The sequence below is a fragment of the Monodelphis domestica genome, chromosome 5, assembly GCF_027887165.1.
Source record: "Monodelphis domestica isolate mMonDom1 chromosome 5, mMonDom1.pri, whole genome shotgun sequence".
Lineage (NCBI taxonomy): Eukaryota > Metazoa > Chordata > Mammalia > Didelphimorphia > Didelphidae > Monodelphis > Monodelphis domestica.
Window position 1 is genome coordinate 917,171 of NC_077231.1, and position 70,476 is coordinate 987,646.

A 70,476-nucleotide genomic window follows, 5' to 3' on the forward strand; every position below is an offset into this window, starting at 1 on the left:
GAAGGGTTTTGCTATTTATGACACATGTGTAGAGGAATCAGTAAATAAATGTAAATCGGTAAATAAACCTATTCCGTCATTTCTGTTCGTTTCAACGTGGTCCTTTTTCAGACGTTTATGTGAAATGAAACGCAGGAAGAGTCGTGCAGGACATGGCCGCTGGCCCTCGCTGAAGAGCCCACTTGGTTGTCCAAGATGAGGAATCTTTGCAGTGCAGAAGAAAAACGAGGAGCTGCTCAGAGAATAGACAGACGTAAGCATGAAACAAGCGTGGTCCCCTGCGCCTGGAGAGGGAGTCGGGTCGGGCTCCCCAGTTCCCCCTCCCCGGGAGCCCTCCTTTCATTCCTGGGGTGGCCCGCCGAGCCGATAGGAAGTCTGCAGAAACGAGGCGGGCTCCTCGGGGTGCTTTAGAAAAAGCGGGAAGGACGGACTGGGAAATGGCCGTCGCGGAAAAACAAAGGAAAATTCAAAATCAGGAAAAGGCCAAAGCAGCATGTACAGGGTTTGGGTCCATTTCTGAAGAGGGCGGCGGGTGGAGGCACTGCTCATGAACACAGAATTTGAGCGCTTTTCCCCGTAAAAAGGACCTGGTTGTCAGTAAGCAGGCGCTGTTCCCTATTACAGAGAGCAGGAGAAAGGGTTCAAGGCACTGCGGAGAGCCAGCAAAGAAAGGAAAATCACCGAGGAGCAGAACGAGGAAGGGCGGGCAGGCAGGAAGCCGGTTCAGAGACTTTCAGAGCCAAACACAAGAACAGGAATCGCGTTAGGCCGCCGCCCGAGGGGACGGCATGGCCGGACGGCGGCTGGGACAGATGGTCCACGCCACGTCCAGCGTCGCTCCTGGAGGAGGAGTGACCCCTAAGGACGGATGGACACACGGACGGCGCTTGGAGCCGGTCTGCGGAAGCGACAGCCCGGTGAGGTAGGCAGTGCGGAGTGTGCAAAAGGAGAAGGTGGGTCCGAGCGTCGTCGATGCGAGTGGAAGGAAAGCTCAAGCAAGACCCTTAAGAAAGGAGAAGGGTAACCCCAGCCCAGACCTCCTGGAGGCCACCTGACCGAGACCCCCTTCAATGAAGCAGCAAGACGAGGGGGCGAGATTGACCGCTGTTTTATTGAGGCACAACAAGGCACGTGACTTAGCTAACTCGAGGCGTCCGTGCAGGAAGCTCGCCCGCGGACGCGGCTTTAGAGGTTCACGGCAAATCACCCAGGCGCACGGCTGCGTCACGACGGCGACTCGGGCCCTCCCGAGCGCGCGCTCGGCCTCTCCTCCCCCTGGCGCGAGGGGGCTCGGGCTCCGGGGACTCTGGCCCCTTTCAGTCCTGGTACAGAAGGTACCCCGAAAACGTGGAGTACTTCCAGCTGCTTCCGTAAACGGCGCCCCGGTGCAGCCGCAGCCAGATCTGGTCTCCCTGGAACAGCTGCAGAATGGCGTGGTTGCTGGCCGTCTCGTGGTCCGGCGCGCCGTCGTTGGCGTAGGCCGAGACCAAGACTTCCTCGTTCTTCATCAGGTTGACGTAGAGCGGCACGTTCACGGCCAGCTTCAGCATGTGGAAGATGAAGACGTACGTGCCGTTCACGGGGCACGTGAAGCGGCCCAGCTGCAGGTCGAACGTCTCGCCCAGGTTGTTGAGCAGCAGATCGAACACGATGGGCTGGTCCAGCGTCCCGGGGGCCAGGTTGGACGTTCTGGCCGCCGAGAAGGCCACCCTCATCTGCTGCGGGAGAGGGTACACGTGCACCGGCAGGATGGCGGCCGCCGGGCTCGCCACGTCCACGGGCGTCAGGCTGCGCGAGTCCCCCCGGCCCGAGTCCACGCTGCCCGCCGGCTCGCTCTCCCGCTCGGGGCTGCTCCACCCTGGAGGCGGGGGGAGGAACAGGCACGTTAGCACAAGCGTCCGGAAGCGAGCGCCGCCGACCGAGGAAGCCCGCCGGAGCGGCCGGAGGACGGGGCTGGGCGTCCCGCTGGACGGCGCCGCTCGCGCCCGCTCATTCGGGCTCTGCTGGGCCCCAGTCACGCGAGCCCTGGCGGGGGCAGCCTCGAGGTGGGCAGCCAGAGCGGCCAGGAGCCTTCTCGAGGCACCCACAACGGGGAGGAGGACGAGGAGAGTCGAGCTCCGGGCTCGGGCCCGAGGGGCCGCGGGCGACCGGGATGGGGCCCGAGGGGCCGCGGGCGACCGGGATGGGGCCCGAGGGGCCACGGGCGACCCGGCTCGGGCGTGAGGGGCCGCGGGCGACCGGGATGGGGCCCGAGGGGCCGTGGGTGACCCGGCTCAGGCCCGAGGGCGACCCGGCTCGGGCGTGAGGGGCCGCGGGCGACCGGGATGGGGCCCGAGGGGCCACGGGCGACCCGGCTCGGGCGTGAGGGGCCGCGGGCGACTGGGATGGGGCCCGAGGGGCCGCGGGTGACCGGGATGGGGCCCGAGGGGCCGCGGGCGACCGGGATGGGGCCCGAGGGGCCGCGGGCGACCGGGATGGGGCCCGAGGGGCCGCGGGAGACCCGACAGAGTCGAGCTCCGGGCTCGGGCCCGAGGGGCCATGGGCAACCTGGCTCGAGCTCGCGCTCTTGCGCTCCTCTTGCCATTGTTGTTCAGCACCTGCAGTCGTCCGTGCCCGCGCCGGGGCTTTCTTGGCAAAGACCCTTCTAATCCCCTTCCTCTCTGGTGCTCTGGGCCTGGAGAAAACAGGGTTCTCCAGAGGAATGACCCCACCCCAAGGACCGGCCAGCTGGTTCGGTGGATGGAGCACTGGGCCTGAGTTCAAATTCACGTCAGGCCCCGCGTGACCCTGGGAAAGTCCCTTCATCTCCGTTTGTCTTCATCCCCCAGAGAAGGAAATGGCGAAGCGACCCGTCTCTGCCAAGAACGCCCTGGACGAGAGGCCTGAACAAGGGCCCCCCGCGGGAGGTCCGCAAAGCAAAGCGCCCGCCGCGTGGCATCTCCCTGAGCCCAAGGGCTGGCCGTGGCCACACTGCTCGGCCCGCCCTGGGCAGGGGGCTCGGGGCCGTCCCCACAACACGTCTACGAGAGAGCGGGAAGCTCGCGCTCCCGCGGGGGCCGCAGCCGCTCACCTCTAGAGCCGGTCCGGGAGGCAGCGCCGATTCCTCCCCGTCTGTAACACGGCTGCAAACTGGAATCCTGAAAGGAAGGAGGCAGGTGGGTCTGGGGCGGGGCCGCCCATCCCCCTTCCACCCGGAAGCTCCCTCAGACCCTCCCCCTCTTTCCGGAGGCCAGACTTTCGGGAGCTCCTGGCGACCCTCCTGCGTGGCACCCGCTGCGAGGGGTCAAACCGCAGGCAAACGCCAGCAGGCTCCGGGGCTCCCTTTGGGACGCGGCCAGGCTTCCTCCCGGCCGAAGGCCCAGGCCGAGCCCATCCCGGCCCGCTGCTCCGGCCCGGCTCAGCTGGAAGCACCCCAAGAGCCCGAGTCCTCCGGGATTGCCCCCCCGAAGATGAGGAAAGCTCGCGGCCCTTCGCGGCTCTCTCAGCCGGCGACCTTTACCGAAGCCACTCAGGCCGCTAAGATGGGCTCCAGCCTCGGACCCACAGGGCGGGGACACAGAGGCGCCCGGCTGTGCCGCCCCCTCCCGGCATCCACAAATGAAGGAGGGCCCCGGGCCCTCGCCGGCTCCCGGCACCCCCAGCACCCCCACCAGCCCCCGATGCCCCCAGCACCCGCACTGGCCCCAGGCCAACCCCCAGCGCCCCCAGCACCCCCGCCAGCCCCCGATGCCCCCACTGGCCCCAGGCCGACCCCCAGCACCCCCGCCGGCCCCCGGCACCCCCAGCACCCCCGCCAGCCCCCGATGCCCCCACCAGCCCTTGGCACCCCCGCCGGCCCCAGGCCGACCCCCGGCACCCCCGCCCTCCTGGAACCTCCCCCCACGACCATCCCCGCAGGGAGCTCTTCCTGCCAGCCCAGCCCCCGCTCTGCCACAGCGAGTGGAGCTCCTCCTCCTTCGAGGACTCTGCGCAGGCTCCTCCTCGCCATCCTGAGCTGGTCATCCCAAGGACAGTCCCCAGGAGGCTCCCTGGGAGGCGGCCCGGGGGCGAAGGCCCTCCTGGGCCATCGTGCTGCAGGTTCTTCCCTGAGGAAGGAAGTGAGGGGCCCACCGATCTGTCTGCTCCCCGACCCAAGAAGCCTCTCCCAGCCTCCCAGCCTCCCGAGCCGCTGGGAAAGGCCTTCCTGGGGAAATCTCGGCATCGATCTCGCCATCGCTCGCCGTCCCCCTGACGGCCTGTGACGGTTGCTCTCGAGAGCTCGCCAAAGGGGCCGCGAGTGGCTCCGAGGACAGAGCGGCAGGCCCGGGGACGGAAGGTCCTGGGTTCCAGTCCTCCTGACCCAGACCAGTGTCTGGGCCTGTTCTGCCTCGGAGCTGATATTCCGGATCTGATATTCAGAGCTCCCTATTGACCTCAGAGACGTCCTTGGACCTGCGCTCTATGGCGGCCTCCCATGACCATGTCTACACAGGGAATCCCCAAGTCTGGGCCGCTCTGAAGTCCTCTCCCACGAGAGGTTCCTATTTCCAAATGCCTATCAAGCGCTCTGCCGGGGCCCTCCCGGCACCTCCTGCCATCGTCCCCATCCGCGGCCGCCATGCAAGAAAACGCCCTTCCCGTCGCCTCGGCGACTGCAGCCGGAAGGTGCCCTCCGAGCCCTTGGTGCCATCGACCAGCACCGCAGAGGGGACTCCCCAACAGGTCTTCCTGCCTTCTCCCCTCCCCGTAAAGTCGCTTCTGAACTTCGTCCCGCTGCTAAGGAACGTCTTTCATACGCGTATCCGACGTCCGTGTACAGAAGCTCTTCGGCGGCTCCTGCTCGGTCGTTCCTGCCCAGTTCAAACTCCTGGCCCGGCATTCAAAGCCTTCCGCAGCCGGGCACCCTCCTGCCTCTCCAGACCTCTTCATTTCTCACGTCTCCTCCCGCCATCGAACAGGCTGGCCCACATCCTCTCCCTGGCCAGGGCCTAGCGTGCCTCTTGAGATTCTTGCTCCTCCTTCCAAAACCGATTCTGGCGCTTGCCTGACTCCCAGACTCTGGTGTCGTCGACCTCTCTTCTCTGCACAGACCTCGGTGCACCTTCAGTCCTCTCTCACACAGCAGGACGGCCGAGGACGCGCCTTTCTTTCCTCCTCCCATAAGTGCACCTCATAGCCTGCACCTCAGGAGAGAAGGTGTAGGGAGCTTCCGGAAACACGACTTGCTCAGGATCCTGCGTCTCGTTCAAGAGCCAAAGGTAGGGCCTGAACCTGAGCTTCCTCAAAAGTTGCCCAATGCCCCTCTACGCAGCTCTTCACTAGAAAGAACTGTGGGAGCGGAAAGACATAAGAAAAGCACTTCCTGATCTTATAATTCGATGGGGACATGATCAGGGATGTAGCCTCTAAACAATCACTCAATGGCAAATATTAGTAACAGAGAAATGGGTCTCAATCAGTGACCCCTGTAAAACCCAGGAGAACTGCCCGTTGGCGGAGGGAGAGGGGAGGGAAAGAACATGAATCTCGTAACCATGGAAAAATACGCCAAATTAATTCATGAAACGAATAAATTGTTTAAAATGTGTCCACACTAGGCACCGTGAGGGTATGGCTGAGAAAGTGAACTTCTGTGTTGCAACTTCTTCACAGTATAAAATAGGGATAATATTTGGGCAGGAGAAAGGATTCCCAGAACGGTCGTGGGAAAAGCACTTGATGGGTTTCCATAAAGTACCCTGTGAGCATTCTGCCTCCCTCTAAGCCTTAATAAACACGTGTTGGCATCCCCTAAACATAAGGTTTTGTTGCAGTCAGAAGAATCTCGTATCGATGCGCCTTCGTATGTTTAGAAATGTTCCATTCTTGAGAGATGCCTTTTAAGGGACATTCCAGGGCGGTAACAAATCGTGGGGAATGCTGGGGGTGGGATGCTCTTGTGCTGTACGGAATGACGAGCGGGGCGATTTCAGGAAGCACCGGAAGGAGCTCCACGAACTGAGGCAGAGTGAAATAAGCAGAACCAGGAGGACGTGGTCCACAGTAACTGCAATACTATGGGATGGCCAACCAGCAGACGCCTCGCCTCCTTCAGCGATACCGTGACCCAGGACAATTCTGAGCAATTTCTGACCAAGAAGGCTCCGAATGCAGAGACAGAACCGCTGGAGTCCGAATGCAGACGAAGGTGTCCTCACTTGTCTCGGTTTTATAAGGTTCACTTACAAGAATGAATAACATGGAAATGTGTTCTGTGTGATAATACAAGTATAACCCAGATGGAACTGCTTGCCAGTTCCAGATAAGAGAAGGGAGGGAGGGAGGCAGACAGTTTGGATCATAGAACTTCAGAAAATTTATGTGGAAATTTGTTATTACGTGTAATTGGTAAAAATAAAAAGTAAAGATTTTTAAAAGTAAAAAGAAAAAGAAAGGGGGCAGCTGGGTAGCTCAGTGGATGGAGAGCCAGGCCTAGAGACGGGAGGTCCTGGGTTCAAATCTGACCTCAGATACTTCCCAGCGGTGTGACCCTGGGCAAGTCCCTTGACCCGCAATGCCTAGCCCTGACCACAGTACCCAGTATTGACTCCAAGGCGGAAGGGGAGGGCTTAAAAAGAAAAAGAAAGAAAGTAATGCTCTCTTAGTCAGCAAGTGAGCCACTGTGTCTATTCCCTTACCCTTTGGGAATATGGTGTTCCAGGATATTCTCTAGCTTGGAATTGTAGTTGACCATAACTGCCATTGGCAATGACAAGGGATCCTCTGTAAGAATCAAAACCTAAAAAATTAGAAACAAGCACAATTAGACGTCTCACACTATCGAGCTGACCTTACTTAGCTTCTAAAGTGTGTGAATTCCTTTTCCAAATGTAGCTCTATCATGTATGGATGAAATAAAAGAGGCCCAGCCGTAGGTGAATGAGTGGGTCCACCCATGAGCAGGATCGCCGATAGAGATTATGAGCCATCAAACATGGCCCCAAGCGCTTTTCGGTCCTGGTCGGTGAGCTAAAAATGCTCTTTACATTTTAAAATACAACAAGACCCGTTTTAAAAACACAAAAGCCATTCTTTGTGGCTTGATCAAACGCCATGTGACCGCTCCCTGTGCTCTGCCAGCCCTTGACTCAATTCCTAGAAAACCCTCACGTTGTCACGTGGGAAGCTGTTCTGATCACGGAAGGTGAAGGCTTTACTGAACATGCTAAACAAAAGACGTTTCAAGAAACAAGAATCGCAAAGAATTCGAGTTCTCCTGGAAGAGAGCCAGATATGCAGCCCAGGAAAGGGAGAGAATCTTTCCTACAAACTTGTTTTCCTTCTACAAAAAGAAAAGATTGTGGCTTGCCGTGTATACTTTAGATACCTTGTAAAGGCTTCTAAAAGTAGGAAATACAAATTTAAAGATTTCGAATTCATCACAGCTCTGTTAAAGGTTCAGGGTAAAGAGGCAAAAGCCAAGGCAAGGCCAGTCCGATAAGCCTAAGCAGAACTCACTAGGGAGCAAAACAAAGCCCAGGATCACCAGGGAGGGCTGAAGAAGCCCTGGTGGTGCAGGAGTGGGACTGCACAAGCCCGACCACTTATGAAGAATCCCGAGACACTCTGGGGAAAGCATTTATAAAGGAACGCAGGGCAGGGGGAAGGACGCCCAGACTCCCTACGATGAGGCAGACATTGGGCAGGCTTCCGGAGGACCAATGAAGAAGAAGACGGACCTCTTTCTCCTCAGGAGAGGCAGCGCGGCCACAGGTGGTCACGCTGCGTTTATCTGGTTGCAAGCTATTTGCTCGTAAGGCGAGATTCTCTTGGGAAAAGCAACAACAGCAGCTTAAAAAACCAAAAGCAGAAAGGCAAAACCACGAAGCGTTCTGGAAGGAAGAGCGTACCTTTATAGCCAGCAGAGGAGCGGAAGGAATTGGGCAGTGATCTCCCACCACGGGCACATCCTCTGATGGATCCTCGGTTACTGAGATACGATTGGGTGGATCTGGGGAATGCATTAGTCTGTGCGGGATAAAAGGCAGGGCTACCACTGCTTACTTGGATTGTTCCAGCAGGCTGACAGTTCGCTGCAAGAGGAGACAATTCACAAGCAGACCAAGAGTCAAGAATCAAGACGTGTGAACACTCGCTTAAGTCAAATGACTGAAATTACTGAGAGAGAAAAGGAATGGAGCGTGTGCGTGTGTGTGTGTGTGCGTGCGCGCATATCTGACAAAAAGAGGGCACGGCAATGCTATTGGGCCATCACAATCGGGGCACCCTTAAGTCTTAATGACTTCAAGTCGGCACTCTGCCCAGATGTTTTTCAAAAAGGCTCTCTAAAGAACTGAAAAGCCAATGCAGAAAAAAACCAGAAGCCCTTAACAGACACCTTCCATGTTCAAAGAGATTTTCTCTTAACTTTTCTGATAGGATAACAGCTCAAAATGGCTGTCAAAATGGCCTCTTTAAGACCTCCCCCAACATTATACATTCAAAATACATTCCGAAGTCTTTTAACCTGGTTTTCTGCCCCATCTTAAGCAGGTTGAAGAACAACATGAAGCATACATAACATGATATATGACCAAAGATCATCAGTGCCCCCTTTCAAAAGCTAACCTTCATGAAGCATTTGAAAGTTTCCCAAGAGCTTTACAAATATGATCTCATTTGGTCCCCACAATGACCCTTGGAGATAGGAGGAAACTGGCACAGGCAGAAGTTAAATGACTTGCCCAGGGTCACACTTGAATCCCCAATGCCCGAGTTCATAAACACTATCAGTAATGGACGCCCTCTAAGATCTCCAATGAGATTGATGGGAGTGCTGTTGTAGAAGTCACAAATGTGAGACAGCCTAACAGTCTATTCCAAGCCATCCAGCCTGATCCTAACCTCTGCTGTGAGCACAGGCATTTCCCCCAAACTCCAGCTGCCTGAAGCAATTCTAAACTTTAAGTTACAGAGAAATGATCAGTTTGCCTCAGCGGAAGGGAGCATCCACACCAGAAATGCCCTGGCCTGATAAAAAATGCAAGTCTCCTGGGCTGGACAAAACAAAAATAAAAACTAGGCAGCAGCACCGTGCCTAACTGAAGGAGAAGAAGCAGGGGTGTACTCAGGGCAGACACAGTCTTGCTGTCTCATACTCAGCATTCCCTGGCTCAGAGTAATAAGTCCCCAACAACTGCTACATCCGCCATTCACAGGCCAAGTTCCTTACCCATCTGCTCTTGAGGGAGCGTCGTTTGCTCTACATGCAGAGACGGCAGCTGGCACTGGGGCGGTGTCTGTGTACTCGCTGTAGTAAAACTCTGATTATATCCCTCTGAATATGGTGAGTCTTTTATCTCTTGCTCTGTCCGTGGAGGCAAAGGTGCATTCACATGGAATACCTTGGAGAAGCAAGTGCATATTTTGAGTAGTTTGCAGCAATTTTTCTTGCAAGAGATTTCCTGGAGAGCTACTTAACAAAACACTGTGCCGCTTAGTACTCTGGGGGCCTACAGAACCAGATGGAAACAGACTAAAGAACCCAAGGAATGAACGTGATCCAGGCCCCATTGAAAGCAACAAGGTATCAGGCTCAAGTCGGCAAAGAAAAGAATTCTGCTTCCTCTAAATTCCAACCCCAGGGAAGGACAACGGCACATGCATTTGCCACAGGGAGGAAGCCTTTAGTGATTTTCCATTCCCATCAATGCTTATGCCCTACAGACTGGCATTAACTTTCTTATTTGTGTCTTTAAGTGATTAATATACATAAGCCTAATTAAGATCTTTTGAATGCCTACCATGCTGAAGACAGGGCAAGAGATAGAAAACACAGACATCTCTACCTTCAAAGAATCTGTAATTTAGTTGAGGACACACAGAATCTGAAGATAATGTGTAGGAGAACCTAGAGAAAGTTAGAGATGTTCACAGAAGACACAAAGAAAACTTCCTGTGTATGGGTGGTCAAGGAAGGCTTCTCAGAAGAGCTAGGCCCTGAGCTAAAAAGACAAGCAGGGAGCAACTAGGTGGCGTAGAGAGCCAGGCCTAGAGATGGGAGGTCTTGAGTTCAAATCTGTCTTCCCTAGCTGCATGATCCTGGGCAAGTTACTTAACCCCAGCTGCCTAGCCTTAGAAGTGATACCTAGTCTTCATTCTAAAAGAAAAGGGAAGGATTTTTTAAGAGAAAAAGAAAAGAAGGGCAGAAGAAGGGTCAAAAATTAATTTGGAGCCAGACTGTGAAGGGCTCTGAAAGTGAAGCTAAAGAATTTGGTTCTCATCCTGGTGACCTGACCAAAACCGATTTTCAGGATGCTTAATTAGGATGCTGGTGGCCAGCTTCCCAGGCCTGGAGTCAGAAAGACTGTTCTTCCCAAATTCAAATCTAGCCACCAACACTTACTACTGTTTTCCTCAGTTTCCTCATCTGTAAAATGAGCTAGAGAAAGAAATAACAAACCACTCCACTATTTTGCCAAGAAAACACTAAATGTGGTCACGAAGAGTCAGGCACAACTAAAAAAAGCTGGAACAAGAAAAAATCTGGGAGTGGTACTGAGGATGAACTTGGGAGGGGAAAGGAGAAGGGTCATTTCAGGAGACAAGTTATGACCTAGGATATCACGATAAGTTAGGCAGAAGATAAAAAAGGTAACAGAGCCATAAAGACACTTTGGGCGAACTGAGGAAAAAGAGACAAACCTGAACTTCTGCTCTGAAAGCTTTTGACAAGGCCAGATTTCGAGAGAACGACAGCCCTTTGCTAGGAGCCAGGATTAGGTCCAAGATCAGAAGGCAAGTCACGCCTCAAGTAGGCTTCAGCTGTCTTGTCCTCAGACAAGCTTGATCTGCAAGGCCTAGCACTACTTAAGGCAAGAGACCTTGAAGCTGTATCTCGGTAAGATCTAAAGCCCTTTGTATTCTGTGTACGCTGCACTCTCTCCACCTCCTCCCTCCATTGGCTAATTCCGATACGGTGCCTAGGATTCCTGACGGGCTTTCAATGATGTAATGCTTCCTTAATAGCTGGTGCATAATCTGTTATAAGTATTGGAACTCTAAGCTCAATAAGCAGGAGCCCGTGATCTCATTCACAGCCCCCTGGACCCGGTCAACTTCTCACGCGCGAGGGAGGGAGGGAGGATCTTTTCTCTCTCTTCTCCGTCCTTCCCCGAGTCGCCTACAGAGAGAACGAGCTCTTCTCCAAAAGGCCTGAATTGGGCTGTGATGGCAATAGAAGAGAAAGGTGCTCCCCAGGCTCCTCTTCTGGCACTACCAAGGGGAAGGACTACATGAAGCTCACTTAGTACATGCAGGCCTTCTCAGATTCGCTGCCTCTACAACCCTAGTGATGTCTTAGAGGGCAAAAGCGTTCTGGTGAGCTCTTTTCGTAGAGATTTAGCACAGAGGATTTCCACTAGGTGTTTTGAGAACTATGAGGGCCAGACTACACACACAGTCTCTGCATCCCCAGGTTTTCTACACAGCAGCAATCATATAAAGGAAGCAAACCAAAACCATCCTCGAGACAAGAACCCTGGACGACAAACTGAGTCCCTCCTCCTTGCTGGTGGCCTGGCTGTTGTATCCATGGTTACCGTGCTGCTGCTTGCTGGAGGTGACTGGAAGACCTGTTCCTCAGAAGCCTGTGACATGGGGGGATTTGCAGAAGGAAGGGATGGTCGCTGCTTACTTGGAGGAATTGCTGCCTAGAGAAGAGAAAGGTTGGGGTTATCAGCCTGGGATCCCTTAGACACCATAAGTCGCGAGCTTACACTAAGCCCCAGATTGTCACAAGTCAGCAGATCAGGCAGGAAGATATTTGGACAGAGCCAACAAAAGAATAGCTTGCGCTTACAATTCAAGTCTTGAATGCTGAGGATGCACACGAGTGCTTAATCTGCAGCAGCATGCTGACAAAGTCAAAGTGTCTTCATTGGGTGCAGGCCTTCCACCAATTTAGAAGATTAGCGGTTGAAAATGCAGCTAGCACACTCTTAAGTTCATGATTTTCCAATCAAAACTAATTTGAAATTCTAAAATTGGGATAAAGCAGCAGTTTTAGGAAACCCTGAAGATCTGGATCAAAGTTTAATTTTCCAAGTGTTGGTACCAAACAATTTAAGTTACTAAACTGGGGGGGAAGCTGCTGGTCAATGCCAAAAGAGCCTGGAGGTTAAACAAGTCTATCTGAATAATTAATACCTAACAAGCCAAAAGACTGTCAGTCTATCCAAGTGAGGAAAACAAATTCTATAACAAAGGGTTCGAAGTAAATCACCCAAGTCGGCTACTTTTAGTTAAGTTCACTCTCTCGGAGCTTGATGCAGAAAAGAGCTTCATTTCTATTTCCACCGACCAGTAAAAAGCGGGGGATCAGTCCCTAAAATGAAGGGCAAGAGGTTCGATTTGGCACCAAAACCCAATAGGGTTCTAAGTTTATTTGGAACATCATCGCTTCATGTGTTTTCTGGAGACTTGCTCAAACAGGAATTAGAATCATGCCAAAAATCGGTTCCCTGGGGTTAAAAACACTTCCGTCTTCTGTCAAAAGAGTATTCTGACAAAGACAAACAAGAAGGGAGCAGCTGCTGGGGTGGTGTAGCTAAGAAAGTGTGCCATCCGAGACCAGAATGGTCACGGCTTCAACCTTGACTCTGATACTGAACTTCTCTGGGCGCCAGTTTTCTCATCTGTTTAAAAAAAAAGTGAACAATCCCTGCAGTACCTACCTTCGGTGGAGGTTAACATGGGCTTTATGGAAAGGGTTTTGCAAAGCTTGAAGCACTACGGCTGCCCAGTATTACTGTCCCAATGATTCAGTCACACAGAAACAGCTACAATAAACCTCCCCTTCCATTCAAAGTGCCAAAACGAACCACTTTTCTCTAAGGACTCTGAAGAGCGCGTATGTTTAGGACCCCCGAACCAATCCCTTAAAATCTTTTCAGTCTGTTGGCCCCTATTTAGAAGCAGAAACCTAGTGAAAACAAAGAGCCCACCATTCTTACACATAAACTAAAATTAGCCAAAGAACAATGTAGAAGCACGCATGTTTTGAGGTAGAACCTCACAATATCTATTTAAAAGAAGCCCCTGAGTCACAGCTTCCACTCACCCCGTCTTGGTGCCTAAAGACAAAAGGCAACCGATGCAGAAGAACATCTTTGGAGGAAGAGGCGGCCCCGATACAATTTCCAGGCCATATTCCCGCCCTTAAAACAGTCAAAGTCGTATTGCCCCCCTTGTTTCAACCATTCCTGCAGCCTTCTACTTAAACCTGGTCTACGCAAAACAGAACTCATTATTCTTCCCCCAAACCCCACTGCCCTTTCGTAGCTTCCTCTCACTTGGGCGCTCGGGCTCTCAACCTAGGAGTTACCCTGGATTCCTCACCATCTCCAGCCTCCCAGATTCAACCTGTTTCCAAGGCCTGTTGATTTTGCTTTTGCAACATCTCTCAAATAGGACTCCTCTCCCCGGACACTGCCACCACTCTGGTGCGGGGCCTCCTCGCCTCACGCCTGGATTACTGCAGCAAGACTGCTGGTGGGTCTGCCTGAATCACGCCTCTCCCCACTGCAGTCTGTCCTCCATTCAGACACTAAAGTGATTTTCCTAAAACGAAGATCTGATCACACTACCCCTACTCCACAAACTCCAGGAGTGTGCCTCCCTTTGGAGGCATGTACAAAAGGTTCTTTGGGGTATTCAGCGCCCTTCACGGGGAGCCCCCGCTTCTGCTCTGCTTTTTCCTCCCCTTACTCCCCAACGTATCCTCTTCAAGCAGCCACAATGGCCTCCTGGCTGTTCATGGACAAGATGCTTCGCTCCGGCTATTTTCTGGTTATCCCCCTTGCCAGAAAAGTCCTCCTTCCTCTGCACCAGTGACTGACTTTAAGGCTCAACTAAAACCCCACCTTCTGTAGGCAGCCTTTGAAAGATTCCGTATTTATCCCCTAGAAATATGTCCAGATAAGCCTGACCCATGAGCGCTTTGCTCCTCGGCACCGGCTTTTGAGTACATCTTGAACACCTCCATGACATCATCGTTCTAATAATCCTCCTAATTTGTTGTTTTGAGTCTGCAGAAGAGGATGCCTGAACAAGGCAATCAAAAAGGGGAAATGAAGGTTTCAGGAATGACAAATCACGAATGTTCAGGATGTACTCAAAAGCCGGTGCCGAGGAGCAAAGCGTTCATGGGTCAGGCTTATCTGGACATATTTCTAGGGGATAAATACGGAATCTTTCTTTTGGTTTGGATGAAAACTGGTTGGGCTTAAAAGTTGTACTTTCAAAGTAATGAAGATGCCGCTGGCAGAGCAGTGAAAAAAAGATCCTTTGGAATCTGTAAGGCTCACCCTTAACATCTGAATAAGCTTTAACCAGGGTTCCCGGAAGAAGGTTTTAAGTCAGGAAGGGCTTTCAAATGAGCTCAACTGTGTCTTTGTCACGGGACTAGTCGTCTTGGCCACTTCCTTTTTGGAGGGGTCCCCCACCCCCCCAAAGAGGGGAATGATGAAATAAGCCAGAGACCAGCAGGCTCTCGGCTCTCTCAGACTTGTCTCCCAGACCGACTGCACCGTGCAGATTTCTCTGTCTTAGGTTCTCCTTCCCCATCCGTTTCCCCATCGCTGGCTTCCCTTTAGGGTGACGAGGATCCATGCATGGATTTCTGGAGGCTGGACCTCTTCAGCCTTCACCAGTCCCTATTAATTCTGTGGCCTCCCATCTGTCATTATTTCCTCTTCCTTCTGGACTGGGCTTGTTTTGTATGACATGGAACAAGCCTTTAACGAACGTTTACAATTGTGGGAAAATCCAGTGTAACAGACGGATGTTGCTGCTAGTAGCAGTGCAACAAGCCAGGACACTCTGGAAGGACTGACGTAAAAGAATGCCGTCCACACTGAGAAAGAACTCTGGGAGTAGAAACGCAAAAACAAAACATAGGGACGGGGCAGCTGGGTGGCTCAGTGGATGGAAAGCCAGGCCCAGAGAGGGGAGGTCCCGGGTTCCAATCTGACCTCAGACACTTCCCAGCTGGGTGACCCTGGGCAAGTCACTTGACCCCCATGGCCTAGCCCTTACCACCCTTCTGCCTTGGAACCAGTGTACAGTATTGATTCTAAGATGAAAGGTGAGGGTTTAAAAAAAACAACATAGCATCACGTATTGCCACGTGTATATATGGGCATGTGATGTGGGGTCTGGGCTTTAATAAAATGGCTCCCCAGCAAAAATGAGTCCTATGGAAATAGGTCTCAGGTGACCACATTTGTGCAGCCCCGTGGAATTTCTTGTTGGCTCTGGGAGCGGGAAGGGAAGAAGGGAGGAAAAGAACATGAATCATGGAAACGCGGAAAAACATTCTAAAAACAAATTTAGAAATGTTTTTGAAGTTTACGGATGGATTCTTCAAACTTCCAGCAATTTAAGTGCTGAGCACAAGGACAAAAGAATTAGGGTCAGACTTCCGAGATGGCTCTAGTCTGCCCAGCCACGGCACGGCACGGCACGGCACGGCACAAATGTACCCGAGGCAAGACACAGAAGGGCCCAAAGTGGATGAAGTCCGCTCCTTCATGCACTGGCTGAGTTTTCAGAAGTCTGAGAAGAGGCCAAGTTCTAGATCCCGGGACTGCAGGAGACTCATCTCAAGGAGCTCGGATCGCCCTCCTGCCTGCTTTCACACCCTCCATGTCCTTCAGTATGTATTTTCCAACGTCTAAGTGAAATTCTGGGGCAACACTGAGCCCAAGACGACCCATTCCAAACCGTGTTCCCTCTATCACGGACGTCTCTCCTCTAAATGCCCCGGACGGGCTCCAAACCTAACGAAGGCCCCACGTGCGTGCCAAAGCCAGGGCCTTCCCTCCATCAATGATGTTCACTGTGTTCTGTCTGGGCCTCATCTGGGCCTCCCTACGTGCAGGCCGGACTTCGGCAGAGCTCCTTGAGAGCAGGGGCCGCTTCAGCCTCTTCCGTCGGTCGGCAGGATGTCCAGACGGAGCCCGGCACGGGGCCGCTTCGGCCTCTTCCGTCGGTCGGCAGGATGTCCAGACGGAGCCCGGCACGGGGCCGCTTCGGCCTCTTCCGTGGGTCGGCAGGATCTCCAGACGGAGCCCGGCACGGGGCCGCTTCGGCCTCTTCCGTCGGTCGGCAGGATGTCCAGACGGAGCCCGGCACGGGGCCGCTTCGGCCTCTTCCGTCGGTCGGCAGGATGTCCAGACGGAGCCCGGCACGGGGCCGCTTCGGCCTCTTCCGTCGGTCGGCAGGATGTCCAGACGGAGCCCGGCACGTGTTCCAGGAGGAGCCCGTTAAAACGACGACGTCTCGGCTCCCATAAGCAGGTGTCAAAGCTTAGGTGAGCCGCCGGGAGTCAAAAGAGCGATTCCTCGGAGAGCCGTGGAGAGCCCCCGGAGCTCCCGCCTCCGACCCAGCACCCCGCTTGCAAGCTGGACCCACTTTCCAGCTGGCCAGTCCCGTGGCCGGCCTTCCTTCTCCACCCGGGCAGAACGGACGCTGCTGTGACAAAAGCCAGTGCCGGGCCCTTCTCGGCCCAAGAGCCCAGCAGAACTGAAGGGGGGAGGCGCCCCCCGCAGCCCCCTCAGTGAAGCCCGTCTGGCTGTCATTACCTGCGGTGCCTCCAGCTCGCTTTCAGACCCAGAAGAAGCCTGGTCAGCCATCACTGAAGAGCTGGCGCTCTGCATAAGGGGAGCAGCAACAGCCTAGAGACAGGACCAGAAAAGGGCGGGTTTGGGCCGTAAGACGAGCACGAGGAAGCTCAGAACCACTCAGCGTCTCCCCGGTTCTGAAGGGCCCCAGGACGATGCATGGCTCGGACTCGGGGGCCGCCTGGTCAGAGGGTCACTGAGGAGTGGCCCCTGCTCTCGGGGTCCCCCGCCCTCCCAGATCGGGGCGCAGCAAGCCCAAGAGGGCGGCTCAGGGCATAAAAGGGCCTCGTCCCCCTCACCTGCGAGGGCTCCGGAAGGAAGTCGCTTTGGTCGGGGAGCTTCTGCTCCACGGAAGCTGCGGAACACACAGAAGGGAGCGTTAGAAGGCAGGAGCCGTGCCGGGGGGGAGGGCAGGGGACGGACCCGAGCGCAGCCCCCGCTGGCCGGCGTCTCTGGGGAGGAAGGAGGAGGTGCCGCGTGGGGCGGGCTGTGGACTGAAGGGGAGAAGGAAGAACGGCGGGCTCTGAGCCGTCAGCAAGGGGCCGAGGAGCTCGCTGGAGAAGCGAAGCGGCTGGGGAGGCCCACGGAGGAGAGGAGGCCGCCGGCCCAGCTCTTGGCTCCGGGCGGCACATTCCTTCATTGGCTCTCTGGGAAGCCGCCCCTCCCCCACGCCCCTCCCCCACGTCCCTTCCCCCTTGGGCACCCTTCCTCTCCTCTTCCTGCCTCAGATCACTGCAGAGTCCAGCTCTGGCCTCTCCTCACACTTCCAACCTCCCCTTTCCAGGAGCCCCCCTCGAGCCTTCTTCCCGGGATGCTCCTTTTACCTCCGGGGCGCACGTGTCGGGGGCGGCCAAATGGCGGATTAGGAGGTTCAGGACTCGAACGGGAGCCCCGTTTGTGAGGGGCAGCCAAGCGCCCGGGGTTTCGCGTGCGGAAGAATCCAGAGGCCGCGCAGGAGAGGAGGGCCGCCGCCGCCCCCCAGGAGAGCCCCTTCTCGCGCCCTCCCGCGCTGGTTCCCGGCAAACTTCCCCTCAGAAGCTGCGCCTGGGTCGGTGGCCCGGCTGGGAGGCCGGGTGGGCTCTACGGGCCCCTCCTGGGCCTCCGAGGCGGCGCCGGCGCGACATACCTTCCGGGCTGTCCGGGAGAACGGAAGGCAGCTGCGGTGAAGGGGCGGCACTCGAAGGCTTGTCGAAGTCCAAGAGCGAGTCCTGGGGTTCGGCGGGAGCCGAGCAGAACAGAGCGAGAGGTTGCCCGCCGGAAGCAGGGGGGCTGCCCGGCCCCCCGGCCCCCCCGCCCCCCCAGCCCAGTCCCCCCGGTCCCCCGGCCCCCCCGCCCCCCTGGCCCAGCCCCCCCCGGCTCTCCCCCGCCCCCCCCGCCCCCCGGCCCAGCCCTCCCTGGGCCCCCACCCCCACCTGCATGAAGTGATACGTCCCCTGGATCTGCGTCATCAGGTCCTGCAGCTTCTCCTTCCGCAGGGCCGGGTCCCGGGGCAGGCCGGGGGGGACGCCTGCCGCCTCGCTTGGAAGCTCGGGCCCCTGAGGGGAGGGAGAGGGACAGGGAGGCGCCTTCACAGCCCGCCCATCGCCTCCTCGTGGGGGGGGGGCCACCCCAGGAGAGGCGGGAAGAGCCGCCCGCTGCTGAGGGGGGCTGCGGGCCGGCCCCGAGGATGCTGGGAAATCCCGTGGCTTCCGCCTCTTTGCCGGGGAGAGAAGGTGCGCGTGCTGGGCTGCCCGGAGGTCTCGGCGGCCAGCCTGGCCCCCGCAGGCCTCCGGCTGTCCTCGGGCCCGCTCTGCCCGGACCTGCCCGCGCGCCCGGGAGGGCCGCCACTCGGGCGGGGGGGGTGCGGGGGACTCCGCAGACAGACAGACCTCAGAGGGGGCCCCGACTCACCTCTCGGGGCTCCGGCGGTCCCCAGGCCTCGGGGGGCGAGTGCAGGCGCTGCAGCAGGGCCCGCGGCGGGCTCCGGGCGCCGGCTCCCCAGGGCTCGGGCTCTCGGCCTTCGCGGCCTGGCACGGGCCAGGCCCCGGCGGCCTGGCGCTGGCTCGGGGCGCGGGGCGCCCACGGCTGGGTGGGCCGGCTCTCCGGCTCTGGCTCGTCGGGCAGAGGAGCAGCCCAGGGCTTCCGCGGCTCCCCTCGGCCGTCTGGCTCCCAGGCGGGGGACGCTTCCGGCGTCTTCTGCTCTTCGGGGCTCTCCCGCCGGGCCGGAGCCGACGCGGGCTCGGGGGGCGCCTGCGGCTTCCCGGAATCCCAGGCCAGGAGGGGCTCCGGCCTCTCCTGGCCCTCCGCGTCGCCCAGCGTTGGCCAGCACCGGCTCGGAGGGGGCCTCCGGGCGTACCCCGCTTCCCAAGGCCGCCGCGCCTCCGGCGTCTGGCTCGGAGCCTCGACTTCCGACAAGTAGCGCCTGTTGAGAAACTGCAGCAGAGAAGCGGGTCACGGGGGCCCCGCACAGGCAGCCCTTCCTGGGGGGCAGCACCAGACTTTCCGGGGCCCCAAAGGCCGGCCCGACACGGGAAGAGGCGGCCGGGGCCGGGCGCGATCGGCTCCCAAAGGGCCTCCCGAGCAGACCGAATTCGCCTCGGTCTGGCCTGCGACAGCCCCAGGAAGACGACGGTCGAAGGGTTCCTGGCTCAAGAAGTGCTGGCGGAGAGGGGCCGTGAGACGGGCGGTGGCTCGGCGGTCCTGGGTTCAAATGTGGCCTCCGAACCTGCCCAGCTGGGAGACCAGTGAAAACGGCCGACTCCCGCGGCCAGGCACCCCCGTAATGCTTGGGAGAGAAGCGGATGCCGGTGCTAAGCCGGAACTCTGGCGAGGCTGAAGAAAGGGAGGAGCGGGCCGGAAAGCGGGCCCGCCCGGGGCCTCAGACACCAGGGGCTGGGCACAGGCCGCCGCCCGCGGGGACCGCTTCTACGCGAGCCGAAGGCGGCGCGCAGGAGGCGGCTCTGCGGCCCGAGCCGATCCCAGGGCCCGGCCAGGAAGGAGCCTCTTTCCCAGAGGCCGTCGGGGCGGCTGGCGGGCCTAGTCCCGAGCCCGGCCTGGCCGTCTGGCTCAGCGCCGCCCCCCGGACAGAACCGAAGATTCTAAAGAGGCTGCGAAGGAGCCGGCTCGGCCGCTGGCTTTAGAAGTGCTCAAAAAGAACGAGCGGAGGGAGCGGAGGGGGACGGTCCCTGCCACGAAGCAGCGGACTTCGGAGGGGAATCCACGGGGGAAAGAAAGCACGGGGGGGGGGGGGCGCCCAGGCAGAGAACGGCCAGGAAATACCGGAGCAAATTCCAAGGACCACAAAGTTGGCCTGACAGAGTCTTTACGAACCCAAACAAGTAACTTTAAAAGCCAAGTTTAACGCCTGAATCATTGGCTTTTGCTTGAAAAGGACATGTAAGAGAAGCCCAAACTCCAGGGAAATCTCGAAGACAATTGGCCAAAGTTCCCGGAAACACAAGAGCCAGCAGCGAGGACGGCACAAGGCGGACAACGAGGGGAACGTCGGGGCGGAAGCACCAGGGCCACATTCTCCGGGCAAACGCGTCAGGGCTTTGTCGGCCTCCCGACGTTCCTTTCAATTGAACGCGGTTCCGGTCCTGGCCCGGGCGGCCGTTCTCCTCCGGTCAGGCGTGTCTCAGATCGTACTGAAGCAAACATGGCCGTGCAGGCGTGCCGCCTCGCTGCCCTGCCTTCTTCCGTAAAGCTAGCTACCGTGGTGCTCCCGGGGCAATAAACCCGGCAGAGAGGGTTTCCAGAGAGCCCACGAGGGAGCACGAAGGAGTGCTGTGCAAACCTCTCCTTGGAGCCTCACACCACTCGGGGAGGTTGGGTGCCCTGATTATGCCCATTTTATAGCGCAGGAAACTGAGGCAGAGACAGTCAAGTGACTCGTCCAAGGTCACACAGACCAGGTCTCTAGTCCAAAGGCACCACCTACGGCGAAACGGTCCCGGCAACGCTTTTTGTGGTCGCCGAGAGCTTGGGACCAAGTGGGCAGAGCGGAAGCCTCTCGCCTCGGCGGCTCTCGGCCTGTCAAAACGTGGCCGACATCCCAAGCGCCAGTTTTCCCACTGTCCAAGGGGGGCTTTGGGCCAGGCGGCCCTTCGGTCCGAGCGCTCGAAATGGAGCATGAAATTGGAGACGACGGTAAACCCAGAGCAAGCGCACAAGTGAAGTCCAAGAAGTCGTTTCACTGAAAACGACAGCCTTTGGCGGATAAAGACCAACTTGGCTTGGGACAGGCCAATGAAAGGGGCTACTCAGAATAAGGAGGGAAAACTAGATTGCCAAAGCTCAACTCTCAAAGGCAGAGAGCTAGTGTAAAAAATAGGCTCGAATACAGGACTACAATCCCCACGAGCCTTGGCTCCGCTTCCCCAGAATGCCGTGTCATCTCACCTGGCCGGGATCGAGAAGGCATTTAAGCTGATTCAGAGGCTTTGGAGCTCTTGGCTCTCGATGTGGCTTTTTTCATAATGTAGGTGAGGTTGTGTCTAGGCCTCTCTATGGCCTGGACACGTGTCTCTTATCCTGTATTTTCTTTAGTCCTTAATCTTCAATAAACCTCTAAAAAATATAATACTCCTTGCAGAGAGAAACTAATTTCTACCTGCCTCAGTCTCCCCGTCTCCCCTAATTTTAATCTTTACACTAGGAAAAGGCTAATCTAGATGGATTCCAGGAAAACTCCAAAAAAGCAACTATTTCCACGGCTCCATCAAGGAGCCGAAAGGAGGGCAGACAGGAGAGAGACAAAGGCACCTGACCAAACACCTCGGAGATAAACACAGCTCTGATAGCCAAGCCGGGGGAAAGAGAGAGAAAACTGGGGGTTGGCAAAGAGACTAAAGAAATGGGGTCTGGGAATTATTTACTATGAAGGGTGAATCTGAGCCAGGCATGCTGACTGAAGGGTGGGAAACAGCTAATTGGAGCAAAAACCAAGAGAAATTGAGGCCAGCTGCACCAAGCTAAAAGGAAACTTGATTTGGAGACAGGACACTTTCACTTGGAGAATCAACAAGAAAAGCGGTCAGCTACAAAACACCGTTAGCCTTTCTACAAACTAGCAAAATCGAGGAGAAACAGAAAAGGAAAAGCTCCATTTAAGATAATAAAATGCACGCAGATCCGTGGAAGTTAACCTACCAAACTGTCCATGAATGTCACTACCAGGCAACTTACAGAAATACGAAAAACCCAAGTTCTGTTTTTATTAACAATTGGGCTTCCCAAAGACAGTAAAAAGATGATACTCGAATGACTCAGATTTCAGGAAAGGCCAAGAGGACAAAAGGAAAACGTTGTAGAATCTGACCCAAAAACGTAAGGATGTGAATCTCAAGATGAAATAACAGAAAGTAGGAAAGAAGAGGAAGAGGAGTGGTGCTATTAATATCACACAGAACTGAATAAAAAGAGATTGTACAAGCAGAGCCTCAACTATATACTTTTTAAAAATTTTTCTCCAACAAATATCTATATTTTTGCCTCCCCCCTCCCCCATCCCAAGTTGGAAAAGAAAAAGAAACGCTTACAACAAAAATGCACGGTTCAGCAAATTCCTCCATGGGTTGCACCCAAAAAAATATAGGTGTTAATTCTAGAACAGGGGTCTGTCACCTCTCTGCCAGGAGGTGGGGAGTATTCATCATCACTGGTTCTCTGGAATCAAGTCAACTAAAAAGTTTTGACAGAAGTAAAAGCCAATGTAACCAGAATCAGGAAACACGTGAATGGGGGGGGGGGGGGGATGTAAATGGAGGCCTAGTTAGAACTCTTTCCCCCTTAAATGCCAATCACAAATGTGGCAATGAGAAAAGCTATTCATTAACTATCCCATCAGCAAAGCCCTTTCAGGATCGCTTACCTCTTGCGGCTGTATCTCAGGCTGTGTACATTCCATAAGAGATTCTGGGGAGAGAGGAGAGAATGTTAGCTGAAATTCAGGCAAACATTGTTCTTTCTTTCTAAACTGGCTCGCCAAATGAAAGGGAAATGATCCATGCTAGAGGGGACTGAGGAAAAGAGGTGCACTGATGCACGGCTAGTGGGGCTGGGAATGAGTCGAGAGAGCACGCAAAAAGTTTGACCCTGCAATACCACGACTAGGTTTGTACCCAAAGATGAAGGAAAAAGGAAATGTGCCCACACTTACACAAATACTGAGAGTGCCTTTCCGTGCAGGCAAAGTAAAGGAAACTAAAGGGATGCGCATCAATCAGGGAACGGCTGGGCAAGTTCTGATTTGTGAATGTGATGGATTACTGCTGTGCCCCAAGAAATGAGGAAGGGGACGATTTCAGAAAAACCTGCAGGATGTATATGAACTGATACAAAGTGAGAAAAATCCGGAGAATAATTCAGAGTAACAGCAATATTGTCCAATCGAGGCAATGATCAACCCCCAAAATGCTTTCTGTCTCCGCACAGGAGATGGACAGGCTCAGAGTGTTGAATGCAGCATCATTTTTGCTCTTTCTTCCCCATTCTGGAACATGGGTGATAAGGAAATATGTTAGCACAACTTCCTATGTGTAATGAGTACTGCATTTCTTGCCTTCTCAGTGGATGGGGGAGAGATGAAGGGAAGGAGAGAATGTGGGAATGAAAAGTAAAGGAAATAAAACCTCAGAGAACCATCAATAAAACTGAGATGATGAACCATCATAGGGTGGTAGAATGCAACAGAAATCCACCAGAATCGTCAGCATTCCTTTTTGGCTCTAACAACCACCACCACCAGCACGAGGGAGAAATAAGGAAAATTCCATAGAAAACATCTCTGCAATGCCTCAGCTATCTGGAAGTTGACAGACGGAGACTGAGAAGAGGTATATGAATATAACTGTGCTCTGCTTCACAGAAATAAAGGAAATCACCTGGCGCGATTTCATGGCTGCTGGCTGGCCTAGAGCAATATCATCACTGAGGCTGTATGTTCTCCCTCCTGAACTTTCTTCTCTTGTGCATACTTAAAAGTGTCATTCTTGGCTCTTTTTGGTTTTGGTGTCACTATTCATTCTCTTCACCTTCATCTTCCCCGATACAAAGTGGGGAGGGGGGTGTTTTTTGTCGTTTAGTTGTTTCAATCAGGGCCAACTTTTGAGACCCCACTTTGGATGTTTTCTTGGCAATGATACTGGAGTGATTTGCCATTTCCTTCTCCGGTTCATTTTACAGATGAGGAAACTGAGGCCTAAAAAGGGTGAAATGACTTGCCCAGAGTCATACAACTAGGAAGTGTCAGAGGCCAGATGTGAACTCAACTAGATTTTTCAGAAGAATCGTCCTGACTGCAGGCCTGGCACTCTACCCAATGCGCCACCTCGCTGTCCCCAACACAGTCAAGCAGAACAATTCCGTGGAGAAGCCATATCCAAAAATATTTGTCTCTGCGCCTCGTACCCATCGTTTCTATTGGTAAGTGGGCAACCTGTGTCGTCACAAGCCCTCTGGCTATGCTTGTAGAACTCGTTCTCCTGTTTCTAACTTCACTCTACCTCGGTTTAAAGTTCCCAAGATTTGCTACACCAGTCAAATAACCAAAAAACTATTTTAGAGAACTAGAAAGAAAAATACCAAAATTCACCTGGAAGAGCAAGAGACCAAGACTATAAAGGGAATTAATGAAAAATGTGGAGGGGGGCCCAGCCGTACCGGATCTCAAACTGACTAGCAGTGATCATTACACCAGTATGGCACTGGCTAAGAGGAAGAAGGGGGGTCTACGGGACAGGCTGGGGGAAGCCAGTGACCAATAAACCCAAGGACCCCGAGCGTCTGAGACAAGAACCCATTATCTGACAAAAACGGCTGGGAAAACTGGAAGACAATCTGGCAGGAACTAGGTAGAGGCCAGTATCTCCTGTCCTACACTAAGATCTGGTCAAAATGGGTATGTGATTGAGATGTAAACGGTGCCATTAAAAGCAAATTAGGGGAACACAGAACAGTTGACCTGCGAGATCTTTGGAGAAGGGAAGAATTTAAGACCAAGCAAGAGAAAACTGCACGATGTAAGATGAATGACTGATGTGTACAAACAACAAAGATGAGAAGGGAAAGGACTGGGAAATTTTTCGGTAACAAATTTCTCTGATAAAGGTCTCATTTCTCAAATAGATAGAGAACTTGAGATTCATAAGAACGTGTAAGTCAAATTTACAAGAAATACAAGCCATTCCCCAATTGACAAATGGTCAAAGGACCCAAATAAGCAGTTTTCAGATGTAGAAATCAAAGCTATCAATAATCCTAAGAAAAAAGTTCCAAGACTGACCAATATGACCCTAAAAAAAGTGATCCATGCTGGAGGGGACTGGCAAAGTCGGGACACTAATGCATTGTTGGTGGAGTGAACGGATCCAAGCATCCATCGGGGCAATTTGGAGCACTGCCCAAAGGCTATAAAACGCCGCCCAGCCTCTGGCTCAGTCAGTCACTGCTGGGCCGGTACCCTGAAGAGGTCTTTACAAGGGGGGCAGGGCCTCCTCTTACAAACTACTTCTAGCTGCTCTCTTTGTGGTGGCGAAGAACTGGACACTGGAAGGACGTCCATCCGCTGGGGAAGGGCGGAACGAGTTGTGGTGTAGGACAGGGACGAACGGACGAGCAGCGCGACTGCAGAGAGCTGCAAAGAGCTCCGGGGACGGAAGCGGCGCGAGAGGAGCAGAAGCAGGCGACCCCGTGCACCGCGGAGCAGCCGTGAGCCTGCTGCTGAGGGCGGTGCGGTGCGGGCAGTCCTGAGGCGCTCTGGGGTCACGAGGCACCTTTGCTCTAGTTTTCCGCGGGATTTCTTCCTTCTCACGCGGTCTTGGGAGAATCGTGGGCCTTTACGGGAACAGGGATGAGCCGGGCCTGCTACAGCCCCGTCGGCAGCCGTCTTGGCCAGGAGGAGGGAATCCCTCGGAGCCGAGGCCCGCCGGTGGCTCCGATTTCGTGACTGGAGCGACTGTCCTCTTAGCAGCTGTCAGGCAGAGCCTCCTCGGCAGCCACGGCCAGGATCGCACCGCTGGCAGAGCCATGAAAATGCTTTTTCGATTCTAAATAAGTCGGAGGCAAAAATGAGAAGAAGTCTTCCTGGTTAGGCGAGTGTCGAGCCTCTGCGGCAGGCCGCCGCCTCTCAGGAATCCTCCTAGAGCGACAAAGAGCCACTGAAAAGGGCCCAGAAACCAGAAAACGTAACAGGGAAGGAGCCGGCCCGTCGCAGAAGTCAGAGCACAGGAGGCGGCGGGGCTGGGCGAGCGGCCTCAAGAGCAAGGGCCGATCGGAGGTCGGGCCGGCGGCTTCTGCCTTCCTTCTACTCTGCCTAGAGGCCGCATCGGCTCTGCTGGCTTTCCTGAACCCGCCTCGAGCGCCCCGAGGCGGCCCGCTGCCGGCCCATCTTTTCCACGTTCTGCTGAACTGCAAACTGGCCGAAGCCGAGTCTCTGCAGCCCGATCTCGGCCTCGACGCATCCGCCTGCCTAAGCGGCGTTTCCCAAAGCCCCGCGACGCGCGCCAAAAGCACGAGCCAGGATTTCCCTTCAGTCCCGGGACAAGGAGCGCCCGCAGGCGGCTGGCGGGGAGCCCAACCCGCCCCGGGCCGAACCTGAGTCCTGGACGGAGTCTGCGCGCGAGAGCCGCTCCTTCCCCGGCTCTGCGGGGACGGCCTCCTCCGGCGCTCCTTTGGGCTCCGGCACGCTCTCGAAATAGCCCGACATCAGCAGCTGAGACAGCAGGTCCTTCATGTGCTTGTCTGCGGGACGAGGACGCGGAGAGTCAGGAAGCCCACACAGGCCCACCGGCCCGCCCTCCCCCCAGGGCGGCACACACGCGCGCGCGCGCGCACACACACACACACACGCTCGCACGCTCACTCCCCCCAGGGCAGCACACACACACTGGCCCACCCTCCCCCCAGGGCAGCACACACACACTGGCCCACCCTCCCCCCAGGGCAGCACACACTCCCCCCAGGGCGAGCACACCTTTGCACGCTCACTCCCCCCAGGGCAGTACACACACACTCGCACACTCACTCCCCCCAGGGCGGCACACGCACACTGGCCCACCCTCCCCCCAGGGCAGCACACACTCCCCCCAGGGCGAGCACACCTTTGCACGCTCACTCCCCCCAGGGCAGCACACACGCTCGCACGCTCACTCCCCCCAGGGCGGGCACACGGCACGCTCACTCGCACACTCACTCCCCCCAGGGCGGGCACACCTGCGCACGCACGCTCCAGGCCAGTCCCTCACCCCGCTGTGGCCCAGCCTGGACAGCGCTCGTGCTGGCAGTCCAGTCCCTCCCCAGGGAGAAGGGGGAGGGCTAGAAAGGACTCGGCGCCCAGCGCAGAGGGGGACACTCACACGTTGTGCCCAGCACGGCCTTCTCGCTCCCCTCCAAGAGGTCCCAGAAGTAGAGTGAGGACTGCTCCATCTGCTCCTCCACACTGGCAAGAGAAGCAGGCGCACGCTTGAGGCTGGCGTGGCTCCTGCCCCACCTGCGGCCCCTCCGAGCTGCTGGCCCAGCCCAGGGAAGGTGGGGGAGGGAAGACGGACTAAGGCCAGCCAGCGAAGCAGGCGGCCTAAGGGACACGAGGCTGCGCTCTGCCCCGGGGTGGCCGGGCCTCATTCCACGGGGAGACATAAGGACGCGAAGGCGCCGAGGTCACGAGGAAGGCTCCGTCCTCAGCCCCACCCACCGTGCTTGGAAGCTCCTCGGACATAGCGGGCCGAGACTGCAGCTAGCCGGCTTCTCGGACAATCCGGGCGACCACGGGGCCCTCTGAAGAGGGGGGCAGCGGCTGCTCCTGGGCCCAGAGGCGCCCTCCCAACCCTCGATCCTCTGCCACATGCCGGCAGCCCGGGCCGCAGTCCCTCTCGCTCACGTACCTGACGCTCGCGTTTCTCTCGGGGCACGTGAGCTTGGCAAACTGGACGAGGCGCTCCAGCTCTCGGGAAGGCAAGGACAGAGCGCCGTTGAAGCCCCCTCTGAAGTCCTCCTGGACGTGCTCTCGGCTGAGGTTCTGGAGGACATACTGGACCTGAAGCACGGTCCGCAGCTTCTTCTTCTCCGCCTCGAGCTGGAGCACGTGCTCTCTTCTCTGGGCCTTCCTCTGGGCCTTCAGGAGCTGTCAGGAACAGACTGTCGTTAAAGCGGGCGGCCCCCTCTCCCCACCACTGCCAAGTCCACGCGTGAAAATCGGGCCCGGGAGACGCGGAACGAGCCAGCCCTTCGGGAAGCTCTGACCCGGCACGGCAGGACTCCGCCGCGCTCTCAAGCTCCAAATCGAGCCCTTTCCCTCATCCTCTCCCAACAGCTGAAGAGCTCGGGCGTCACGTGACGGCTGAAGAGCTCGGGCGTCACGTGACGGCTGAAGAGCTCGGGCGTCACGTGACGGCTGAAGAGCTCGGGCGTCACGTGACGGCTGAAGAGCTCGGGCGTCACGTGACGGCTGAAGAGCTCGGGCGTCACGTGACGGCTGAGAATGCCAAGCGTGGAGCCGCCCCCAGTGGTCCCACCGATAAGAAGCACTTCCCGAGTGTTGTCTGCTATCAGTGGGGGCTGCTGAAGGGCTGCAGCTCAGGAGAGCCAGAGCAGCCGTGCTCCTGAGGAGCTCCTGTTCTAAGAGGAACGTAGAGAGGAGACTCAGAGACAAAGGATGGCAGAGCCAGGAGAAGAGGCACCACGAGGGAGGGGAGGGAAGAAAGCGCTGCTGCCCGGGCCAGCCTTAGGGGGAGCCAGTCTCAAGAAGGGAGAAACGCTTCCCAGCACGCTGCCTTTCTGAGACAAACAGGAAAGCTGCGTAAAAGCTCTCCAGGGACCCGGGCAGGGGCAGGGCAGCACCTCAAATCCAGGACGATCATCGACCACGGGGAAAAGCAAAAGAAGGCACACTTTGTCCCAAAGGGTGACCGACTTATCAGAAGAGCTTGGAAGCAAAATTGATAGACACGTGGATAGGACAGACAGACAGCTAGATAGGTCCCTAGACGGTCATTCCAGCTGTGTGACCCTGGGCAAGTCACTTAACAGCCGCCATTGCCTAGCCCCGACACCTCTTCTACCTTGACACAGTACCGGTTGTGAGGCGGAAGGTAAAGGTCGCTTCCGACTAAGCAGGCCCCTCTGAGGGACGTCTGCCGAGCCTGCGCCCGAAGGCAGCGCGGCCCCCCACCGTCAGAGCACGAGTTTTGCTGTCGTGGTTGGTTACTCCCGATGTGTGTCTGATCTGCTACTGGCCAGAAGCTGCCACTTTCACCCCACCAACCTTCCGGTCACTGGATGTGTGTGAAAACAAGTGACAGGATCGATTTGTCTGGCCTGGGGCTTTCTTTCGTATAGGAAAGGGCCGGGCGCACGGCCTCCCTGCCTACACAATGGCCCTGAAAGGGCTGCCCAGAGCCCGGGGAGGCTCGAACAAGGAGGATGCGGGTCTTCCTGGCCTTGGCGCGGCTCTGCCCAAAGACGAGTGAAAGGACCAAGTCAAACACCAGCACGTTCAGAGCCAAATGAAAGAGCACGACTCTGCGACAGCCAATGCTTCCTCTTTTACTTCAGATTCAAAACGTTTGCCTCACTGAGACGAGCCCCCCAGATGCTGGCACGTTAAAAAGGGCCGGGTGAAAAGTTTTGGGACGTTCTCTCCGAGGGGGCCACCATGACCAGCCCAAAAACCAGCCCGGAGAGCAAACAAATCAAGATTTTCCTGTAGGACGTGCAAATTCAGTGTGAAACCACAGATCGGGGAATAGCTCAACAAATCGTGGGGCCGATCCACGAAGGTAATGGAAGAGACTGGGCCACAAGAGAGGAATGTGAAGGATTATGGGAGCCCAGCCCCCCAGGAAGTATTTTTAACCTCTGACCGGACTGAGAAAAGTGGAGGGATTTGAAGATTTCTCTCCAACCCTCTGCCCCCACTCTGCAGACAAAGGTCCTTTCTGGGGAGGCCCTAAACCTGACCCGTAACTCTAATACTCGCCCACGACAAAAACAAACGAGTCCTGAGAAGGTCAGGATCCAACGTTCCTCTTTTGAACCCAGTTTAGCGGAGAAAGACCGTCTGTGAAACATGAGAAGGGCCTAGTTTTTTGGCCAAAGTTAGACCCATGAGCATCCTACTCGTTATCAGGAGCCCTCTACGAGCTGTGCGCTTTTTCCTGGAGCCACTTACATCTTGGCTGAGTCCAGAAAACGTTCTTTGAAGCTCCTTGGCAAATTCCAAGTTATGTGACACTTCCTCGTACTTTTCTACCGCCTCCTGCAAAACAATGGAAAAGCTGCCGTTTACGTGCACGCAGTCAGATACACACCGTCCAGATGAGGGCGCTCTCCAAGTGGTCAGGAAAAGGGGCAAGGGCGGGCCCTCCTGGGGGAAAGGACATGAATGGAATCATGAATATTCCAAAGGAACTAAACGTTAAAAAGGACAAGGATCGAATGCACCCACCTATGCAAGTGCCACTGCTTTACAAACCGAAATGCCTTTTCCCTAAAAGATCCATTTGAGGAGAAGCTCCTCCCCAAGTCAGAATCCAGGAGAGCATTTCTGGGCAGTCTCCCACGAGAACGAAGCGCTCTCCACGGGCCTCTGCCAGGGCCGTTTCCCCAATAATGGCCAAGTTAGCAAACGTTCCTGCGTGTGAATTATCATCTTGCACACTTAGAGTTTGAATCGTCTCTGACTAACACAGCAGTGGAAGAGATAATAAAGAAGAGCTCCAAGTTTCTGGGAGGAAGTGGACAAAAGCTAGCCAGGATAGACGAGCCTGGACGAATTGGGCTCAGCCTTGTGTCGGGCTTCTCCAAAACCGAGGAGACTTGTGGGATTGGAAGACTCTCTTGATTTTTGCCCCTAAGCTGGCCACTCCCAAAAGGAAGGCTTCAAAAGCATAAGTGGCCACTTAGACATCAGCATGCAGCAGCCTGGGGGACCCGACAACGTAGAGAACACCTTGAAACCAGGGGGTTCGAGGCCTTGGGCAGCTGCGTTTTGCAGTCCTTCCCCACTCATCCCACTGAACTAATTAAGATGGTCAACAGTCCTGAAGCACAGAGCTGGAAGCGGGTAGAACCCTTTGTCCCTCCACCCATCCTTGCCCCAGAGCTACGGAGAAGAGAAAAAAACCGACCAGAACACCACTGAGTGGGACCTTTTCTACATGAAAGAAGGGTGCCACCTTTGGAAAGAGAACCTCTCCCTCGCCTCCCGCCAACTGTGCTGGGTGCAGTGGTCTTGGTTAGCTGCAAAGAACACCCTTCAACCTTCCAATTGGGAAAAGGCTGAACACACTGTGGTATCTGTTGGTGATGGAATACTATTGTGCTCAAAGGAATGATGAACTGGAGGGATTCCATGTGAACTGGGACGACCTCCAGGAAGTGATGCAGAGCGAGAGGAGCAGAACCAGGAGAACATTGTACACAGAGACTGACACACTGTGGTACGATCAAATGTAATGGACTTCTCCATTAGTGGCAATGCAGTGATTCTGAACAACTTGGAGGGACTTATGAGAAAGATGCTCTCCACATCCAGAGGAAGAACTGCAGGAAAAGAAACACAGAAGAAAAACAACTGCTTGATCACATGGGTCGGTGGGGCTATGACTGGGAAAGTGGACTCTAAAAGATCACCCGAGTGCAAATACTAATAATAAGGAAATGGGCCTTGATCAATGGCACATGTTAAATCCAGAGGAATTGTGCATCAGATATGGGAGGGGAGAAGGGAGGAGAGGGAAGGAACATGAGTCTTGTAAGCATGGAAAATTATTCTAAATCATCCAATTAAATAAAATTTGTTTAAAAATTACAAAAATAGAACATCCTTCAAGAACTTTCATTGGTAAATTAAGTTTTGTACGTGGATGCTGACTTGTCACAGAGTCACATAGTTACCCCAAATATAGGCTATAGAAGAGATGATTCCTAGAATTTGAACAACTGTTTTCATTTTAAGGGGAAAATATTCTACAAACCTAGAGAAAGGACTAGTGCAATAGTCCAGCAGAGTCCACTAATAGTTCATATATCAGCCCAGAAGTATAGCTCCAGGGGAGTATGCCAGGAATGTCTTTGACCTCGCACTAATGAATTTATTCATGACTTATAGGAAGGCACAAATCTGTAGATGTTATCCAGCCTGTTGACTATCTCTTCTAGCATCCTAGTCTGGGTTAGGCTAAAAGTTAGAGATGGGATTCAAGAAGAGCCTCAGAGATCTCTCCAAATGTTAGGTCAAATAAAAGACATCTAATGGAGATCAAAGTAAAATATAACACCGGAGTCAAAAGAAAATAGCCATCTCATAAGAACAAGATGAAGGAGGCATAGCAAGATGGTCATTATTTTACCTGAAAATGTTCTGAGAATTTAGAGGTCTGGAAACTCATTAAAAGTCATCGTATAAAGAATCCGAGAGAATCAACCAAAAATCTAGTGAAAATAATCAGCAACTTTAGCAAAGTTGCCGGATACAAAATAAACCCACATAAATCATCAGCATTTCTGTGTATTTCCAACACTTCTCAGCAGCAAGAAGTAGAAAGAGAAATCCCATTCAAAATCACCCTAGACAATGTAAAATACCTAGGAATCTACCTCCCGAGACAAACATAGGAACTATATGAACACAACTATAAAACACTCTCCACACAGTTAAAACTAAATCTAAACAATTAGAAAAACATTGATTGCTCATGGGTGGGATGAGCTAACATAATAAAAATGACAATTCTGCCCAAATTAATTTACTTATTTAGTGCCATACCCATTGAACTACCAAGAAACTTTTTTACTGAATTAGAAAAAAACATAACAAAGTTCATTTGGAAGAACAAAAGATCAAGGATATCCAGGGAAATCATGAAAAAAAAAATACAAAGGAAGGTGGTCTTGCAGTCCCAGATCTCAAACTATACTATAAAGCAACTGTCATCAAATCAATTTGGTACTGGCTAAGAGACAGAGAGGAGGATCAGTGGAATAGACTTGGGGTAGATGGCCTCAGCAAGACAGTCTATGACAAGCCCAAAAATCCCAGCTTTTGGGACCAAAACCCAGTATTTGATAAAAACTGCTGGGAAAATTGGAAGACAGTAAGTATGGGAGAGATTAGGTTTGAGTCAACACCTCACACCCCACACCAAGATAAACTCAGAAGGGGTGAATGACTTGAATATAAAGAAGGAAAATATAAGCAAATTAGGTGAACTCAGAATAGTATACTTGTCAGATCAGAAAAAGGAAGAGCTAGGAAAAAAACCACAAAATATAAAATCAAAAATTTTGATTACATCAAATTAAAAAGTTTCTGTACAAACAAAACCAATGCAACCAAAATTAGAAGGGAAGCAACAAACTGGGAAACAATCTTCATTACAAAAACCTCTGACAAAGATCTAATTACTCAAATTTACAAAGAGCCAAACCAATTGTACAAAAAATCAAGCCATTCTCCAATTGATAAATGGGCAAAGGACATGAATAGGCAATTTTCAGTTAAAGAAATCAAAACTATTAATAAGTACATGAAAAAGTGTCCTAAATCTCTTATAATCAAAGAGACACAAATCAAAACAACTGAGGTATCACCTCTCACCTAGCAGATTGACTAACATGACAGCAACAGAAAGCAATGAATACTGGAGGGGATGTGGCAAAGTTGGGACACTAATGCATTGTTGGTGGACTTGTGAATGGATCCAACCATTCTGGAGGGCAATTTGGAACTATGCCCAAAGGATGATAAAAGACTGTCTGCCCTTTGATCCAGCCATAGCACTGCTGGGTTTGTACCCCAAAGAGATAATAAGGAAAAAGACTTGTACAAGAATATTCATAGCTGTCGGTCAGACCTTTGGGAGGGGAAAGGTCAGACCTTTGGGAGGGGAAAGGCTTTAAAACCAAGCAAGATATAGAAAGAATCACAAAATGTAAAATAAATAATTTTGACTACATCAAACTAAAAAGCTTTTGTACAAACAAAACCAATGTAACTAAAATCAGAAGGGAAACAACAAATTGGGAAAAAATCTTCATAGAAACCTCTGACAAAGGTTTAATTACTCATATTTATAAAGAGCTAAATCAATTGTACAAAAAATCAAGCCATTCTCCAATTGATAAATGGGCAAGGGACATGGATAGGCAGTTCTCAGATAAAGAAATCAAAACTATTAATAAGCACATGAAAAAGTATCTAAATCTCTTATAATCAGAGAGATGCAAATCAAAACAACTCTGAGGTATCACTTCACACCTAACAGGTTGGCTAACATGACAGCAAAGGAAAGCAATGAATGCTGGAGGGGATGTGGCAAAGTTGGGACATTAATGCATTGCTGGTGGAGTTGTGAATTGATCCAACCATTCTGGAGGGCAATTTGGAACTATGCCCAAAGGGCGCTAAAAGACTGTCTGCCCTTTGATCCAGCCATAGCACTGCTGGGTCTGTACCCCAAAGAGATAATAAGGAAAAAGACTTGTACAAGAACATTCATAGCTGAGCTCTTTGTGGTGGCCAAAAACTGGAAAACGAGGGGATGCCCATCAATTGGGGAATGGCTGAACAAACTGTGGTATATGTTGGTGATGGAATACTATTGTGCTCAAAGGAATAATAAAGTGGAGGAATTCCATGGAGACTGGAACAACCTCCAGGAAGTGATGCAGAGCGAGAGGAGCAGAACCAGGAGAACATTATACACAGAGACTAATACAATGTGGTATAATCGAACGTAATGGACTTCTCCATTAGTGGCGGTGTAATGTCCCTGAACAATTTGCAGGGATCCAGGAGAAAAAAACACTATTCATAAGCAAAGGATAAACTATGGGAGTGGAAACACCGAGGAAAAGCAACTGCCTGACTACAGCGGTTGAGGGGACATGACAGAGGAGAGACTCTAAATGAACACTCTAATGCAAATACTATCAACAAAGCAATGGGTTCAAATCAAGAAAACATCTAATGCCCAGTGGATTTACGCATCGGCTATGGGGGGTGGGGGGGAGGAAAAGAAAATGATCTATGTCTTTAACGAATAATGCTTGGAAATGATCAAATAAAATATATTAAAAAAAAAAAAGAATATTCATTGCTGCGCTCTTTGTGGTGGCCAAAAATTGGAAAATGAGGGGTTGCCCTTCGATAGGGGAATGGCTGAACACATTGTGGTATATGTTGGTGATGGAATACTATTGTGCTAAAAGGAATAATAAAGTGGAGAAGTTCCATGGAGACTGGAACAACCTCCAGGAAGTGATGTAGAGCAAGAGGAGCAGAACCAGGAGAACATTGTACACAGAGACTGATACACTGTGGTACAAGAGAATGTAATAGACTTTTCTACTAGCAGCAATGCAACGATCCTGAATAATCCACAGGGATCAAGGAGAAAAAAGCACTACCCTCAAAGCAGAGGATAAACTGTGGGAGTAAAAACACAGAGGAAAGGCAACAGCTTGACTACAGGGGTGATGGGGATATGATTGAGGAGAGACTCTAAATGAACACCTTAATGCAAATACCAACAACATGGAAAAGAGTTCAGACCGAGGACACATGTGATACCAAGAGGAATCACGCATCGCCATTGAGAGGAGTGGTGGGAGGGGGGGAGGAAAAGAAAATGATCTTTGTTTCTAATGAATAATGTTTGAAAATGACCAAATAAAATAATGTTTAAAAAAAAAAGGAAAGTGCTGCACTCAACATATGCCAGTAAATTTGGAGAGCTCAATAGTGGCCAGGACAGGAAAAGACCAGTTTGTGCCCCAGCCTTAAGGAAGGGCAGCACCAAAGAAGGTTCAATTACTGAACAATTGTGCTCTTTCCAAATGCCAGCAAAGTTATGCTTAAGATTCTGCAAGCTGGTCTTCAGCAACATGTGAACGAGAATTTCCAGAAGAGCAGGTTGGTTTTCAAAGAGACAGAGGAACTAGAGACCAAATTGCCAACATTTGCTGAATTATGGAGAAAGCCAGGAACTACACGAAAGGCTCTGACTGGGTGGATCACGGCAGAATGTGCCCCGTCCTGAAAGAAATGAGAGTACCAGATCCTCTTACTTATCTTTCTGCAGGCCAAGAGGCAAGAGTTAGAACCAAACATGGAACAAATGACTGGTTTAAAACTGGAAAAGGCATATGACAAGGCTTTATATTGTCACTTTATTTATATAAATATATATATATAAGTTAAATACTTATATGTAGAAGACATCATGTGAAATGCCGGAGTGACTGAATCCCAAGCTAAAATTAAGGTTGCTGGGGGGAAATATCAACAAAATCAAATATGAGACTGCAAAGCATTCCTCAGTTAATAGATGGTTAAAGGATATGACCAGGCAATTCTCAGAGAAAGAAATCAAAACTATCTTTAGTCATAAGAAAAAATGCTGCCAATCACTACTAGAGAAATGCGAATTAAAACAGCTCTGAGGTAGCACCAAATGATAAATGTTGGAGGGGATACGGAAAAATTGGGACCCCAATAAATGCTTGTGGATCTGTGAACAGAAACAATCATTCTGGAGAGCAATCTGGAAAAGGGCCATAAAACTGTGCACCCTCCGATCTAGCAATATCATTACCAGGTCTATGTCCCAAAGTGATGAAAGAGGGCAGGAAAGGGCCTACTTGTACAAAAATATTTACAGCAGCTCTTTGTGGTGGCAAAGAACTGAAAACTGAGGGAATATCCACCGAATGGGAAATGGCTGATGCAAGTTATAGTTTATGGTTGTAACGGAATACATAAGAAATGAGGGAAAAGATGATCCCCAAAACCTGGAAAGACCTCGAGGAAGTGATGCAAAATGAACCGGGAGAACGCTGTTCACGGAAACAATAAGAGTCAACTGTGAGTGACTCAGCTGTTATCAGAAGGCAAAGATCCAGGACAGCTCCAAGGAATTCATGATGAGGAAAGTTATCCACGGCCATCGAAGGAACTGATGAGTCCAAAATCACACGGAAGCACCCCTTCTTCGCTTTATTTCCTGCACAAATTTTCCTCTAGTGTAAGCAACGGTGTCTTATTTCACAACACAAATATGCATCGTATGATAACACACGTACGGCATGTGTCCTACTGCCTGCCTTCTTGCAAACGGGGAGGGCTGGCAGGGAGGGAGCATGGACTACAAGATGACAGAAACCAATGACAACAACTGTACCGACGGATCACCAAAAGCCCACCATCTCAGGCATGCAGATGACACCACTCTTGAGGTAGAAAGCGAAGAAGAATCAGGAAGCTTCTCGAGGAGTGTCAAGGTGGCTCGAAGCTGGTGCCATCGCTTCCTGGCAAAGAGAAGGCGGAGAAACGGAAGCGGTGTCGGGTTTTCTACTCTGGGCTCCAAGACCGCGGCAGGTGGCGACTGCGTATAGTGGACAGACGCTCGCTCCTTGGAAGGAAGCTACAGCAAGCCTGCATAGGAGGCCGAGACGCCGCCCTGCTGACCAAGGGCCACATCCCGAACGCGATGCTTCTTCCGGTAGCCCTGCCTGGCTGCGAGTCCTGGACCAGAAGAGAGCTGAGCCCCGCAGAAGCAACCCTTCCAAATTACCGCTCTGGAGAGGACGTCCGAGAGTCCGCTGGCCGGCCAGGAGCTCAGATCCGGCAATCCGTGGCTCAGGCTCTTCACTGGGAGGTCAAATATTGACACAAGAGCCACAGAACGAGATGACAAGACTCACTGGAAGAGGCTGACGTTGGGAAAGATGAAGGCAAAGGGGGAAAGGGAACCTCAGAGGACTCGTGGAACCAACAAGGAGGAACGTGGACAGATTTCCAGAGCTAGCAGAAGATGGAAAGGCCCGGCACGCCGTGGTCCCTGGGGGCCCCAGACTGGGCGACAGACGAGAGAGGGTCCGAAAGCCAGCGTGGGCTGCATTCCAACCGTCAGATCACCCCTTTGCTTCCTGCCTTAGTCAGTCAATGCCTAAAGTGTGAAGCTAGTGGGAGGTGCAGGAAAGGCCTTCGGGAGCTGAGGCACGACAGCAGGAAACACCAGCATCCCGGCACTTCTCCAGCATGTTCAGGCTTACAAAGTTCTTGACACGTTTCCTCCTCTGGTCTTCACAAAAACCCTGAGAGGGAGGCGCTATAAGCAGCCCCGCTGTACAGAGGAGGGCAGTGTGGCTAAGAGGTTAGGTAGTAGCCAGGGTCACGCGGCTAGTGTTTGAGACAGGATTTGAACTCAGCCCATCTAGTACAGAGCATCAAGATCACGCCTGGAGGGACAGGAGGACCAGACACTTAGACGGGCATCGGCCTCCGGGTGTTTGGGCAGCTCTGAACTACAGGAGGGCTTGGGCTCGTCCTGCTTTGTCCCAGAGCTCAAGAGCAAGAATACGGAAGAGACGCGACGGAGGTGCAGCCAACTGAAGGGAGAAGAAAAACCTTCCTGGTGATCAGAACGACGCCTTGGGATGGGGGAGGTTCTCTTCCGCTGCAGTCCTCAAGCTAACTGTGGACGGCCGCTTCTAGGGGAGACGGCGAGGGAGTGGCTGTCCGGGCCAGCGTCGGCCTGGCTTGGGAGGTTCCCTCCCACTCACGTCTGTGACTTCTAAGCGATGCTGGAGAAAGGGCAGAAGGGGACCAAAGGGAGCCCGAGGAGGAGGAAGAAGGTATCAACGCCAGCGCCCGAGGAGCCAACGTGGAAAACCAGCACGTCCGATCACGAGAGGGAAAGACCGAAGTCCCGCCCGTACCCTGTCCTTGCTGTATTCCCCTCATCCAAGGCCACTCCAAAGAACAGACTAAAGTCTCCGCAAGTTAGAGCTGGAGAGATCTCATGAGACACTGGTAAAGCACCGAGCACACAGTAGGATCTTTATAAAGGCCAGCTGTTAGCCTACTCCAAAAAGCGTTGGGCAAAGCCCAGGGGCCGTCTGATTCCGATTACGAACCGAAGGCCCTAAGCCGCCTGGCCTGCAGCTGGGGGCTCGCGAGATCCCGAGACAGAAGGGCACGGACGGAAGGGACGGAAGCTAACCCATCTCGTCTTCTAGAAGAAAAAAGCAACGTACCCACGTGGTGCCGCAAAGAGCAGCGCCAAGAGCCCAAGTCCGGCCTCTCGCCTGACAAAGGTTCTGATCAAAGTGGGCACGAGGGAGCAGGCGACGCTGCAAGACACCCGCAAGTCCAGTGCGTGTGGCACCCCTTTCCCGCAGCATTCTCCTTCCTTCTCCCCTTCCACCGCTGCTGCCGGAAGCACCAGGGGCTCCGGACAAAGGAAAAGCCTCAAGCATTAGTGCTCAGGGCAGCAGGGCGCCCGGGACGGAGCACCGGCCGACGGGCAAAGCCGGCCTCAGGCGCGAGCTGGGTGGCCCCTCCGTCTTGGAGCCGTTGGCTGAAAGGAAGAGGGTTTTCTTGCAATGAATCACCGGTGCTCCTGCGCAGCAGAGCATCCTTGTCAGGGATGGGAGGAAGAAGTGGCAAAGGCCAAGACAGGAGCAAAAAGGGTACTCGGGCCGCGGGAGCTCCATTCGTCGCTGGGGCCGGGGAACGTGTCTTTTGATCCCTACCCGCACACACGTATGTGGTAGTAACCATTTCCATGTAGCTGCCTTGTCCTCCTACGTGGTCAGCCTCCGAAGCCCTGCCAGAGGCTCACTGGAGGCCCCCACACGATAGGCTCCCGAGGCAGAGCCCTGAGGAAGGAGGGGTCCAGACAACCCCCAGCTTCCTCTGGGCCCAGGAAGTCACACCGCCAGTCTCTCCACGAAGAGGTCCGTGCCAGGGAGGCCCATTAACGGAGACATTCAGTTTGCCGGCGGCGCCAGAGAAGAGACGCTATGAGCCAGTCAACATGGGCGGGCAGAGAAGCTGGAGGGGAGGCACAAAGCCCCACAGCAGAGAGGAATGCGCGGCAAGAAGGGCAAAGGAAAGCCTACAGGTAGGTCAGCGCCCGGACAAAGAGGAACAGCCGTCATCGTGGCTTGCCGCACCTGGTGCAGGTCCCCAAGACTAGCTCCCACGGCAAGCGCACACCCCCCGCACTCCAGAAATCCTCCCACGGTCGAGTGCCCAAGAGACTGGGAGAACCATACATGGGCAGCGCGAGGGCTCAAGTCCCCGGAAGATGATCGCACGAAGAAAAAAATGATTCCGCGTGAACCACCGAGGAACCCTCTTTGGGCCGCCCGATCCTGCCTTTCTGACAAGAAAAATGGAGGAGAACCTTGTTTCAAGTCGGGTTGGCCGGTAGAGCTTCCAGTTAAAGGCCCAGATCCACCCACCCTCGACGCACACGCACAGGAAGTTGGCTCTTCTCCAATTGGAAGGAGAGGAGGAAGAAGAAAGGCCTCGCAGCACTCACCTCCCGTACTGGCCCGGCTACTCTCGGCAGGAACTGAAAGCACGTACACGCCAAAATCCCAGAGGCCTCCGTCCGCTCCGTGCCCGAATCTTCCCTTCTCTTCCCCGGGCGGCCCAGTCTTTGAGCCCATCGAATTCCCACGGCCCGTCCCCCTCGTCTACTTACCAACTGGTCCGAATTGAGCGGCTCCCCATTTTTCAGGCGATCCTTATAGTCTTCTAGTTTGAGCTGCAAAGAGAAAAGCTGTTAGTTTGACCCAGGGTCCTCTGAAGATTAGCTTCTTCTAAGTCAGGCCTACTTTGATGTGTGTTGGGAAAACCAATGAAAGGCAGCCAAGAGCCCTGCCCTGGAGCAGCCGTGGCGGGCCAGGAGATGGGATGCTTTACCTCCAGGCACAAACCCTACGGTCCAGGCGGAGCGAGCATGGAGAGGAAGCGCTCTGAGACTCGAGGGGCCGAGGAAACGATAGGAGGCCCCGCAGCAGCCACGGATGCCGACAATGGCTCTTTAATGAGGGACGGACAGCCCATGAGGCTGGCTGGGGGCTGGTAGTCAGGAAATAAGAAGGGAGTGAGGCTGGATGAGCCAACAAGACACCGGAAGAAACCGGCCGGTCAGCCTCCGAAGGGGGAGGTTCCACAGTGGAAACTTCTCCACAAGCTAGGCGTGTAGCTCTCCAGGCTAGGGGGATCTTTCTAGACAGGAGGCCATTTATCCCTGGAGGTGTTCCTGCAGACGTCCAGTTAAACGGAGTTGCCTTGCTGTAAGGTTGGCATGTGACTAAGGCGAGCAAAGGAAGAAGTCTGCGAGCTGAAGAACGGAGGTTTGTCTAAACCTTGGGGACCTCGAGAGCTCCAGAGAAGCGACGATTCTGGAACGTTCACGATTACGGCCAGAGGCGCGGAACCACGAACGTTTACTTCACTGAGGCCCCCGCTGACCCTCAAATGGAAAAGAAGGCCGGGTCTCTGAGAGTGAGCAAGGCCAAGTTCAACTCTGGGGCTTCTTAGCGGGGTGACCCTGGCCGAGTCCCTTCGCCTCCGTGTCCTCCACTGCAAAATGAGCCGGAGAAGGGAACGGCACCGCACTACGGCATCTCTGCCAAGAAAACCCCAAAGGAGGTCCCAGAGCTGGACGTGCCCAGCTCTCCGATCTGGTAGGAGGAGCTCTGCCTGGCATCGGCACCCTCAGAACTCTCCTCCGAGGCCAAGAGCTTGGAAGGAAGGGGCAAAGCGAGCGCAAGCGAAGAACAGCAACAAAGGGCGCTCACAGAAGCTGCTGGGTTTACGTGGCTCCCGCCAGGAGGAGGAAAGGAGGGCCGAGCAGAGTCCACCAGCCACAGGGAAGAGCACCAAGGGGCCATCCGGAGGCGGGCAGAGAAAAGTCAGCTCCCGCTTGTTTAAGGTTGGCCAAGGGCTTCGCCTGCAGGATCTCGTCTGTTTGCCACAACGACCTCGGAGGCACGTTCGGTGGCTGCAGGAGGCTGGAGGAGCTGAGTGGCTCGTCCAGGGTCGCCCAGCTCGTGAAGCATCAGGGGCAGGATTCAAATCGGATGCTTCCTGACAAAAGCCCCCTCGCTGCGAGGCCACAGCGCTGGGCGCGTCTAACAGGCAGGCATGACCGTGAGGGGCTTTAAGCACCATGAGGTCATGGGGAGCCACTGAAGTGGTTGTGTTTTCTATTAGGGGAGCGCCGTGGGAAGACTACTTTGGCAGCTAAGCGAATTGGGGAGGGAAAGCAAGCGGATGAAGACCGGCCACTTAAAAGGCTCTTACGATAGCTCAAGGAACAAGTGGGGAGGCCCTCAAGTGCGCGTGCAAGGAACAGATGCGGAACTATGGGAAGCAGAATTCAGTCAACAAGGCCTGGCAAACGACTGGACGAGAAGAGCCCGAGATGCCAGCTTCCTTCCTGGGCGGCTAGAAAGATGGAGGGCCGTCTTCCATCAGAAAGAGGCATCGGCGTAAGCGCAGGGGATCAAAAGACTGCGTTGTGTTCTGTAAATGCGGAATTTTCAGCACATCCAGCCGATTCTGAGGAACAGAGCTGTGATCTTGGGCAGAAATTGGGCTGGAGATACACATGTGGGGGTTCAGAGGCAGTAACCGAAGCTACAGACGCTAGAGAAAAGTCTGGGGCAGGAAAGGGAAGTGGAGCCAGCACCAAAGAGGAAGCAGGAACAGCACGGAGGGATAAGGATAACCGCGAAGAGAGCCGTGCTTAGAGGGAAGGGCTGTCAAGAAGGAGCGCTTACTGGCCGCCTTGGGCTCTGCTGAGGCCAAAGGGGACAGCAGGCCTTAACTGTAAAGGGAACAATTTCAGTCCAGTGATCGGGGTGTGTCCACTGGAAAGGAGAAAGTAGACCTGGCCACTGCAGCCTGTTCTTTGCAGGTTGTTGATGAAAGGCAAGACCGGCTTCTCCTGTGGTCTTTGTGTAACAAAGGCCAAGGGGCAGGAGAAGACAGGTCTAAGCACACGGGGGTGGAAGGCAGGCGGTGGAGAGACTGAACATCTATAAGGGAAAAGGGGTGACTGAGGGAACAAGGCTTAGAGGAAAGGGGTTCAGGGATCAGGGTTAACCTGGGCCAAAGAGCTTCAATTTGATCTCTAACAAGAAAAGGAAGGAAAAAGATGGTGGTGACAGTGAGAAAAGGATTCTGGGGAAGTTGGGGAAAGAAGGCTGCGGAGCATCCGGGAGTCTCCCGAGAGTCCCCGAGGTTTGGGCTCTTAGGGGTGTAGCGGCGCAGGGACATCATCAGCCTGAAAGGGCTGCGGAGGTACCGATATCGTCGCCTAAGCCAGACACCTGCTCCTGTTGCTTCCCGATCACTGCATTTCCAAATCTTCAGTCCAAAGAATTCCTGGGCAGGGCATTGGCTGCCACAGGGTACGGGCTGCCTCCTTGCCAAGTCACATGAGCCTCCCCCTCTTCCACGTGACTGTCCATTGAGCCAATGTCAAAGCCTAGGCCCCGTCACGTGCTCATTAGCGACCTCCCACTCCGCATTCCTAAATTCCCCAGGAAAAGTCTGGGGACACGTGCGGCTCCCTCTCTCAACAGCCCGTTTGCGGCTCCTCCTCGGCTCCCTCTTTATGCCTCACTTTCCAACCTCCTCCTCCCGCGGCTGTCCTCGGCCTTGAGATAATGGGCTGGGCCGGGGATGCTGCAAGGGGAGGGTCTGTACAGGGCATCCCAGAGGCTGAGGCTGCCTTTTGCTCTTGTTTGCTCGCTTGGCTTTCACACAGAGCTGGAGAACAGGCCCAGGCCACAAAGCCTCTGGGCACCGTCTACACTGGTCCCAGGATAACGTCATACTCGCGGGGGGGGGGGGGGGGGGGGGCTGTGCAGATCCAGTGTACAGGGCCATCTGCTAAGGGCCGTGCCAGGATCCAGGACACTCCCAAGGGTCTCTGTGCACACCCAGAAGGGCCGGCCACAGAGCCCTGAGTGCTGTGGGTAAGGGGGGAGGGGGGCTGGCTTTTAAAGGCTCTCTTACAACAGAACTAGGCAGTGACAACACGTGTCTAACCGCTGGGGGGAGGGGGGCAGGAACCACGGGAAAGGGCTGAAATTAAAGGCACTTTAAAAATTAAATTAAAAGCTGAGCTTCTGCCCCAAGCTGTGGGTTGCAGGAAAGCGGGCGGACTTGCGCTGATCCATCGACATTGACACCGCCCAGTAGGCCCCGCCTGGGCCCCCCCCCCCAACTACTGAGGCCTGGGACCGTGGGCGGGGCTCCCCACTCGCTCAGGGCCACACCGATATTCCCATCCCCCATCCCAAAGGGAAGGGAATTCCTCACTAAGTAGACCCGCATCGGCCACACCTGAGCACCTGCACTCCTGCTTAATAGGCGCCCCTGCTCTGGAATCCCTTCTGGCCACACAGGCGGCCCTGCTTTAGCGCTCTCCGGTCCGCCGCCGGGCCCCCCACTCCCGGCCCGTGCGCGCTCCTCTCCCTCCCTCCGCGGAGCAGAGCCCTTCTGGGCGCCTTCGTGGCTAAGCCTCGGGCGCCCCGCCGAAGCGCAGAGTCTTCGGCTCCGTGGTGCCCGGAAAGCAGCCGGGAAGGGGAGCTGCCCCTGGCCCGCCCCCGCCGGGACGCGCTACCTTCTTCTTCTCGATGTTCCGGATCTTGTGTTTGAGGCAGATGAGGCCGTTGTCGATGTAGGTCTCGTAGGCCTGGGCAGAGGCGGCGGCGGCGCCGAGAGCTGCCCGCAGGGGGCTCAGGGCCGGCTGGCTCTCCCCGCCGTGGCCGGCGTTCCCCTGCTGCTTGGCTGCCTTCATGGTCCCGCTCGGCGGCGCTCTGCTGCCCGTGCCGAGAGGCCTGCAGGGAAGCGGCTACGGAAAGAGCGAAGAGCGCGGCCACTGAGCCTGCTGCCTGAGGAGCGGGCCAGAGCGCGCCACAGCCTCGACCCCGAGTACCCACAGTCGAGGCTCCTCCCCCTCCTCCAGCCCATCGTCCTTAGGGCCAAGCCCCAGGCCGCCCAGGGGAGTGCCCACGGCCGGAGGACAAACTGTCCACCCGGCGATGCTTCCAGAAGATGCCCTTCCGCCAGAGGCACCTCCAAGCACTCCCCGGGGCCAAAAGAAGTGCCAGGGGCCGGCCCAGGCTTCCTCCGCCCGCGCAGGTGCGGGTTGGCATTCGGGCGCCAAGATGCCCACCTCAGCAGGGCGCAGCCTGGCCGGACCCCAGCCCCTCCCCCCAGGCTCCCAGCGGGCACGGAGCCCCCGCAGCCAGGGCCTGAAGCCGCACGGACTCTCCCACGGCAGCCCCAGGAGCTCCAGCTAACACCAGCCGCTGCCTGCCGGCCGCTCCTCCCTTCCCTGACCAACCGCAGCGCGGCCACTGGGCAGGTCCGTTCGTCCGTGCATGCGTCGGTCCTCAGCTAGCTAAGTGTCCCGCTGCCCGTAAAGGCTGTTCCGACCCTAGCCCAGCCCGAGCCGTTACCCCATCCCCAGCTCGGGCCCTTCAGGGCGCGCACAGGGTGGGGGGGCTGGCCACGCCCAGCGCCCTTCCAGCCGGCCGCCCGGAGCGCATTCTGCAGCTACAGGAGAAGGCAGGGGGGGCCGGCCCTCTTCAGACCTCCCCGCGCCCCGCAGAGGGGTGATGCCGCCCCTGCGGTCCTCTCCGCCGCAGCCTTGGGACGGGCGCCCTCACCTCCGAGCCCCCCCAGGCCGAGTCGCTGCAGTGAGCTTTCCCCGGGGGTCACGCTGAGGAATCCGGGATGCCCCAGCAGCTCCGCGCTCCCTCTGCCCTTCTCGCCTCTCTCCTTCCTCCCGGGCTCCGAGCCGCGGTGTGCCTCCTCAGCTCCGCCAAGCGCAGCCCGGCCAAGGCTCTAGCCCACCCTCCCCGGCAGCCGCGACCGCCGCGGCTCAGGCTTTATAAAGTCCCGCCCCCGCCCCCGCACCGGCGCCTGCCCCGCTAATCATCGTCCCCCGCCCCCGCCCCTCAAGGGCCCCGCCCTCCCTCTCCTCTCCTTCCCCCTCCTCCATTCCCGTGCCCACCCGGGCGGGCAGCGCCACCTCTCTGAGCCTCGGGCGCGGCCCGGCCTCTCTGCGGCAGGGGGATGTTCGCCTCTCGGCGTAGCCCGGGCGCCATCCTCAGTGGAAAAAGCCGGCCGGCAAGGCGCTGGCCAAGCGCGCCCACACCGACCGGCCCTTTAGCGCGCGACCCCTCCGCGTCTTCGCAGGCTGCCGCGTCATCCTCGGCAAGCGCATGAGCCTCAGCTCTCGCAGCTACCTGCGAGGTCCCGCCTCCCCCCCCCCCTCCTCCCCGCGGGAGCCCCGGGCCGCGGAACTAGTCTGCGGAGCCCGAGGACGGCCGGCAGAGGGGCCGCGGGGCCTCCGCGCTCCCCTTGGCCGGCCGGCCGGCCGCGCCCTCCGCTCGCTACTCTGCGGCTTACCGACCCAGATTCCGGGGAGCAGGTGCCTTGGAGGAGCCTGGGGACGAAGCTCCTCCCTCCCGTCCCCGCCACAGAGCCGCACGCGGGGGGCGCGCCGGGCCTGGCAGCTCTCCGAGTCTGCATCCGGGCCGCGGTGAGTGGCTTTGCAGGCGGCTCCCACGCTGGAGCAATAAATGAATGCGACGGGGCGGGCCGGGATCTGAGGGGAAAGTGGGGAAAGGCCACTGAGGCTGCACGAGGCCACTCCCGGCCTGGGGGGAGGGGGGCGCGTCTTCCCCGCCCCTCCGCCCGAAAAAAGTTTAAAGAGAGAGGGAGAGCCCGAGAGTGGGACGGGGAATGGGTGAGGGAGCTCCAACCCAGAAAATGGTCCCTGCTGGGCACCCTGCCTCCCGTACCTCAGTGAGTGACAGCGAGATTTCCTTTCAGCAGCCTGCGGACCATTCCCTTGCACCCTGGCTCCCAGCCGCTGTGCCCTGACTGCCCAGGAAGTGGGCCAAAGAGACAAACAATGAGCCGGGCTCCGATTGGGCTCCCTTTTAGAGAGTGGCCTGCTTGAACCGCCTTCCATTCGAAGGCCCTGGGCAATGCTGAGAGCCACAGGGACCAGGGGAGAGCGGGCACGCCCTGGGGACCCAGAAACAAGAGGCAGAATCCTGGGAGCCCAGCTTGGAGCTTGGCGGAAAATGGGTGTAGACCAACCTCCGCCACTCTCCAGCAGAATCTAGATGGGAAGGGGAATGTTGTAGCCCTCCCATTGGGGAGGGGGAAGAAGTTATTTATTTACGATTTTTTAACTCCTCACCTTCTGGTTCCAAGACTGAAGAGCAGGAAGGGCTAGGCAATGGGGGGTCAAGTGACTTGTCCAGGGTCACCCAGCCAGGAAGTGTCTGAGGTCAAATTTGAACCCAGGACCTCTAGCCTGCCTCTCCATCCATTGAACCACCCAGATGCTCCTTGAGGGAAGACTTTATGGCCAAACAAAAGAGAGAATTATGGGATTTTCAACGGATCATTTTGATGACTTCAAATGAAAAAGGGGTGGCACAAACAAAACAGATGCAGGCAAGATTAGAAAGCAGGAGAGTGGGGAAGACATTTCCCTGAGGTTCTCTGGTAAAGTCCTTGTTTCTCAAAGAGAGAGAACTGAGTCAAATTTCTAAGACTGTAAGCTACTCCCCAACTGATAGATGGTCGAAGGAGGCAAATAGGCAGTTTTCAGAAGTCGATGGCTTTTGTCCCACACAAAATGCTCTAAAATCATGATTAAGGTAGGCAATAGTGAGCAGGCTAATTTATTTTTTAGCTGGCAAAGAGTGGCACAAGATAAGGAAGAGAATCAAGGAACAGTCGGTGCACACAGCTGCAGACCTAATACTCAGCAAATACGTTGTGAGAGTCCCTTCCAGAGAATGAACTGACAAGTGGAAGTAGGAAAGGCAGCCCTTGCTGTCTGTCTCCCGGAGGACGCCGGCAGCTAAATCCTAGTAACAAAAATAAACGACACTCTTGGTTATAAAAAGGCAAAGGAAAACAACTCTGGGGTCCCACCTCATCCTTATCAGATGAGCTAAAATGGCAAATGTTGGGTGGACGGGATGTGGGAGGAAAAGGGCGCTGAGGCACGGTTAGTCCGACCCTTCTGGAGAACCATTTGGAAGGATGCCCAGGAGGCTATCAGCTGTCCCCGGGGCCCAGCAACAGCCTCACTAGATGAAGGAAAAGGACAAGATGTATGTACACACACGTTCAGAGCAGCCTTTGTCGTAGAGGGAGCGACTCGGAAAGGGGAGGATGCCCGTCTGGGGGAGGATGATGAGCAGCTTGTTGTGCCCCAGAGAGGACTAGCTGGCTGCTGGCTGCAGAAAACCTTGGGAAGATTTAGAGGATGAACAGGACCCGGAGAACGCGAGACATGGTAACAGCCGGCCGTGTTGTCCACTGACCGGCTGTGAAGGGCTTCGCTGTTCTCAGCAATATGCAGCGGTCCAGGGCAGCTCTGCTGGACTTTTGAGGAAAATGCATCCCTCTAGAGAAGAACTGAGGGGGTCTGGATGCACCTAGATGCACTCTTTACCTTCTTGGTGATGCTTGGGGTTTTCCGTCTTCATTTTCTTTTGCAACATGGCTAATAGGGAGAATTTCGTAGGACTACAAACGTAGAGTCGGCACCAAATGGCTTGCCTTCTCAAGGAGTGGGGAGAAAAGGCAGAACGAGAACATGGACCTCAAAATGTATAAAAAGGATGTTAAAGGGGGCAGCTGGGTGGCTCAGTGGATGGAAAGTCAGGCCCAGAGATGGGAGGTCCTGGGTTCAAATGTGACCTCAGACACTTCCCAGCTGTGTGACTCTGGGCAAGTCACTTCACCCCCCTTGCCTGACCACTCTTCTGCCTTGGAGCCAATACACAGTATTGACTGTAAGGGTGTAAAAAAAAAGAATGTTAAACTATTTTGTTTATGTCATTGAGAAAAAATAAAAATTAAATGTAAAAATACAAACGAAGGAGCGAATATTGGATGGGAAGGGCTTGCCAGGGCCTAGAGGCAAAGGCAGGAGATAGTGTGTCGATTCAGGCAGAACAGACAGTCAGCAGACCGTTTGATGGCCATGTAGAGTGTGTGAAAGAGGACAACAGAAAATAATGCTTGAAAAGTCCACAGGACCTGGTTGTGGAGAATCGTCAATGCCAGGCTGAGGACCAAAGGCTTTAAGGTCGTGCCCTGAGCCGGTCAGACCCGGGTCTTAGAATCATCGTCATCGTCATCGTCATCTTGATTGATGGAGCAGTGATGTCAAACATGGAAACGGATCCTACTGGCCGCGTATTGGCCTAGAACGTCTCAAATGAACATTATCCGTGTCTTATTGTACTTCATTGAGTTTGTTCAACATTTCCTACTTAAATTTTAGGTTTTCCGTGTTTGACACCTCTGGAGTAGAGGTTGATTGGAAGGAGGCGAGAAGCAGGAAAGAGCACGAGCAGACGATTCTGGTTGCAGATGAGGTTGCCATCCCAGGACGTCTGAACAGCTTCCTCAGAATGTCTGCATGGGCTGCACTGCTCTCCCCAGCACGGCCAGGAGTTCGGGAATGGAAGCCAAGGGCCTCTGCTACTGGAATTCATAGGGATGCGGCACTCACACTCTACCTGACTACAACTTAAACGTCGGAGCTGATGCCACATGATGCTTTCAATATCCACAGTTAATGGCAAGAGCCTCAAGCACGGTCGATACCCTGCGAGTTGAGAGAAGAGGACAGGTAGATGCAAAAGGTGCAGAGGCGATCGAGGCTCAGCAGCTGACTGGATATAGCTGTAGAGATGATAGAGATCTTCCTAGGGAGGGACCAGGAAGAATCATCCACATAAAGATAGGGAAGCAGAAGAAATTGCCAGGAATAAAAATAAGATTTAGTCTAGGGTCTAGGGCAGAGCCTCAGGGACTCCCAAGGTTAAGGGATCTTCATAACAATTCATATTTATATAGAACCGAAAAACCCTAGGTTTGGGGTGTAAACGTCTCATCTCATCCATATAGGGAGCTTCTAGTCTGGAAACCCCCTCCAAGAATACATATCAGCAAATCACCTAGACGGTGTGCTATTAGAGACCAAGGAGACAAACTAGGGCCGACTTCCCCTCACACATAGCCCTCCCACTCACTTCCAGGTAGCAGCATTTACCATCTCAGTGAAGTGAGATGGGCCAGGAAGTAACGCCATGGATCCTTTTGAATCTGACAGACAACTGACCAGTCCGTTTAGTCATGGAGACTTGATTACATATTCTAGGAGATAAAATTGGGCCAAGGGAGGAAGCTGTAAGAGCTCGCAGGCAGCCTCCTGTGGAATCCAAACTATCCAGGCTTTCCACGGAGGGCTCATAAAGCCGTCGCCATCGTTCTCCTCGATTGAACCCATCGGCATAGCTCCGCTAACCTCCTCGAGACTTATGGAGCCAAATGTTTTTGCCACTGAGAAAGTGAATTCACCAAAAGGTGTCAAAGCTCCAAACAGCCAATGAGAATTCTTCTTTGAATTTTCGTGCGCCCATTACATGAGCCTCTTCAAAAGAGTGTGGCGTTATTAATTATGGGACGCAAAGCAAGATGGGAAATTCCACATAGAATCCCATTGAGGACAGACATTTCCTACAGAGTTCACCCACTCCAAACTGCTCAAGGATTTTAGAGCTACGTTCAAAGTCACATTTTTTTTTAAACCCTCACCTTCCGTCTTGGAGTCAATACTGTGTATTGGCTCCAAGGCAGAAGAGTGGTAAGGGCTAGGCAATGGGGGTCAAGGGACTTGCCCAGGGTCACACAGCTGGGAAGTGTCTGAGGCTCAAAGTCACATTTTTTTAAAAAGATCTCAGCAGAGGCAAAATTATACCCAAAACAAGGCATACGATTATAGCCTGGGAAGTTCGGAGGCGTCCTTGTCCCAGTGCTCCCAGAGGAATCGGCCTAACTTCTCCCTCCCCTTCTTAGGGCCTGGGATGGGTCCGGGTGCATTAGTTCTCTTACTCCCTTAGCCTGAGCCTCCCTCCATGTGTATCTACCTCCAAGATTAACTGTTCAGAATCATTTGAATCAGCTCCCAGAAAGTAGTATTCAAAATGGGGTCCCTTTCCTTGATTCCTCTCCAGGAGAAAAGGAGAAACCGGGAACAAGCATTTATTAAGTGCTTACTGCGTGCCAGCAAATCCTCCTCTACTCCTCACACTAACCCTGGGAGAGGGTGCTCTTATGGTCCCCATTTTATGGAATTGAGGAAACTGAGGCACATAGAGTTACCTGACTCCCACACAAGGGGCTGTCCTCAAGGGAAGACAATCCTTGGCCTAGTACCCAGTAAACGTCTTTATAAAGTAAATGGGAATCAGAAAAGTTCTGCAGATTAGCACAGGCCCAGCCATAGCCTAAAGTAAAGGAGCTCCTGCTCTGGGAACAAGACAGCACTTTGGCGAGTGCTGTGGGAAGGCGAGGGGGAACCGCTCTGCTCTTAGCAGCCTCCCGGGTGGGAAGCCCCACATGGTTCAGGATATTTGGGGAGGCTGGCTTCCTTCCCAGAGATGACAGTACTATCCATAGTTCATACCCATAAGCCTCAGCATACCCATGACAAATAGGGCTCAACACTAGGCCTTGCGGCCTGGCAGCTGGCCTCCATTTTTCAGAGGAGCATAAAGCAAAGCCTTCCGCTAAGAAGGAGAGGTGAGAAGAACCAGGAAGGGGATCCTAAGGAAGCAGAAGAAGAATGGTCTAGCCAATCAGAGGCTGCCTCCGGAGGGAGGGCCTCTCTGAGATGCCATAACAAATCTGGTCCAGAGCCAGGTCCAGCTGCTAGGAATCCCCTGAAGCAATGTGACGAATTCAAATTTGAACTAGTAAGCGTTATAATGATATAACACATACCAATGGATTCAGCCTAATGGAAACCTGCAGCACTTTTCAAGTAATGAAATCTCTTCAGGAGACGGGTTGTGCACGGGACCCAATTGCACACCGGACTTCTCAAGATCAACGGACTCACTTGGAAGGGCACGTCACAAATGTAATGGATGAAATGAAACGTGCTGGTTGCCAGGTGACAGTCAACATCAACTGGACTCCCAATGGAAGGACCGAATCTGAGCGACGGCGAAATTTCTAGCTGGTTTATGCCAGGGAATTTCTTGTCTTTTCTCTCAGTATCAATATTTGAGCATTTATAACCAATAAGGAATCGTTCCATGGCAGAAATACAGAAGTGATATCACTTCTCTTCTCAAAAACTCCGGTTTTCTCAGTTATAAAATGAGAATTGAACTAGATGAGCCTGTCTCTTCCAACTAAAATTCTGTGATTCCATGAGTCGGGGCTCTTCTGGCTTTTTTCGTTTGTTTTCTTAGCATCCTCAATGGGCTAGCTTTCCTATTGTAGGTTTTATGTAAAAGCCAGAGAGGACAGAAAATGAAGTGATGGAGAATAACGCAGAGAAGTGGGTGACTTCAAAGTATTCTTGGTGGTATCTCCAGATTGTACCCAAAGATCCCATTGTAGAGATCTCAGGCGTAGAGTCTCTCTTACATTCTTACTTCTTTTCTCCCCATTTTGGTTCTAGGAAAAGTTCCGTTTGGAGGCATTCTGGGTATACAATAGCATCCCACATTGGGAAGGACCTCTGAGGCCACTTCATTTAATTACTACCTGAACGCTGACTGCTGTTTATACAAATTCTGACAAGTAGCCAGCCGCCTCTACTCTTCTGCCTCCACTGAGATCAGAAAGCGTTGTTTCACTCCTGTCTGTCATCATGCGTGCAGGAGCGCTTGGAACGCTCCAGTTCTGACAGATGTGTCAACAGCTCAGAAGGATCTCAAACAAGATTCGAATCTGGGCCTTTCTTCCTGATTCCAAAGCTGGCATTCTTTGCATTCTACTCTAGATGCCTCTCCGATGAAACTTCCTGTTTTGAGTCTCTCTTTCCTCGCCAATAAAACAGGGATGAGGATATTATTACCTTTCCAGTGAAACAGCGATTGTGAAGAGAAGCCCGTGGTAAAAAGGGTAGGAATTTGTCCCTCGGTAAATGGGTGATTACGACACAGGACAACTCCGGAGCTTTGGTCACCTCCGTGTGGGTCATTTAAGAAGGTGACTACCAGGTGAGCTGTAGCTTAGATGTGTGGCTACTACATTGCATACGAGGGGCAGGAAAGTTATCTTGAACTCATTTCTAAAATTGAGAAACGATGAGTTATTTGCGATGCTCACGAGGAAGTGTATTCCATAGTCATCGTTTTAAAAATCAAAGACTCATTTTGCACATGACGCTAAAAACCCTAAAAGTAATTGAAAAAGTAGTTATTTTCCACCTCGTCCATGAAATGAAAGCATTGCCTTATTTAATTCCTGAAGCGATAATAAGAGAGGTTAAATTATTGCCCATGCTCAGCGGTCGTGCAAATGCTTTCCAAATTACTTACTCGGTAATAAAGACACGCAGCTTATCAATGAGCCATTGAATATAACTGCATCGAGTCAAAATAGGCAACAGATTAGTGGACAAGTCAAGGAGAGATTTCAAATTTGTCCTCTCCTGTGCTTCCTCATTTTACACCAAGAAGCCCTCTTAGCCAGTTAGCACTTGATGACCTAGCCAAGGAGATAGAAGCACAAGGCAGGACCTCGTTAGAATAGAATCTCATTTTTGAGAACGTAAGCAAAGATAACGGTTGGAAATTATGAAGAATTACCTCAGAAATCAGCAAGAAAGACGACACGGACTTAAAAAAACAACGGAAAACTTGGTGAGAGATCCGATTAAACTGCCTCTCCCAAGGACATTTAAGGAAGAAGCCAGAAAGAGGTCAAGGAATAGATCAAAAAAGAAATGTATTTCTAAAGACTTCTATACGTTTTCTATCAATGATAGCTGAGCTACTGCTTTTGAACTTGCAGGCCCAACATATTTCATAAGGACCGTAGAACTTGATGAGAACAAATATACAAAACAGGCCCATGTTAGAAAAAAACTTAATTTTGAGACTGTTGAGGGATTGATTCTTATGCTAACTAAAAGAGGGGAAGATACCAAATGCCTTTGGGAGAAAAAATCATAGATTTCTAAGTCAGAAAGAAAAAAAAGTAAATTTTAAAAATATGAGTCCGAAACTATTAGTAACCACTAACCCCTATGTAACTCAACAAAATGTTCGAGCCAACTTCTACATAAACCGAGGGCATCATTGATGAAAAGATATGAGAAGCAAATAGGAAGGCTCTCCTAAATTATATTTTAAGCTAGAGAATCACACAATTGCCTGAAAAGTGGAGCCCCATAGTATTGTTTAATATGTTTCCTTTTTTAAACATAGATATTTATTCTTATTTTTTTACAAAACATAATATACAACATAACAACAGAATAACACACGTGACTTGTTATATGTAATAAGTTATCCAAGAGAAATAAATTCTTGCATTAGCTTTGTTCAAAAATTGACGTCTCGTACGTTCTCCCCACTTCCTACCACTCCCCCTCCCCAAGAAGACAGGTAACATGGGTTCTACAAGTGTTGTTGTTATATAATACACATTTCCCTGTTTGCCATGTTGTGACCCAAGAAACATGATTTACACTAGAGCAAAATTCATAGAGGCAATAAAGTGAAAATTGGGATGTTTCAATCTGCCTTTGGACGCCATCTGTCTCTTCCTTCCATGGCGGTGGATATCCTTTTTTGTCAAGAGTCCCTTGGAATTGCCCTGGATCCTTGCCTTATTGACAACAGTCATACACAGCTATTCATCATACATTATTTATCGTTACTGTATACAGGGCTCTCTTGGTTCTGCTCAGTTCCCTTTTCATCACTTCAGACAAGTCTTTTCCAGTTTTTTGGTGATTTTCTTATTCCTCATTTCTTATGGCATACTAGTATTCCATTATGAGCATACACCACAACTTGTTCAGTCATTCCCCAGTTGATAGACATCCCTTCAGTTTCCATTTCTTTGCTGTCACAAAAATTGCTGCTAGAAATATAAACCCAGCAGTGCTATGGCTGGATCAAAGGGCAGACAGTCTTTTATCGCCCTTTGGGCATAGTTCCAAATTGCCCTCCAGAATGGTTGGATCAGTTCACAACTCCACCAGCAATGCATTAGTGTCCCTACTTTGCCACATCCCCTCCAGCATTCATCACTATCCTTTGCTGTCATGTTGGATAATCTGCTAGGTGTGAGGTAATACCTCAGAGTTGTTTTGATTTGCATTTCTTTGATTATAAGAGATTTAGAGCACTTTTTCATGTGTTTATGAATTAGTTTTGATTTCTTTAACTGAAAATTGCCTTTTTATGTCCCCTGCCCATTTTTCAATTGGAGAATGGCTTGATTTTTTGTACAATTGGTTTAGCTCTCTATAAATTTGAGTAATTTAGACCTTTGTCAGAGGTTTTTGTAATGAGGATTGTTTCCCAGTTTGTTGCTTTCCTTCTAATTTTGGATGCACTAGTTTTGTTTGTACAAAAACTTTTTAATTTGATGTAATCAACATTACTGATTTTACATTTTGTGATTTTTTTCTAGCTCTTGTTTGGTTTTAAAGTCTTTCCTTTCCCAAAGTTCTGACATGTATACTATTCTGTGTATGCCTAATTTGCTTATAGTTTCCTTCTTTATATTCAAGTCATTCACCCATTCTGAGTTCATCGTGGTGTAGGGTGTGAGGTGTTGGTCCAAACCTAATTTCTCCCACACTGTCTTCCAATTTTCCCAGCAATTTTTGTCAAATAGCGGATTTTTGTCCCCAAAGCTATGATCTTTAGATTTGTCATAGACTGTTTTGCTGAGGTCCCTTACCCCAAGTCTATTCCACTGATCCTCCTTTCTGTCTCTTAGCCAGTACCAAATTGTTTTGATGACCACTGCTTTGTAATAGAGTTTGAGATCTGGGACTGCAATTCCTCCTTCCTTCACATTTTTTTTCATGATTTCCCTGGATATCCTTGATCTTTTGTTCTTCCAAATGAACTTAGTTATGAGTTTTTCTAATTCAGTAAAAAAGTTTCATGGTAGTTCAATGGGTATGGCACTAAATAAGTAGGGTAGGATTGTCATTTTTATTATGTTAGCTCGTCCCACCCATGAGCAATCAATGTTTTTTCCAATTGTTTAGATCTAGTTTTAATTGTGTGGAGAGTGTTTTGTAGTTGTGTTCATATAGTTCCTGTGTTTGTCTCGGGAGAGAGATTCCCAAGTATTTTATATTGTCTCAGGTGATTTTGAATGGAATTTCTCTTTCTAATTCTTGCTGCTGAGCTTTGTTGGAGATATATAGAAATGCTGATGATTTATGTGGGTTTATTTTGTATCCTGCAACTTTGCTAAAGTTGTTGATTATTTTGATTAGCTTTTTGGTTGCATCTCTAGGATTCTTTAAGTAGACCATCATGTCATCTGCAAAGAGTGATAACTTGGTCTCCTCCTTGCCTATTTTGATGCCTTCAATTTCTTTTTCTTCTCTAATTGCTACAGCTAGTGTTTCCAGTACAATGTTAAATAATAGAGGTGATAATGGGCATTCTTGTTTGACTGCTGATCTTATTGGGAAGGCATCTAGTTTATCCCCATTGCAGATGATATTAGCTGATGGTTTTAGATATCTACTGTTCATTATTTTTAGGAACGACCCTTCTATTCCTATGTTTTCTAGTGTTTTTAATAGGAATGGGTGTTGTATTTTATGAAAGGCTTTTTCTGCGTCTATTGAGATAATCATGAGGTTCTTGTTGGTTTGCTTGTTGATGTGGTCCAAAGTATTTCTTATACACGTGTAGCCACACTAAATTCCTTGAGCAAGAATGAGTCATTTTGCCCTTTGATTACTATAATATAAACCAAGCATAAAATAGAAAAGCATATGCTCAGGAAAGCTATTTGTCTTTATCGTGAAGGATAGCGAGATGCTGTGTGTGGTGAATGCCTTAATCACATTGTGCTGACTTCGCCCTTCCCTAGAGTAGTTTAATTACCTAAATGAGATACACAGACAATCAGAAGAATTCAGACTAACTACCCAGACAGGAAAAACCGAGTTATTGAAGTATATTTGTTGTCCAGGCTACACATAAGGAATTTGATGGATAACCTATAGAGCTGGTCTCGCTGTAACTTGGGACAAACACTGTATATGGACAATAGGCTGCACTGAGAATGTAGTGGTTTGGAAAAGGGATAGCGTGGGTTGTCTTTGGAAAGCTGCGGTACTTTTCTTGAAGTGATTTTTAAAAATTCCAAATGTAATGAATACCAAAAATAAGAACACTTTTATATACAATGGAAGTTCCCTGCTCCCTCTCCAAACTGAGGAAGGAAGGAAGGAAGGAAGGAAGGAAGGAAGGAAGGAAGGAAGGAAGGAAGGAAGGAAGGAAGGAAGGAAGGAAGGAAGGAAGGAAGGAAGGAAGGAAGGAAGGAAGGAAGGAAGGAAGGAAGGAAGGAAGAAAGGAAGGAAGGAAGGAAGGAAGGAAGGAAGGAAGGAAGGAAGGAAGGAAGGAAGGAAGGAAGGAAGGAAGGAAGGAAGGAAGGAAGGAAGGAAAACAATCCATTTAACAAATAAGTGTAGTCAAGGAAAACCAAATTCACACATTTATCATGTCCAAGAACACGTCTTTGGGACCATGGCCTCTCAGGAGGTGGGTGGGTAGCACATTTCAGTGTTAGACCTTTGAAGATGGAGTTGGTCATTGCATGGATAAAAAAACGTTTTGTCTTTACGATGTTACTTTAAAATTTTTCCCTTGCTTGGCGTATTTGTCTCTGTATCAGTCCATAAGTTTTCTTTCGATTCTCCGAAGCCATCTCTGTCACTACTTATTAAGGCCTAGTAATAGTCCATGTCCGTTTGTTTATGTTGTTCAGCCACTCTCAGTCAATCGGCAGTGCTTAGTTGCATTACAACAATCAAGAGAACTACCACAGGTACCTTTGTGGAGACGAGCTTTTTTCTCTTTCGTTGCTTCCTTTGGGCAATAGATGAAGTAGTGTTATTGCTCGGTCAAAGGCGACAAGCGATTTTGGGACAGTGTTCCAAATTGCTTTCTAAAATGACTGGACTAAGAAGGAGGAACCGAGGCTATATACAATCACATGACAAATGTCCTAAATTGCTCTTGATTAGAGAAATGCAAATTAAAACAATCCTGAGGTAGCAGCTCCTACCTATCAATTGGCTAATATGACAGAAAAGGAAAATAATAATGCTAGAGGGAATGTGGCCCAATCTCCCTTATTTCCTCCCTTTTCTTTTATTCACTTGAGTTCTCTTTCACAGAAGGACTAATATGGATCACGTTTTACCCTATTATACATGCAAAATCAATATCAGATGTCTTGCTGTCTCAGAGAGGGGAAGGGGAAGGAGGGAGAGAGGGGCAGAATTTGGCTCAAGGTTAAAGAAAATGAAGGTTGAAGTTGTTTTTTATGTGATTGTATTAAAAATAAAATATTAGTAAATTTATAATAAAATAAATGACCCCACCAATGTGCTACAGGGTGCCTGTCGTTCTGAAAACCCCTCCATTTTGCCATTTTTCTTTTTTTGACATTTTAGCTAATCTAATAAGGGTGAACTACGGGATTGTTTTAAATTTTGTATTTCTCTAATAATCAGTGGTTTCTATATACACACACACACATATATATACATATAATATACATATATGCCAGGCACTATACTCAGAGCTTTACAAATAGTAAATCATTTAATCTCACAAACCTGGGAGGTAGATGCTATTTTAGGAATTTTCTTTCTTCATCTTTGAGGAAAATTAATATTGAATCAAATTAATTTTAGGAGCTTTTCTACATATAATCATTTTCCCTTGGCTTCCTGCAAAACAACCTCTTTCCAGGTTAGGGTGGCTACCATTCCCCCTTCCCAAGCTGGGTCTTTCTGCCTTTTGTTAAGACCTCCATGAACTGATGCAGAGCGAGAGGAGCAGAACCAGGAGGAGAACCTTGTACACAGAGATGGATACGCTGTGGAACAGTCGAATGTAACTGACTTCTCCACTAGCAGCAGTGCAATGATCCAGGACAATCCTTATTATGAGGAAGAAGACTTATGAGAAAGAAGCTCTCCAAATCCAGAGGAAGAACTGTGGGAGCGGAAACACAAGAAAAACACATGGTTGATCACATAGTGCAACAGGGATGTGATCAGGGTTTTGATGTTAAAGAATCGCTCTACTGCAGATATGAATAACATGGAAATAGGTTTTGGACAATGATACATGGATAACCCAGTGGAACTGCTTGTCAGTTCCAGGAGTGGGAGGGAAAGAGGGGAGGGAAAGAACATGAATTGTGTATCCATGGGAAAATATTCTAAACTAATTAATTAAATTTTTTAAAAAGTTAAAGATGTAAAAATATTCAAGCCACAGTAAACGTTGACCCATTGATAATTCCTGCTTTGTGAATAGTTTTGTACTATAGTGTAATTCTGCTAGACTCTGATTCCCTCCTCTGAGGAGATCCCTGCAGCTTCACTAAGCTACAGAAATTGGCTGAGCACCCTTCTCTGATACTTTAAGAAGTGGAATATCATCTTATTTGGGAAACCCGGCTTCCTCTAGCAATCTTTGGCTACAAAAACCCAAGCTGTCTCCATCAGGTTTTACTGGGCTTGCTCCCTTATTGTAGACCAGCTGACCCCAAATCTATGTCTAACAAGGACAAAAGAGCATGAGTTTGCAAAGCCCTGGGTGGGGGAGTAGAACTCTCCACTCTGCCTTAAAAAGACATGGATTTCTTCCCAGTTAAATGCCTTGAGGACTGAAAGTGATGCTCTTACTCAATTAAACCCTTGAAAAACTGCCTGACTGTCTGAAACTGGACTTTGAGAGAATCTATGCATCACAGAAATATTGCTAATAAATAAGATGATCCAACATTAATTTTTCTCACTGATATACCAGAAAGACTGACCATGGGGTGGGGCGGGGGGTTTATTTTCTATTCTGCCACTTTGTGGTTTTAATTATTTTTTAGTTGACTCACTAGGGTTTACTACATATAATATCATATCATTTTGCAAAAAGCAATCATTTTTTTCTTTTCCTGTGCTTATTAACCCAAATCCTTTTTCTTAATTCATTGCTATAAATAATATCTCTAACACTAACAAATAATAATGTAGAGAGATGCCTAGGTGACATGGTGACCAGAGCAATAGTCAAGAGATAAGGCAATGACACGTGCCCTGGAGGCAATTCTGCCAATGTTCCTGCAAAAGAACATTTCAGACTGTCCTGAGAGGTCATGATGTATCTGCTTTGCCATTATCGTGAATTCTTTCTTTTTGAGGAAATAAATAATTGGCTGAGCACACTGTGACTCTTGGTTTTTCAGGGCTCCTCTGGCTCTGGTTTTCAGGGGGTATAGGATCACTGTCCTCTTTGGTTTAAGGGTCAGCTATAATGGGGCCCAGCGGTGGGATCAGAAAGAGGGAATCACTCCTGCTCTCCAGGATTCAGCTACAGCACAGGGACCTACAAGAAGCTCCTTATACCTTAACTCAGTGTGGGCTCCTACAGACTTCCCTGAGTGATCTGACTCTTCTCTGATTCCAATCTCTGAAGCTCCCTTTTTTTTTCTGGTAGAGCCACTTTTTCCCTTGAGAGTGAATTCCTGATTTCGTAACTAAAAAAGAAGACTTGTCTGTCTCGTCTTGGGAATGCTCCTGACTTATGGTTTGGTTATTTCCCTTGGTTATGGGAATTAGGTTAGCAATGAGGAGCTGTCAAAGGAACATGGTGGCAGGACATATGCATTTGATTTATGACCCTCCAGGAGATCTTCATTAGGAGGTGTCAGTAGGTAAGAGAATTCTCTTTTTTCTGCATAAGGATCCTTTAATTTTAATAATGGGTACAAAGGGTGCTAAAAAATTGTCTGCCCTTTGATCCAGCCATAGCGCTGCTGGGTTTGTACCCCAAAGAGGTAATAAGGAAAAAGACTTGTACAAGAATATTCACTGCTGCGCTCTTTGTGGTGGCAAAAAATTGGAAAACGAGGGGATGCCCTTCAATTGGGGAATGGCTGAACACATTGTGGTACATGTTGGTGATGGAATACTACTGGGCTAAAAGGAATAATGAAGTAGAGGAATTCCATGGAGACTGGAACAACCTCCAGGAAGTGATGCAGAGCGAGAGGAGCAGAACCAGGAGAACATTGTACACAGAGACTGATATACTGTGGCACAATCAAATGTAATGGACTTCTCCATTAGTGGCAATGCAGTGAGCCAGGACAATTCTGAGGGACTTATGAGCAAGATGCTCTCCACATCCAGAGAAAGAACTGTGGGAGTAGAAACACAGAAGAAAAACAGTATCCATCACATGGTTCAATGGGGATATGATTGTGGGGGATTGACTAAATGATCACTCTATTGCAAATATGAATAATATAGAAATAGGTTTTGGACAATGATACATGCATAACTCAGTGGAATGGTTTGTCGGTTCCAGGAGGGGGAGGGAAGAGGGGAAAGCATGTTAGAGGTAAGGAAAGAGGGAGAAGAGGAAGCTCATGAAAAATTGCCTCAATTTTTTTCCTGTCAAATATGAAGCAAGTCATTCCCCAATTGAGATGGTCAAGAGACAAAAAGGCAGTATTAGGATAAAGAAATCAAAGCTATCTAAAATCATGTGAAAACATTTTCTAAATCATTATTGATTAGATAACTGCTCTGATGTACCACCTCACTCCTATCAGATTGACTAATATGACAGTAAAAGGAAATAATAAATGTTGGAGGAGATGTGGCAAGATCTAAAGCATTGTTGGTGGAGTCCTGAATTGATCCAGCCATTCTGGAGGGCAATTTGGAACTATGCCCAAAGGGCTGGAAAACAGCATACACTCTGATCCAGTAATTCCACTACTAGGTTTTATACCTCAAAGACATAAAAAAGGGGGAGAAGGGAAAAGATCTATTTGTAGAAAATGTTCGTAGCAGCTCTTTTCATGCGGGGCAAAGAGTTGGAAATTGAGATGTCCATCAATTGGGGATTGATTAAACAAAATGTAGTATATGATTGTGATGGAATATTATTGTGTTGTAAGAAATGAGAAGCAGGATGATTTCAGAAAACCCTGAAAAAGCCTCCATGAACTGATGCAAAGTGAAGTGAGCAGAACCAGGAGAACAATGTACACAGTAACAGCAGTGTTGAATGATCAACTGTTCTGAGCAATACAATGATCCAAGACAATTCTAAAGGACTTTGGATGAAGAATGCCATTCGCATCCAGAAAAAGAACTGGTGGATTCTAAATGTAGATGAAAGCATGTGGTTTTTGTTTTTTTCACTTTATTTGTGTTTTCATTTTGGGGTTTTGGTTTTATATGAATATTCTTTCACAACCTGACCAGTCTGTTTTGTAAGATCATGTATAACCCAGATCAGATGGCTTACCATTCCAGGGATGGAGGAGGGAAGGGAGGGAGACAATTTGGATATTCTAATTTTGGAAAATGTATGTAAAAGATTTTGTCATTGGGGAAAAGTGATATTAAATTTAAAAATAAAAGATGAGGCAAGATTTTCAGCTGAGAGGAAAGAGCAGAGAGGGCCATGGGAGATTTGAGGAGAGATAAAAAGATTTGGAAGAGCCACTGCGGGCAGTAGGGAAAGCAAATTGACATAGGCGGTATAGTAGGATTCTTTAGCAGCAGTGAGATTACGTACCATACATTTGTAATGGGTCCAATCGAAATGGCTGTATGATTTTTCTCCATCTTCTTTCAGCAGCACATGTGTAGGAGTGAAGGAAATGGGTAGTAGAAGTGAGCGAAGGCTAAGGCTGGCAGATATGTTTGCTATATATCCATACGTATGCTTTCATACATATTTTCTTCGTATGGTGTGGCTGTTTGTCCTTTACCACCTCTTTATGAGGTGTTAACCCTTAAGTCCCCAAGAGGGCAGCTATCCTATACTTTTGAAAACCAAAGAGCCCCAGGAGCCTTGGAAAACCCCAAATCAGCCAGAAATGTATTTATTTCCTTTCAAAGAGAGAATTCAGGCACACACGTGGGGGTTTGGGTAGAACCAAGCTCAGGCAGGAGGAAGAGGCTACAGGTTTTTGAGTGTTTCCAGAAAGAGGGGAAGAGGTTTCTGGGATTGGGAAACGAGAGAGAAACTTCCACTCAGCAATGGGACATGTTCAGCAGCCAATTAGAATGTAGCCCATGACGTCATTTTGATCGCAGGGAAGAAGACAGCCTTATTGTTATCTGCCTCGGGGAGTCCTGACCTCTCAGGGCAGTCTGAAATGTTCTTGTGCAAACATTTGCAGAATGGCTTCCAGGGCATGTGCTGCTGCCTTATCAGGCTAATCACGAGATGCCAAGTCAATTCTAAACAACACAAAAGCCATTAGAAAGCTGTGAACCCTTGACACTTCCCCCTTTGGGCCAAGCCAAAGAGGAAAACTTGGTGGGACGCAATTTCTAGTCACAAACCATTGTATCTTGTCCTAATACCCATGAAAAAATCCAGAAACTGAAGAATTCAATATACAGATACAGTGAAACAAAAAGCCAGAGCAATACAATAATGAATGCCAACTTGTAAAATATTTTCATTTTCATTATGATGCAAAAGCCACTTCCATATTGGTCATCGTTGTAAGAGCACACTCTTCCAAAACCAAGACCCTGAAAATACAACTACAAATACCCTGATGTGAAGCTGGTCTGCTTTGATCCGCATGCTTTCTCCGAAGGTGGAGAGCATCCCCCACCATAAAGAAGGCTTTCTGGATTGTCCCAGAGCGCCGCGTTGCTGAGAGGAGCCACCTTAGTGAATATATAATGAATATCAACATTCCTAGCAAGTCTCTGTATTTTAGTAGCCCATCTGCAGTGTCAACAATTTTCCTCTTAGATCCCAGACGTCCTGTATTCCCTGTCTGATCTCCAAAAACATTTTCTCTTGGACATTCTGGCATGGGGCTCTTTTCTTCCTGGGGCTTCATTTGCTTCTTTGGTTCCAAATTACTCGGAGAGATTCCTGAGACGTTCAGGCTAAAATCTTTTACAAAGCAGATGTCAATACAAATGAGCACAACTTCTCAAATTGTACTCCTCCCAGAACGAGTTGAGGTGGCAAAAATCGCCTAAACCCTTGCGGTTCTGATCTTATTAACCACAGAACCGTAAGAACAGCAGATGAGGAACTCATAATTCGCTTAGCATCCAGACGTTTGGGGTTTTTACGTGCCCATTAGCCTGTGTCCTGAAGGAGTATCTCTCCTCTTGCTTTCTCAAAACTTGCCACCCAATTAATTCCAGTCCCTTTAGGAGGAGCAGATGCTATTAGGGATCTAATCCCACACGTGAAAACATAAGGAACAACTTTGTGCAGATAAAGCTTCTCCACCTCTCAGCCAAGTCCAGCTAAAACAAGAAAGCAAACACTGGGATGGGATGCAGCTACACTTGGGAAATTCCCCTTCACATTCAGAGAAGAGCAAAGCACACCCAGTGACTGGCCACATTCACATGGAATGAATGTCACACAAACGACATTTACGTTCTGAGGGGATCTCTCAGAAACGGACTATGTGAACAGGAAGATGACACGTCCAAATACTAACTCGCTTTGGTTGTTTGGGATCTGGAATGATCACATTCGGATGGAAAACAGCAACGTTTGACCTCTTTGCACCATGAAACACTTGCTCTGCTTATAGAAATTGGCTCTAAAAGGAAAAAGCAGAGACAGGATGACGGCAGACCTATTTCAGGATAAAGAAGTCCGGTAGAGTCCCAGCTGGCAAGCAAGCATGAAATAACGATTCCAGTTCCTGCCACATTCAAGAATAACCAGGTGGGAAGCATACCCACCCAAGCGGAAAACACACCTCCTCGAAGTCTTGCCAGGCTTTCTGTGCGTCTGTCTGAGACCATCTTGTTTGTCATGTCTGATGGCACGAGGGTCTTCCGTGACAATCAAAGGCCACAACTTGCTAAGCCTTTCTCCCAATGCTAGGCGCCAGCCTGGACGAAGACCAGGAAGGTGCGCAAGGCTCCGGCTGAGGGCCTGTGGGAGGGTTAGGTTGGATACGGGAATAAAAGGAAGCCTGGAAGGTCTCCCACAGCAAACCAAAGGGGATGTTCTTTCCCCAGAATAGCCTCCAGCCCAAGCCTCCCTTTGGCAATGGTCATCAGGGCACATATAGGCAACAGTGTGGTGACTCACTCGATCTTCACAGATTTACCTGGATGAAGGGACCCTGACTCCTCACCGATGGGATTTTTTATGCCTTTCAGCTTTGCAGCTGTGGCGCAGTCATTTCCATCGTGCCTGACTAGGGACCCCATTTGGGGTTTTCTTGGCACATACTGCAGGGGTTTGCCATTTCCTTCTCCAGCTCATTTTATAGATAAGCAAACTGAGGCAAACAAGCTTAAGTGACTTGCCCAGGGTCACACAGTTTTTAGGTCGTCAAGTCTGGAGTTGAACTTGGGACTTCCTGATACCAGATCTGGCAAGATCCACTGTGTCACCTCATCAGCTCTTTTTTTTAGGCCATGCTTATTATCTCTGTCAAAGAAAAGAATGAGAGGCCTGGGCCTGTTGTGAGAAGGGAAAAAAGGTCCATCAGGGAAATGATGGTGCGCTAGCCCTACCACATAGATTCCCTTGATGGCAAGGTCCTGAGGATCTCTTGGAGGACATTCCACTCTTCAGATGATTTCAGGGACTTATTTGGACACTCCTCCTGGCATGTGTAATACTAAGAATAAAAAAGGGAAAAACATTTCAGTGCCAAAGAGTCATCATAATAAGGTGACTCCTTTTCTGGGAAAATCTCCACCATGACAAGAAACCGAAAGAAGAAAAAGAAAAAAGCACGTGGGGCATAAAAGCAAGGTTCTCTGATCTTACCACTCCTTGTTCCCCCAAACCCTTTCTGGGAAGGGATCGTGGGAAGCGCTCCAGAGGAAAAGAAGCCTCCTGATCGACGGAGGCCTGATCCACTTCTCCAGGGTGTCCGGAACCCTCCGAGGGGACCTGAGGTCAAGGTCAGGGTACTGGACAAGGAGTAAGGAAGGGCTGGAGAGGGTCAGCAAGAATTATGTCCCCAAATGGCCCATTCTTATCAGACAAGCTTTTCTGGATAGGAGGACAAACTAGTGCACTTCCCAGGGTGGCACTAATATTTCACAAATAGGGCTTCTCGATGTTGTGGGAAAACACACACACAGGTCTGTAGCAGGGTCTCACCCCAAGAATGGGAGGCTCAAACCCTATTCAATTCAGAAGCGAGCAAGAATTTTCTTTGAAGAAGAAAGTTTTTAGATCATATAATGGCCTAGGCTGGTGAAATGGCCCAGGCAGCATTGGTGAAGGTTTTCAAGATGGGGTGCCCAAACTGCAACTTCAAGCTGCTTGTGACCCCCCCCCACGACCCCAGACAGCAGAGGGAGGTACTCCCTTTGTATGACCAGCCAAAGGAGTGGAGCATGCAAAAAATGTCCTCGGGCACTAGGAAGAGGTGTAACAGCTTCCCCCCACCCCCAGCTCGGCATGTGTGCCAGTACTTGCCAACACTGGCCTAGGGGCGGGTAGAGTAGCCTAAGGTTGATGGAGTAGCCCTTGAGCTGGTGGAATAGCAGCTTCCTTGTGTTGATCAGGGTGTGCATATTTATTGAGGGTCTTGGGGCTTGTAGCCTCCAATTGCAGGAAAACCTCCACCTTTTCCCAGAATAGCCCCAGAAAACCCTGGGCCTTCCTGGGCAGCACAGACTGAGGACCCCAGAAGAGGAGCATGGAAGAGGAGGGTCCAAATTCAGGTGGAGGTGTGTTTGGGGGTTTGACACGTCATAGGTGAACTTAGGGACACCAAAGAGAGTCAGGAGCATGCACAGATTTAGTGGGGGGCAGGGGGGGTCCTCTGGACTGGGGGTGTCCTTTGTGTGCACACCCCCCATTGTCCCGCCTGTGGTCATTTGTCAGTGTCCGAGAGGTCTTGCTACCCTTCTGGAATGCTCTCACCAAAGATGGGAACACGGAAGGGGAAATAGAGCGCTCTGGGCCATTAATAATGCCTACCGGTTCAGAACTAGGGGAAATACGGAACAATATGAGCAGGGAATAATGCGGAACAGCACAAGGCAGAGAGCCAGTACAGAACCGGACGGATCCGGTGCAGGGGACTAAGGATGCTGAGTGGCTCACTGGTGAATAATGCAGGCTCTGCAGTTTATGCCTGACCAAGCTGAAACGCCAGCTATTGCCGTGGAGGCGTCACTAGTGCCAACTGGTGAGTGCCCCAAGATCTCAGAACCCGAGGCTCCTGCTGCCCACTGCCCGCCTCCAGCACAAGAGCTTGCACACTCGACCTAGGCAGTCTCTACCTACTGTTTCCCATCTCTTGCCTTGAGGCGGGAAAGTGCCAGCTTGCTTGCTGGGCTTAGGGGGCCCTCCGATTGGCACAAGAACTCCAGCTGGGCAGGAAAAGCCACACTTTGCTTAGGGGGAATCATCTGGTCACACGCATTAAACAACAGAGAATCACCACCTCCACGTCCAAAGTGGCACTTGCTAATCTTTGTTGCCATCTGTGACGATGCTGCGTGTCCTGTAGAATCTGTCTGTGCTTGGCGGCGCCATAAAGATTCCTGCTTTGGCCCTGACCCCAGAGATCGATTGTCCCGCACGATGGTCTGCGAGACTTAGCGTCAGCGCCGTGGCATGAGCACAGACGCAGATCTCTGTCCCCCGCCTCAAAGGCTCTCTCAGACGCCGGCCAGGAGCTCTTCCCACGTGAAGGACTTAGTGGAACCCTCATTTCCCAGGATAACTCCTGTAGCTCAATATTCATGGCAGCCAAAGTCCAGGAGCAGACAACAAGGGCGTTCTTCATCTTTGGAATCCAGGTGCCAATACCCGAGGTCCCATTGGGCTAGAAGAGAAGGTTCCGGTTCTGGCCCAATCCATGCCTGTTTGTGAAGGGCTCCCGTGCCCATTTCCAGTTAGCAGCCTCTTGGGCTGGACCTCTCTTGTTTCAGGGACCAGCTTACCTCGACCAGTCTAGACTAGACAAAACCGGCGAAAAGGTGATCGTGGGACCTCGTGTCTTCCCCGTTGGTAGTAACCAGGGCAACCAAGCGCTCTGTAAAGGTGCCATTTTCGAGTGGGGAATCAGGTTCAGAGTGCATCATAGTTGCTTCTTCTGGCTAACTCGTGGTGCCTGCTAAGCTCCACTCAGGCTGGTCTTAGGTCAGACTCGCAGGGGCATGTGGGGAGATGAGAGCTTCATATCTTCAAGACAGGCTAGAAGCCACTTGAAAGAAGCAAACCTGGGTGTGACTTGGGAGCCTTCAGGCTATACAGGGAGGGAATATGGGTTCTTGAGAACCTGAAAAGCCCAATAAGTCCCTGGGCTTCCCTCATACATTGTGGGGAAATAAGCCTTCTTCTAGACTATCCTCGGAATCCTCTGGATTTTCCTCGCCCAAAACTTAGCTGAGTGGAGCAAACCCTGGATTTTCTCAGGAAGAATTTCTTATCCCTCGTCCTCAAATCGGCCACCTCTGATCAAAGGCTGCTACTGAGGCCGGGCTCGGTCCAGTCAACATGATGTCATTAAGATATTGGTGTACATCGAAGCTCTCGGGAAATGAAGCCATTTTCATGGCTGCTTATAATGTAGCCGAATGAAGGAGAGTTCAGGTCTCTCTGAGGAAGGGGGATGAAAGCATATTGTACTTCCTCCTTGGTGAAAGCAAGCTACTTCTAAATAGTCTTAGCCACAGGAATAGAAATGATAAAAGAAATCTGCCTAGACCTGTTAGAATGAGAGAGCAAAGTGAAAACAGAAAGAATACCTAGGATGTCACAGTCACATTCCTGAGTTTCTAGTTAAAAAAAAAAAAAATATATATATATATACATATATGTTGCCTATGTCTACCTGCTTCCTTCCCCCACGCCCATCTAAAAAAGTCCAAGTACCAGGAAAACCACCGTCAACATCACTCAAGACTAGACTGCATTTCCTCTAGAGAGAAAATCTTGGAACATTTGATACTGAAAAAAAGGCAAAAGAAAGAAGGATTATAACCAAGAATAACTAACCAGCAAAAGTGAATATACTCAAACAGGAGGAAACTAGACCTTCAATAAATACTTTGAAGTATTCCTGATCAAAAGCCTTGAACTTAGAAGAAAATCTGAAATTCAATGAATCAAGAGAAACTTCAAAAAATAATTGCTCCAAAATAATTGGAAGGAGTCAACATCATCAACAATAATAACAACAAGGATAAACTAACTAACATTTATAGAGTGCCAACTGTGTGCCAGGCAAACAGTCCAATCCAATAAACATTTATGAAGCATCCTACTTTGTGTCAGGTGCTGTGCAAAGTGTTAGAATACCATTAATAAGAAAAAAGGCAGCTCCTGCCCTCAAGGAGTTGACAGTCTAAAGAGAGGGATAGAGAGGGAGGCAAGACAGCAGAAGAGAGAAAGGACATCAGGGAGCACCTGGAGGAGGCATCTTGTTCCATGAAGTTGAAACCAGGTGGGACAGCAGAACCAAAGTGCAGGGCACCAGCACTATGCTAAATGCATTGACAATTACTTGATCCTTACCCTGTCCTTAGAGTAACTCTAAGAAAGCGTTCAGGTATCCTTCGAGTAGTAAGCCTTTCTCCTGGGATGCTCCCAACAATTTCCCAGAAGGCTTGGGGGACCAGAGTGTGGTATTTTGGATAGATGACATGTTTTTTAATGGCAACAGCTAACTAGTGGGAACCATGAGTTCTGCAGGAAGGTGAGGGAAGAGTCCTTATTCAGATCTTACAAAAAGGGCATCCCCTTAGCAGAGGCCATCAAATGGGCAGAGATTTAGGGCGTTGGGGAGGAGGATGTGTCTGTCTGGCAGGTCAGAGAGCACTGGTGGTCAAGGAAAGTCCTTTGCCATGAGAAAGATGAAGTAACTCATGATAAAGAACTAGTGACTGTCAGAACTGCTATCTGCTCTGTGGTCCTGATATTCCTCCTTTAATGGACTACTTTACACTGGGAGAGCCCCTGTGAACTAAAAAGATTTGCTCTCACCTGCCACGGGGAGGAAATGTTGAGATCTATAATCTGGCTCTTCCAAAATTGGGAAGTAAAGCTCAGTGTTGAAGTAAAGCTCAGTGTTTGTTTTGCATTTTCAGTCACTTTCAGGAAGGGCTTTTTTTTTTTTGGCTGTTTTTGAGGTTTGGTGCTTTTTTGCCCCTCATCCAGTGATGTCTAAGCAAGATTCCTCTTTTTCCCAAAATTATTTATTCGGTAATAGGCTAAATACCCAGTTAGATGGTAAACTATTCCCAAGAGGACCTTTGAGAGCTTGAAATCTGAAGTGTGGGTCCCTCCAAATGGGGAATGGCTGAACACACTGCGGTATCTGATGCTTATGCAATATTATTGTGCTGAAAGGAATGATGAACTGGAGGGATTCCACGCGAACTGGGACGACCTCCAGGAAGTGATGCAGAGTGAGAGGAGCAGAACCAGGAGAACAGTGTACACAGAGACTGATACATTGTGGCACAGTCCAATGTCATGGACTTCTCCATTAGTGGCAGTGCAGTGATCATGAACAACTTGGAGGGATCTATGGGAAAGAACACTATCCACATTCAGAGGAAAAACTGTGGGAGAGGAAATAGAAGAAAAACAACTGTTTGATCACATGGTCGAGGAGGGGCACATGGCTGAGGATGGAGACTCTAGTTGATCATCCAAGTGCAAACATCAACAACATGGAAATGGGTTCTGATCAAGGACGCGGGTAATACCCAGTGGAATTGTGCGTCAGCAATTGGAGAGGTGGGTGGAGGGGAGGGAGGGAAAGAACATGATTCTTGTAACCATGGAATAATGTTCTAAATTGACTAATTAAACAAAATTTTCCAAAAAATAGATCTGAAGTGTGGGTACAGGAGAAGAAATATCATGTGGGATGAGCTCATTAAGGGTATGGAAAGTGTCCTGGAACTCCATTGACTCAGGGGGACAAGGTGTAGGCTAGTGATAGGTATCCTGGTCTCTTAAGGGC

The 70,476-nt window shown here is 51.1% G+C and overlaps 1 protein-coding gene across 4 annotated transcripts; it reads right to left on the reverse strand.

Annotated features, from left to right (window-relative positions):
* Positions 1–1,093: 1,093 nt before the first annotated feature.
* On the reverse strand, positions 1,094–46,000 carry CAPRIN2 (caprin family member 2). Of its 4 annotated transcripts, none has more exons than XM_056797361.1 (19): positions 45,854–46,000; positions 44,054–44,284; positions 40,112–40,174; positions 29,785–29,871; positions 27,500–27,738; positions 26,975–27,057; positions 26,214–26,360; positions 22,492–22,535; positions 18,531–19,052; positions 18,053–18,175; positions 17,767–17,848; positions 16,940–16,995; positions 16,602–16,694; positions 11,559–11,669; positions 9,191–9,362; positions 7,869–8,051; positions 6,657–6,757; positions 3,071–3,137; positions 1,094–1,858 (listed from the first exon to the last, which is right to left on the reverse strand). In XM_056797361.1, the coding sequence occupies exons 2-19, from the start codon at positions 44,228–44,230 to the stop codon at positions 1,317–1,319; spliced, it is 2,892 nt and encodes a 963-aa protein (XP_056653339.1). In that variant the 5' UTR covers positions 44,231–44,284; positions 45,854–46,000; the 3' UTR covers positions 1,094–1,316. The 4 variants fall into 4 exon arrangements, with proteins under 4 accessions (XP_056653339.1, XP_056653338.1, XP_056653337.1 ...); XM_056797360.1 differs by lacking the exon at positions 45,854–46,000 and adding an exon at positions 45,105–45,315; XM_056797359.1 differs by lacking the exon at positions 45,854–46,000 and adding an exon at positions 44,780–44,889.
* Between the last annotated feature and the right edge of the window lie 24,476 nt (positions 46,001–70,476).

What these genes read in the sequence shown, in the direction of transcription:
- CAPRIN2 (XM_056797359.1), bottom strand. Translation starts at nt 44,818, where the DNA reads ATGCACGGACGAACGGACCTGCCCAGTGGCCGCGCTGCG. An exon ending in GGAACATCGAGAAGAAGAAG is followed by an intron (nt 40,175 to 44,053) that starts GTAGCGCGTCCC and finishes TTCTCTTTGCAG; the next exon opens with CTCAAACTAGAAGACTATAA. An exon ending in GCTCCCTCAAGAGCAGATGG is followed by an intron (nt 8,052 to 9,190) that starts GTAAGGAACTTG and finishes CTCCTCTTGCAG; the next exon opens with CGAACTGTCAGCCTGCTGGA.